We start from the raw sequence: 72089 nt of genomic DNA on the forward strand, positions 1-72089 counted from the left end.
CCCTAAGCTTATTGCCTAGATCCTTAAAGTTTTTTTGAGGACATCCCATCTACCACTGACTTTGTCATTGGTGCCAATAATCTGTCCACCTGGTCCATGATATGATAAGACAGCAGACTGTACGCCTATCACAGTCCCGATTACTGACTGCCCTATAAACTTTCCTAATAATTGAATCCCCTACCACACTATCTGCCTTGGGCCCTTCCTCTCTGAATTACCCTCCCTGTCAGAGGGGGTATTCCTCTGGTTGCTAGATGAACCCTTTCCTGCCAGCTCCCCCAGATCCTCACCCCCAATCATAGATTCTGCATCTATTTGGGTGTATCTACTAGGGTTTGGTAGTTCAGAGCTTTCCTGCCGATTCCTCCATCTGCTATTCCTCCTATACCATTACCCAGCTACCGTTCCTCTCTTCCTAGCTTGACTCAACCTCCTTCCCCCCTGGGCCCTCTGTTCCTCTAATGTAGTGACGGTGAGCTGCAAACTCTGCTCAAGGTTAGATATCTCCCTCAGTGTTGCAATAGTCAATATATTATAAATGTAACTTTTGAATTTCCTTTGAAATAAGACAAAACACATATTGTATTTACCATCATCATCCCAAGAGACCATGGGATGATGATGATGATGATGATGATGATGATGATAATTTAGTAATTTGTATTATATTTTTAATGTTACATCAACATGTTTGATAATAGCAGATTAGTTGTACAGTAAATCTAAGATAAAATTACATTTGTGGAAATAGCATTGCCCTATGCTGTAACCATGATACCATTGGAACAGTTCTGAATGCATCTATGCTGATTTTATATAACCAAATATCATAATGCAACTTGGTTTAATTAAACAATATTCAGGTAATATAAAGCCACTGCAGTGCTCTACAGGACACTATAAAATGTGTTATAGTTTGGTCTTCTCCAGCATTATTTTTCTGGAGTTCAGTTCAGGTTTTATAAGCAGGATATACAGCTTTGGGAGAAATATACAGCCCAGAACCCCAGCACATGAGGCCAGTATGGCGAATATCTCCACAGCCACCGCGTCTTTCCCTTTGGTGCTCAGATAGGCCGGGATCATTGCAACCCACACACTGCAGAATACCAGCATGCTGAAGGTGATGTACTTGGCCTCATTAAAGCTGTCCGGTAATGTTCTCACCATGAAAGCCAGAACAAAGCTCACCGTGGCCAGGATCCCCATGTAACCCAACATAGAGTAAAACCCGATCACTGACCCCTCATTACACTGAATAATGATCATTCCCTGGTAGGAGTGATGGTCATACTCCTGGTAGGGAGGAGACACAGACAGCCAGATACCACAGATCAGAACTTGGACAGAGGAGCACACAATGACCACATAATTAGACACTTTGTGAGTGACCCACTTCCTCCAGGTACTGCCGGGTTTGGTGGCTTTGAAAGCAATGCAGACAGTGACAGTCTTGGCCAGTACAGAAGAGACAGCTGTGGAGAAGAAGATCCCAAATGACGTCTGTCTCATCCTGCAGGTTATATCCACCGGCCGTCCGAGGAACAAGAACACACAGAGGAAGCTCAGCAAGATGGAGACCAGGAGAATGATGCTCACAGCCCGGTTATTGGCTTTCACAATTGGGGTGTCCCAGTAATAAATAAAGTTCCCTAATATAAATAACGTTACGGCAGAGAAAGATAAAGCTGTAACTATAAAAACTCGCAGCACAATGTCCTGCTCATAGGAGAGGAAGTCGTACGTCTTGGGAACACATCTTACTCTTCTCTTATCCGGCCACTCGTCCTCAGGACACCTATGGCAGATCTCACTGTCTGATATGAAAACAAAGAAATGATTTGTTATCTGTACAGTGAATAACTTTAATAATGATCAATTTGTAAAAATCCATAGTAAATCACACCCTAAAATATCCATCCATTTTTTATGGGTGTGCTGTGCCTCTATATAAAATTATTAATTCAGTAATTGCTCTATTCAGGTCATAAACCAATCCTCTTTGGTATCCCGCTGGTACACTCTTTAAAGCCAATGTTAACATGAATACTCCTGGACTAGCACGATAAAGTATGCAACATCATGAATAAATAGTATAGAAAATTCAATCAATGTTATGTGTAGTTTCATAAAATAATATAAAATAAAACACAAATAATGAAGGATGCCGTATTTATGAGGAAAAGTGGCAACATTTTTGTACAGATGTAGCGCTGCTCATCCATCGTCGGGGATCACCACACCTCCCCCTCTGGAGAGCGGTGCTACATCTGACTGGTACGCGTGAGTGTCCCACACACACACACATCCCAGTTTCCCGTAGGCGGGGGGAATGGAACCCTACCGGCTCACTATCTGAAGAAGCCGCCGAACCCCTAAGGAGGCGGGGAAACGCGTCATACCGCTAATTTCGACTGAGCTTTCTCATCTCCGGAGTGCCAGAGAGACAAGAGCCCTGTTACCTGCACTAAATCTCCTGGGTTTTGGTAACCACACCACCTGCCATTTAACCCGGAGCCTGGACTTCCAGTGATTATAAAAAAAAAAAGATTGCTGCAACACAGCCCTACCAAACAAAACTGCACCGGTGCATATATAGCAGGTACAGGGAGATCTCTCCCTTTGGACTTTTATATCATATAATATAATTTTTACTTATTTTTATTTTTTATTTTTTTCTTCAAACTTTTTACTGTGTCTGGCCAGGCAAAATCAAATATATAAGGGAGCCACTAACACTCCCCACCTATATATGGGATAAATAGAAAATCCATACCCCATTGGTGTTGAACTAACCACACTGGATTTTGTCGGCAAATAATTGTGCTTTTATGAAATTGTTTTTTTATCACTGGCCAGTGTTATATATTATATGTGTATTTAAATAGTTTTTCTTAGCTTATTAAATATTTGCATTATTTCATATATATATTGTTTCCAGCGCGTTATATGATTTTTTTTCTGTTTTTTTTTCTGTATTTATGAGGAAAAGTGGCAACATTTTTGTACAGATGTAGCGCTGCTCATCCATCGTTGGGGATCACCACACCTCCCCCTCTGGAGAGCAGTGCTACATCTGACTGGTACGCGTGAGTGTCCCACACACACACACATCCCAGTTTCCCGTAGGTGGGGGGACTGGAACCCTACTGGCTCTGCTTCAGGAAGACAGGCATGGTTAGGGGGGAGCGGGGACATATGGAAACACGGCGGGGACCAGAGGCAAGGCAGCGGGGACCCAGGGGGAGCCCTGTTGTAAGGGGATGCATGCACATCTCCTTCTGGCAGCTGGTGGGGGATGGCGGATGGCGAATCTTCCGCCATCCCCTGCAAAGATGATAGCCACTCCATCTGTAAATTTGCAATTTTTGCAAAAGTGGCAAAAATTTTTGGCTGGTCTATATATAAATATTATGGTCTATTAATGAAAGCTAGTGGACTAGTGAAACTGGTGCAATTTTGTCAAAGTGACCGTGTAAAAATTTACAAATAATTCCTTTTTATGACAAATCTAGCCGTCATGAGAGAAGTGGCAAAGACAAGCTTGTTTTTTAAAATATAAGCATACCATTCCTGTAAACCCTTAACATAATGACATACAGTATTAGTTAGTGATAGGTCATACAAAAAGCCAAACCAAAATTTGGAAATTAACATTTGTCCTGTGGACTTCAATAAATCACTTCCATAAACCCCAACTAGAATGATAAGAATGTTTTTGGAAGAGCTTGGAAATCATTACACAAGCCCATTATTTCCTTAAGACATGACTCATATACAATTATGAAAACTATAAATTCAACTATCATAATTCTCCACCAGGAACTGCTGTGATGAGTGTTGTTCAGATGACATGTTTTATCCATCAAGAATTATAATAAAACAAACATCACATGTATCAAGTGTAGCAATTATATTTGTGAATGCCATGTTTTATATTACTGCCTAAATTGTACAAATACTGTATATATCATCAGAGACATTACCTTGGAAAAAAAATTTCTCCAATTTCTGTATTTTGTTTTGAAATCATTTCAATTAATAATTTATTCATTTATAGTATACATCAACAAAACTGCAGGTTAATGATTAACTTGTATAAGAGTCAAATTATCACTTATTAGTGTGGTGCCATCAGGAGGTTTACCACACCCTGGCCTTGAACTTTTAGAATGTTATTGATCTACCTGATGATGAGGTTACCTGGATGCAGTGGGTTGGCTCATACTTTAGAACCTCATTTGTACTTAATGCTTAATTGAAAAATGTATAACCCTTCTGATTATTAATATTTAGAGGGTGCACCTGCATTATTTTTTTATTTTCTGTGTGCAGCACTATAAGTCTAGGCATGGTAGCACCTCTCTATTTAGGTTGCACAGTCTAGGGATACCCTTATATATTCTATAGGGAGGAGAGGAAGTAACAGGAAAAGTGGAGGTTTGGAGAGGTGACAGATACACATCTATATACACTGCATGACTTTGGAGAGTTGGTTGGTCTGATGGGATTGGTGGGCCATCTAGAAGCATCTACCCACAGGTCTGGAACTGTGGATGGTGGGAATAACCTTTATAATCTTCATTACCATGCAGATCAACCATTTGGTAACCTAGGCCACCTGCTTCTGTCAGCCTGGGTTGAATAATGGATGAACCAACCATGACATAATAATAAAAAGGAAATACAGATGTCTCTCAGATGGAAGGATGTCTTCTTACTGTATTACAGGTTCAATAATTCATTATCTAAAATTGCTTTCCACATAGGTATCTGTTGGGTTCAGACCGGGTCATTGCTGCTTATTTACAAGTATTGTTTTCAATGCTACTATATATACTTTAAATTAAAGGCATCAAAGACATTTTGGTTCTATAAACATAACAGAGTGTCCTAAAGGTCATTGTACCTTGTAATCCGTATATTACTTTCATCTTATCATACATCAATCGTGACTGCATTTACCATGACAGATGTAACCTCAGCTACTCACATATGATGAATCTTCCCATGTATGACACATCCCTACCTGTAACATTGGACATCTCTCCCTCAGAACACGGGACACAGTCATAGCAGCAGACATAGATTCCTCCATTTGAGGCTTTTCTGTACCCAGGAGGACATCTGTCATTGCACCGAGATTTGGGGATCTTATACAGAGAGAAACGAGTACATCAGTAATATATACATTTCAGCTTTGGATTTCAGAGCTAACACACCTACCTAGGACCACTATTCCCTCCAGCAATTGGTGAGGGAGCCCACTCGTAAGGACGCAATATTAGACTTAATACTTACAAATGGTGACAGAATATCTGACATAAATGTGGGTGAAAACCTGGGATCCAGTGACCATCAAGCAGTATGGTTCAAAATAAAGACAGAGACTGACTCATCGCACACAAAAACAAAGGTGTTAGATTTTAGGAAGGCTGATTTTGTAGAGATGGGGAACTCTGTAAGGGATTCTTTGGCAGAGTGGAGGAACTTGGAAGGAGTGCAGGATAAGTGGGAAAAATTAAAAAGTGCAATTCTAAAAGCAACAGAACTTTGTGTCAAAAGAGTTAGGAAAAACACAAGAAAAAGGAAGCCATTGTGGTTTGCAAAAGAAGTAGCAAGTATTGTGAAAGCAAAAAAGTTGGCCTTTAAGAAATTTAAGAAGACGCAGAAGAATGAGGACAAAGAGGTGTATCTTGTTAGACAGAAGGAGGCTAAGAAGGTAATCAGATGTGCAAAAGCACAGGCTGAAGAGAAAATGGCCCAATCAGTGGGTAAAGGGGGGAAAACTTTTTTTAGGTATATAAGTGAAAGGAGAAAAACAAAAAGTGGAATAATAAGACTAAAGACAGAGAGTGGAAGTTTTCTTGAGGGGGACAATGTAATAGCAGATAATATTAATAATTATTTCTGCTCAGTATTCACTGCTGAAAGAGAGGGGAAGGGGCCACAATTAAGTTGCAAGTATAGTCAGAAAACTGAGGAAGAAACAAGTACATTTACAGAGGAGAAAGTCCTCACAGAACTCTCAAAACTGAAAGTGGATAAATCAATGGGGCCAGATGGGATACATCCAAGGATACTAAAAGAGCTCAAAGGGGAGCTGGTAAAACCAATAACAGAATTATTCAACCAGTCACTAGCTACTGGAGTAATCCTAGAGGACTGGAAAACAGTGAATGTAGTCCCACTGCACAAAAGTGGAAGCAAAGAAGAGGTAAGTAACTATCGACCAGTGAGCCTTACATCAGTAGTAGGGAAATTGATGGAAACACTCTTAAAAAAAAAGAGTTGTAGAATATCTCAAAACCAGCAATTTACAGGATCCAAAACAGCATGGGTTTACTGGGGGAAGATCATGTCAAACAAATCTTATTGACTTTTTTGACTGGGTGACTAAAGTAATAGATCAAGGTGGGGCTGTAGATGTAGCTTATCTAGACTTTAGTAAGGCTTTTGACACTGTCCCACATGGCAGATTGTTAAATAAACTTGAAAGCTTGGGATTGGATTCTAAGATAGTTGAATGAATAAGAGCGTGGTTGCAGGACAGAAAACAGAGAGTTGTAGTAAACGGAGTACAGTCAAAGGAGGGAAAGGTTACAAGTGGAGTACCCCAGGGATCTGTACTTGGACCAGTGCTTTTTAATATCTTTATTGGTGATATTGCAAATGGAATTGAGGGTAAAATGTGCCTTTTTGCAGATGACACAAAGGTATGCAACAGGGTAGACACACCAGGAGGGGTAAAACAAATGATTGATGATCTAGGTAGATTAGAGGAATGGTCAAGAGCATGGCAACTACAGTTTAATGCCAAAAAATGCAAAATCATGCACTTGGGTTGCAAAAATCCAAAGACTAAATATAGTATAAATAGCACTATAATGGAAACTACTGAGGAAGAGTGGGATCAAGGTGTCACTATTTCAGGGGACTTAAAGGCAGGTAGGCAATGTAACAAAGCAATGAAGAAGGCAAGTCAGATGCTTGGTTGCATAGGGAGAGGTATCAGCAGTAGAAAGAAAGAAGTAATAATGCCACTGTATAGGTCATTGGTATGACCTCATCTAGAGTATTGTGTTCAGTTCTGGAGGCCATATCTCCAGAAGGATATAAATACATTAGAGACTGTACAAAGAAGGGCAACTAAAATGGTGCATGGCCTACATCACAAAACGTACCAGGAAAGACTAAAAGATCTTAATATGTATACTTTAGAGCAGAGAAGGGAAAGGGGGGACATGATAGAAACTTTCAAATATATCAAGGGTTTTAACAAGGTACAGGTGGGAGACATTCTTCACAGGAAGAGGAGCAGCAGAACACGAGGACATGCACTGAAACTAGAGGGAGGAAGATTCAGGGGAAATTTGAGAAAGAATTACTTCACAGAAAGAGTAGTAGATAAGTGGAATAGCCTCCCATCAGAGGTGGTAGAGGCAAATACAGTAGTACAATTTAAACATGCTTGGGATAGGCATATTGATATCCTTACAAAAAAATAAGGATCAAATATGGTTTGAGGTAACATGTTTAAAAAAGGGGCAGACTAGATGGGCCAAGTGGTTCTTATCTGCCGTCAAATTCTATGTTTCTATGTTTCTATGTTGTCTGAACCTTTAAGAACCTACTGCTATGCTGATTAATCTGTTCCTGATTGTATGAAGGAATTCACTGTTTTAATGATCATCAATCTGTTTTGAGTTTCATATCGGATTCTTGTTTAACTAACTCCTAAGAAGAAGATGCTCCTACCTACCCTTATGGGTATATCCATATTGACATCTTACTAGTATCATTAATTTTGAAACTACTATTCACCACGGATGAAGTCACCTAGTTGATGAAACGCGTTGGGTCAGAATCATATGCTGTGAATGAAGCACATACAGGATTCAAACTGAAATGTATTTGTTTGTTTTTGTTTTTATCTTTTGTATACAAAATATTATAAAGATATATATATATATATATATATATATATATATATATATATATATAACATATGACGGGGCCCTCAGGGTCCAATCAGGGCACTCACCAAATGATTCGTGAAAAATAGTAATTTAATACATCACCAAATCAAGAATTGGACCGCAGTCCTAGTCGACATTTCGGCCGTGACCCGGCCTTTGTCAAGACAACAGCAGTGCAGAGTAACAGCGAGACAAGGAAGCAACCAGACCAGCCCTACGTGTCCCCTTAAGTAGCAGTGTAGATCTAAAATGTAACACAGGTGTGCAGGTACTCACCTCCATAGCGTGCATCGTTAGCGTGTGTTGCTAGGACACTTCCGTGTCAGAGCGCCGGATCCAATATGTCCGTGCGTTTCAAAGACCGGATGTGACGCGCAAATGCGTTCCACATACCGGAAGTCCATCACTAACTCACGCTCCAGGTCGTGTTGTATACACGTTCCTATAGCAACAGAATCGGGGCCTTATTACCACTGTCAGAGTGCTCGATGCATATGTAGTTAGCGCTATGAGGCAGTTTAAAGTGGATTAAAGTGCAATGTGCATATAGTTTGTAAACTATATAGAGCGGACATAGGTCTGATATATCCAATTGTTAGGGATCATGTTCGCTACCCAAGGGAACGCAGGCTGGGTTGGTGAACAAAAAATAGCAAAAATAACAATAATGACATAAGTGTCCAGGTTACTGTAACAGCGTTACAGCACCTTAATACATACCAAGACAAGACAAAATAGACCATACCACATACGATACATATAATACATATATACACTAACAAAAATCAATCTAGATATTATTAAGCATTATATACAATTTATCATGAGCAAGAGATGTAGGACCGGAACCTACGAGAACCATTAATCATAGACCAGCAGAGGATGATGGGTATTACAAGAAACATGAGAGTAGATTATTCTCATTAAGTCCACGTGGTGCTATCGTATCTAGTTTGTAAATCCATCTTGCTTCACATCTCTTTAGGGCCAAGACACGGTCACCTCCACGTATGGGTTTCACTATATGATCCACCAGTATACTTCTTATTGATGCAATTTGGTGTCCAGCTTGGATACAATGTCGGGCAACCGGTTTATCCGTTACTCCCGATGTGATGGCTTGTCTAATATCCGTCCTGTGGTTCGCCATTCGTTCCCGAAATGGTCTTGATGTAAGACCAACATAGTATTTTCCACAGGGACAGATTAAGACATAAATTACAAACGCACTTGTACACGTTAGTCTGTGGCGGATCTGAATCCGTTGTCCATTGTGCGGTTGTGCAATTGAATCTCCAATCATCATGGAATTGCACGTCGTACATCCTTTCGGGCATTTATAGCAACCCATCTTGTTAGATCTTAACCATTGGGTGCCCTTCACAGACGGTTGTAATGTTGGTCTCATCAGCAGCTGGCGAAAGTTGGGGCAACGGCGGTATGCATTCATCGGTGCTGAGAATTTTGATAGCTGTGATGTACTGTCGCTACCAATAATGGGCCAGTATTTTTTGTGCAGGGTTTGGGTCACATTGGATAGATGATCAAATGTCCCTACATGTACCATCCTAGGTTTTTCAGACTTTCTAGGATCGCCTTTAGGTGGCTCATGGTGTTTGGATCTCGCCTTCCTCAGACATCTTGAGATGACTTTATCTGAATAGCCTCTTGCACGGAATCTGTCGCTCATCTCAGATAGCTGCATTTCTGCTGTTGCTTGATTTGAATTTATTCTCAAAACTCTCAAAAATTGAGAGATAGGTAAATTTTCTTTGAGATGAGTCGGGTGTTGGCTGCCAGCTTGTAGTAACGTATTACGGTCAGTTGTTTTACGGAATAATGTGTATCCAAGTTTGTTCCCCTCTCTGAGTACACAGACATCAAGGAAGGTCACCCTTTGCTGATCCATGATATGGGTAAATCGTATTGGTTCTGGTTCCATATTCAGTCCATTAATCATCTCTAAAAGAGCATCCTGTGTTCCCGACCAGACAATAAAAACATCGTCGATGAATCTAACATAACACAAAAGCTGTGTGGCATATTTAGTAGTGATATACTTGGATTCGTATGATGCAATGTACAGATTCGCATATGCGGGCGCTACGTTTGAGCCCATAGCGGTCCCGTTTACTTGCATGTAATAGTTATTTCCATACATGAAATGATTTCTCTTTAGTACCAATTCAATCAATGTGATCACAAATTCAACCGGCGGGCTATTGTGACCCCATGAGATAAGGTGGTCCTTAACCGCCTGGATACCCTCCATATGCGGTATTACCGTATATAGAGATTGTACATCAAGGGACACCAACCATACTTCTGTGTCCGGTAACACCAGATCTTTGATTCTGGAGATAAAGTCGGCTGTATCCCTGATGTAGCTCAATGTTGACTTAACTATTGGCTGTAATAGATGGTCCACGTATACTGCCAATGGCTGTAACAATGACCCCCTGGCTGATATTATGGGACGGCCAGGGGGATTGTCCAGCCGCTTGTGGACCTTAGGCAGAGTGTACATAATGGGCATGATTGGATGTTCAACCACTAAACAATCTACCAATTTGGCATCAATCCAACCCGCCCTAAGGCCTAGGTCAATAGCCATATCAATTTCCTTCTTAATCACAACAGTCGGGTTTTGGTCTAGGACTTTATACACCTTGGTATCATTCAATTGATTGCGAATCTCTGCTTTATACTCCGTCCAGTCTTGCACTACAACCGCCCCGCCCTTGTCGGCGGGGCGTATCACTATATTATCATTGTTTTACAAACCTAATAGTGCCTGTCGCTGAGTATGTGTCAGGTTTTGATATCTCGGACGGTTTGTGGCAGATTTGGATTTATCATGTTTGACCATTCTGAGAAATGTATTTATACTCTGATTAGTGGGAGCTGGATCAAATTTACTACTTTTGAGACTTCTCATATGTCCCTTATCCACTAATGTTTTGGTATCACCAAAATGGTCTTTAAGCCGAAGTTTTCGGCCAAATTTATAATGATCTTTCTCCCAGTCAAAGGGGTCGTGTCTAGACGTGGGTATATAAGACAGGCCGAGGGTAAGTATGGATCGTTCTGCTTCAGTTAGGGTATGAGAGGATAGATTGAATACCGTCTCTACGTCCTCGATCGTCGTCCTATTTGCTTTCCACCCCCCTCTCCTTTGGTGGAGCCTTTTGCGCCTTTTACCCCCCTTGGAGGGTGTACCCCTAAAAAAGGTGCCTGGGAGTTACTAGGTTGGTCACTGGTATCGGTATAGTCACTGTCAGATGATATTGGTCCCGCAGAGGTTATATCGCGGAAGTTATCACGTTGTCTACGGGGTCGTGTCGGTCTCCTACCTCGTTGGTTAGTGTTGTCACCCACCAACCACCTGTAGACAGTATGTAGCTTATAATCAGTGTTAACCGTTTCAAGTTTTTTCCTTTTAAATTGTATTAGTTCCTGTTGGTATGTTTCAACTTGACTTTTGATTTTATCAAGCCAAGGTTCACTTTTATCAGCAACCAATTTCTTTAAGTAAGTGGTTTTAAAAGTGTCAATATCAGTGCGTACCTTACCAAGTTCGCTGCCGACCTCTTCAATGACTAGTAGTATTAGGTCGGCAGAGCACTTATTTAACACTCCGCACCACCGTGAACAGAAGGACGGATTGTTTCTCCCTAACATGGGTATATTGGCAATTCTAAAACCACGTGGGATTTTCTTTGACCTATGATATTCACTCAAGAATTGGCCGTGTAGCAATAGGTCTGTCTCCCTTTTTCTCAATTTCAATAACTTGAAGTATAAGTCACCAGAGGTCTCTGCTGGTAGTGCAGAGAATTCAACCTGATCGAAATAAATTTTCTCGGCATCATCATCTGTCAGTGAGATGAAATTACTATGGGCCGCTGCTAACAAATCATCATCCAGAAACATGCATGCTTGTGACATGCTTACTCACAATAATGGTAATATTATCAATACTCCTATTCAATTCAATAAGAGAATTAGAACATCTGGCCAGGAACATCAAGGATATAAAATGGTATAATCATTGAACCAAAAAAGACAAAAATACATATAGTGCACCAAAAAAGAAAAAGAGAAAATCTACACAAATAGTGCAGTCACCAACATATAGAGCTTGATTCCTCATCAGTTTCATACTCTAAGTATAGCCAGTCACTTAGTAAACATTTGTCCATCCAATAGTTGCGGGTGCAGGGTAAATGGGATTAGACTTGACTCCAATTCCTAAGTATAATCACAGTGTAACCGCACTCCAAGCCAGCTCTTGTTAACAGGGGTGCTCCTTATAGCAGCAGCGTGTGCTCCCTCAATATAACATATGACGGGCCCCTCAGGGTCCAATCAGGGCACTCACCAAATGATTCGTGAAAGCTATCAAAATTCTCCGCACCGATGAATGCATACCGCCGTTGCCCCAACTTTCGCCAGCTGCTGATGAGACCAACATTACAACCGTCTGTGAAGGGCACCCAATGGTTAGGATCTAACAAGATGGGTTGCTATAAATGCCCGAAAGGATGTACGACGTGCAATTCCATAATGATTGGAGATTCAATTGCACATCCGCACAATGGACAACGGATTCAGATCCGCCACAGACTAACGTGTACAAGTGCGTTTGTAATTTATGTCTTAATCTGTCCCTGTGGGAAATACTATGTTGGTCTTACATCAAGACCATTTCGGGAACGAATGGCAAACCACAGGACGGATATTAGACAAGCCATCACATCGGGAGTAACGGATAAACCGGTTGCCCGACATTGTATCCAAGCTGGACACCAAATTGCATCAATAAGAAGTATACTGGTGGATCATATAGTGAAACCCATACGTGGAGGTGACCGTGTCTTGGCCCTAAAGAGATGTGAAGCAAGATGGATTTACAAACTAGATACGATAGCACCACGTGGACTTAATGAGAATAATCCACTCTAATGTTTCTTGTAATACCCATCATCCTCTGCTGGTCTATGATTAATGGTTCTCGTAGGTTCCGGTCCTACATCTCTTGCTCATGATAAATTGTATATAATGCTTAATAATATCTAGATTGATTTTTGTTAGTGTATATATGTATTATATGTATCGTATGTGGTATGGTCTATTTTGTCTTGTCTTGGTATGTATTAAGGTGCTGTAACGCTGTTACAGTAACCTGGACACTTATGTCATTATTGTTATTTTTGCTATTTTTTGTTCACCAACCCAGCCTGCGTTCCCTTGGGTAGCGAACATGATCCCTAACAATTGGATATATTAGACCTATGTCCGCTCTATATAGTTTACAAACTATATGCACATTGCACTTTAATCCACTTTAAACTGCCTCATAGCGCTAACTACATATGCATCGAGCACTCTGACAGTGATAATAAGGCCCCGATTCTGTTGCTATAGGAACGTGTATACAACACGACCTGGAGCGTGAGTTAGTGATGGACTTCCGGTATGTGGAACGCATTTGCGCGTCACATCCGGTCTTTGAAACGCACGGACATATTAGATCCGGCGCTCTGACACGGAAGTGTCCTAGCAACACACGCTAACGATGCACGCTATGGAGGTGAGTACCTGCACACCTGTGTTACATTTTGAATCTACACTGCTACTTAAGGGGACACGTAGGGCTGGTCTGGTTGCTTCCTTGTCTCGCTGTTACTCTGCACTGCTGTTGTCTTGACAAAGGCCGGGTCACGGCCGGAACGTCGACTAGGACTGCGGTCCAATACTTGATTTGGTGATGTATTAAATTACTATTTTTCACGAATCATTTGGTGAGTGCCCTGATTGGACCCTGAGGGGCCCGTCATATGTTATATTGAGGGAGCACACGCTGCTGCTATAAGGAGCACCCCTGTTAACAAGAGCTGGCTTGGAGTGCGGTTACACTGTGATTATATATATATATATATATATATATATATATATATATATATAACACCTGTGTGTTGTGCTGCCCTGAGGAAGAGGGAAACCCCGAAAGCGCTTGGCGCTTGATTACACAGGATGCTTATTTCAAGTTGTCTCTGAGTCCTTTTTTTTGAGTGCCTCCCCCCCTCGGTGTTCTATTTGGATGTTTTGGGATGGCACCTACCATACTTTGATGGATTGAGCGAGTGCCGGCATATTGTGGAGATATATATATATATATATATATATATATATATATATATATATATATATATATATATATATATATACAGAAAAAGACTTTCATTTATATCAATGATCGGTGGCCACCATTAATGGATTTAACTGCTCAGAACGGCAATATTTAGCGTTTAGCATTTTCCTCAAGTCACCTAACTGGAAGTGATGTCACACGCTCACTCCTTTATATACTGGGTCCAAAATCCCAGTAGTCTGCAGGCACTGGTGAGCATCTACTGTTATACATCTGGAAGTCCCAACTACCTTTGTTATATGTGAAATTGGCACGTTTTACTCTGATTTATCGATGCAATATGGCATGTTTCACTCTGATTAATTTTCCATGGTTAACATGCATGTACTACTATTTGTGTAACCACATAGTTAGCATATATAATTTATGACTGTCTAAAGCTAATCGCCTAAATCTAATAGGATTTTTGGAGTCTGGATATATTGTAATGACATATTACCTGCCCTGGTAGGTTTGTCCTGCCCCAGCAAAACCCACCACTCAAGGGGTTAATAGAACCCATTATTGTATAGGTACATGTATAAAATTTACGGAAGGTCTAATACCTATGGTCTACCAATACTTACGATCCACCTGTGATCTCGTTCGGTATGTATCCCAATTCATGTTAATCATGGAACCATTTTTATTTTATTTTTTCATGCTCTTCTCATCCATGCTTAATCCTCCCTGAATAAATTTCTCATGATTTTAATATTTTAGACGTCACCAAGCGTCAACATATGAATTTTTTTTCAAAACTAATTTTAAACCTTCAAACCCCAAAGTTTGGGTATGTGTCTATCTATCTATCTATCTATCTATCTATCTATCTATCTATCTATCTATCTATCTATCTATTTATCTATTTATCTATATATCTATATATATACTGTATATATTTACTTACCTGTATGGGATTTTTCAATTATTGCATAAAAGATCACCTTTTAAAGGGCTGGCTATACATTTTTTAGAGTCAAATACCCCTGAAGAAGTCGGTTTCGACTAATTGCTTTGGGTCTCTATATTTATATCATTTCAAATGTATACAGTGTCTGAAACAAATTATGTCATATATATTTTAAATAGATTTGATTACAAACCTCTGCACAGAATGGACGGAATCCAACTCCTACAGACACCACGTGACTGTCTCTGTAGCTCTTTGCTTAAGTAGCACTCCAGTCGCACCTTGACACCGCCCTGCTGCAGATTCTCCCACCCGCAGGAAAAAACGCATGTGATGTTTACATCTTGACTTCATTGGTGACCTTTACTCAGCTTACTGAGATCCCTGTAGTCTCCCGGCTCCCCCCTCCCCTCCCGGCTCCCCCTCCTCCGGGTCAGGTGCAGCACCATGCAGCGTCCTGATGCAATGATGCATGAGGCGGGCGGCGCGCCGAGTAGCTTCAAGTTGGTCACGGGCTTGCGGCGCCCCATGATGACGCCGGGGTGGGGCGGTGCACACTAAGGCGGCCAGGCCACCTTGCAATATCTCAAAGACGGGCACCGCGTCATGAGGTCATGACACGTCAGCGTCATGGCGTCACTATGCGGCGGTTGGGAGTCGGGACCATATGATAGGTAGCAAAATATGAGCAGCACATATGAGCAGCACAATATTGGCCCACTGGTCCAGCGGCCCTTCTGGCATTTGCCAGAAGTGCCAGATGGCCATTCCGGCCCTGAGGGCACCTGACGCAGCTACTTTTCTTTGTTGGGAGTGCCGGACCCCCAAGACATATATATATATATATATATATATATATATATATATACACCACTTCGGAGTAGCAATCCCTTAGCCCGAATAACTTTTCAAGGGTGCCTGTCCAGGTCACTTGAACGACCTCACCATACAAACTCCACGTGGTGGCACTCCATATAAATAACGTCTCACACTGCAGGTAACGACAAAGTTTCGAGGCTTTATTGATCACCTCTTCATCAGGTCACACAAACAAATGACATAACATAACTACATGAGTATATGATCAATTAAAATATACCGAAGTGATGAAACATTGTGACCAGCCTGCAGGAAATGTCTTGCCACAGGCTGGTCACTCGACCCACTCTCAAGTGCATTTTTAATTGAATGACGATGGGTGGCCATCCTCTCCCGCAACGTGCGGTCTGTCTTCCTGACATAGCTACAGCCACATGGACATGTCAGGAGGTAAATAACGTACTTGGTCGTACACGTTAGCCTATGGCAAATTTTTTACCTGAAGAAGGATGGTTAAAAGATGAGGAAGCAACCATTGATCTACAAGTACTGCAGTTAAGGCATTTAAAGCAGCCCATCTTTTTTGAGAGGAAATTTTCGGTATGGGTCTGGCTACTAGTTAACCCTGTTATGTCTGTCCGGACCACCCAATAAAAAATGTTTTGGCCTCTCTGGTAGCAGGGCATTAGTTTGCTTTCACTGAGTCCTATTTTAGGGTCTGCAGTCACCAGGGGCCACCACCGTTTAGATACCTTATTGATTTTATTGCTATGGTCATTAAAGTGGTTAACCCACGGTAGGCGGTCACCTGTTGATTTTTGTGGCTGTACTTTAAGAAGATCAGCCCTAGGTGTACTCACCTCCAGTGACCCTGACTCATAGCCCCGGTTCACAAATTTTGCTGCCATGATATTCATTTGTGTTTCAGCATCCAAGTCTGAACTACACACCCTCTTGGCCCTCAAAAATTGGGAGTATGGTAGTCCATACTTGGATGATTTGGGGTGGAAACTGTTGGCATGCAAAATTGTGTTCCGGTCTGTTGGCTTTGTAAATAAATTGGATGAGATTTTGCCCTCACAGAGTGTTACTTCAACATCCAAAAAATGGACACGGGTCGGGTGTATCAAGTAGGTAAACTTAATGGGGCTGCCAGATCCATTGTGACCTCGTACGTACTCTTCCAGTACTTCTATATCTGGCGCTCCACCTGCAGCATGTAGGCATTGGCGTACGATGGGGCCACATTGGACCCCATCGCACAGCCCGACAGCTGCAGGTAGAATGCCCCATCAAATATAAAGTAATTATGAGTTAAAATTAACTCCAGAAGCTGTATAACTTATTCACAAGGTGGACCAATGTAGTGGGGATTACCCTCCAGCAGTTTCCTAATGGCATGGAGTCCCTCTCCGTTAGGGATCACCGTATACAAGCTGGTAATGTCCAGGGTTACCAAGACACTACCAGCTGGTATAGATTCCACACTTTGTAAAAGATTAAGGAACGCAGTGGTGTCTTTGATGTGACCACTGCTATTTACAATGCAAGGTTGAATTAATGCGTCGAGGTATACCGCAAGAGCCTGGAACAGGGACTTCCTGGCGGATATTATAGGTCGTCCTGGCAGCCGCTCCAGGCTCTTGTGCACCGGTAAAGTGTATAGAATAGCCACCACTGGTTCCTTAGGCACAAGGGCATCGCAAAGTTTTTGATCAATAAGACCCGAAATCAAAGCCAGTGTCAAAATATTCACCAGCTCTTTCATATAGCCAACAGTCGGGTCAGAAGAGAGTTTGCAATAAACATTAGAGTCCGCCAATTGGCGTTGGATCTCATCCTTGTATGGCTGTATGTCTTGAATGACTATTGCCCCGCCCTTATCGGCGGGACGGATGACAATGTCATTGTAGTTGGATAGGTCCTTGAGAGCCTGGAATTCATCTTGGCTAAGATTGCTGTGCTGATCATGATCCCGTTCAGGTTGTATCTGGGTGTCCAACATATTTCCATATGCTTTAATAGATGTATTATAGGAGACTGGATCGAATGTGGAGCGTGGGATAATTTTCCTTAATTGGTGGGGGATAGTGTCAACCGTGGAGGGTTTAGGGTTATTATAAAAGTGCTCCTTGAGCCGCAATTGTCTTTGTAAACGATACTTCTCCACTTCCCATTTTAAGCCATTTAATTTTGTAGTGGGGACATAGGACAGTCCTTTGTTTAACAACTTTTTCTCGGAGTCTGTCAACATGTGTGTTGATAGATTAATTATCGTGGTCTCCGGTTCCGATTCAATGGAGGACGACCCACTTTTCCTCGTCCTCTGCCCCTGCCCACCGCGGCGGGTAAACCTGCGTTGGCGGTGTGGCCTTGGGAGTTGGTTGGTACGTCTAAAGGGGACTGACCGCGGATATTAGAAGGGCCTGAAGTAGTTTCTGAGTCACTGGTTGTAATAGCCTCATAAAATGAGCCAGTGTCCTGTGGTGGTTTCCACTTCCTTCTGTTGGCACCCCTATCCCGATATCTCTGTGGCGGCTCCGAAAGTCCACCATGCACCCACTGGTAGACGCGGTTATTTTCATAATCACCAATAACTTTTTGTAGCTTTTGTTTTTTGAAAGCTATCAGGTCCCTTTTATAGATTGATACTTGTTTGGAAAGTTTATCAATCCAATTGTTAGCCACATCCTCCTCAAACGTTTGTTTATGTTGTAGCTCGAATTCCGCAATCTTGCTGCGTACTACACCAAGCTCACGGCTGGATTCCTCCACCACCAGTAGAATTAGATCCATGCTGCACTTATTTACAAAGCCAACACACCGGAACACAATTTTGCATGCCAACATTTTCCACCCAAAATCATCCAAGTATGGACTACCATACTCTCAATTTTTGAGGGCCAAGAGGGTGTGTAGTTCAGACTTGGATACTGAAACACAAATGAATATCATGGCAGCAAAATTTGTGAACCGGGGCTATGAGTCAGGGTCACTGGAGGTGGCCAAAAAGAGGGCCATGAGTACACCTAGGGCTGATCTTCTTAAAGTACAGCCACAAAAATCAACAGGTGACCGCCTACCGTGGGTTAACCACTTTAATGACCATAGCAATAAAATCAATAAGGTATCTAAACGGTGGTGGCCCCTGGTGACTGCAGACCCTAAAATAGGACTCAGGGAAAGCAAACTAATGCCCTGCTACCAGAGAGGCCAAAACATTTTTGATTGGGTGGTACGGATGGACATAACAGGGTTAACTAGTAGCCAGACCCATACCGAAAATTTCCTCTCAAAAAAGATGGGCTGCTTTAAATGCCTTAACTGCATTACTTGTAGATCAATGGTAGCTTCCTCATCTTTTAACCATCCTTCTTCAGGTAAAAAATTTGATATCCGCCATAGGCTAACGTGTACGACCAAGTACGTTATTTACCTCCTGACATGTCCATGTGGCTGTAGCTATGTCGGGAAGACAGACCGCACGTTGCGGGAGAGGATGGCCACCCATCATCATTCAATTAAAAATGCACTTGAGAGTGGGTCGAGTGACCAGCCTGTGGCAAGACATTTCCTGCCGGCTGGTCACAATGTTTCATCACTTCGGTATATTTTAATTGATCATATACCCCCTTCAATTAGAAGGGGTGACAGATCGTTGAAATTGCTGCAGCGAGAGACCAGTTGGATATATCGCCTGGGGACTATGGCCCCCCGTGGTCTTAACGAGCAACTGGGCCTGCGCAGTTACTTATAACCAGTAATTTACATTATGATGATAATACTGCATTGCTTGTTGATCATGATTTTGACATTTTGTTTTCTATTTTTTGTCCATGGTCTATATTGTTGTAGATCAAGCCTGTAATAGTTTTTGGGCTCCATCTCCTAACAATATATCTTTATAAGTCTTGAGAAGGCTTTGAAAATTATGCTTTAATAACATGATGTTTATTAATTGATTGCTCATCCAGCATACTGCCTAATAATGTGTTCTAATGGATCCTGTTTTGTTGCTCAGCAGCGGACATGTCTGCATCTGTTTTTATTATATTTGTATTTTTTGTGGTGTTCACGATTTATGTATTAAAGGGCTTTTTGTTTATTTACTTAGGGCTCCAAGGCGACGGATGCCGTCCTGCGTGTGCGCCGGGTCTACGTCCGTGCGTAGTGACGCGGTACGACGCACGTTGATGACGGAGACGGACACAGCCGGTGGGAGCACCGGAACCTGGAGGCGTACACTGATGCTCTGTAAGTATAAATGTAGTTATGTTATGTCATTTCTTTGTGTGACCTGATGAAGAGGTGATCAATAAAGCCTCGAAACGTTGTCGTTACCTGCGGTGTGAGACGTTATTTATATGGAGTGCCACCACGTGGAGTTTGTATATATATATATATATAGCACTTACCTATCCTGGGAACCAGGTAAGGAAACAGACCAGCACTCACGTAGTTTGAGTTGAAGAAAAAAAAGTTGTATTTTCAAAACATTATACAAAGTGTAGTGCAGCAAGGCTGACCCAACAGCCGTTTCAACTGGATGCCTTCCAGTTTTCGTCAGGGGTGAGGGCACAGCTGAGACAGACTGCCTTTTTATTGTGTCAAAAAACGCGCCAGTCACGTCGGCGGCCGTTTCAAAGGGAGCTGTCAATCAGTACCATTTTCAAATAGCGCTTCTGCGCTGTGCAGAATGCTGGAGAAAGCCGGGGGGGGCGCGTCAACAGGGAATCCCTGTGACGTAGGCTGGTCTCAAACTGTGCTGCCGAGAGCACTCGCAGTGAGCTGTCAGGCAGCTTCCGTATTACACAGTGAAGGAGTGAAAGTGTTGGAAGCGGCTACATTTAACTAATAAAGTAACAAGACTGTGACTGAGTTACGTGAGTAAGCTGTATTCGCGGGGCTAGAGAATGTGCAGAACGTGAACAGGAATGTTAATGAACTGGAAGGCACCACTCAAAGTTATCTGGTCTCATGGCAACGCCACTTAAATAAACAAATCAATTAACATCAATGAGTGCACGTAGCTGTGCATCAAAGGCAGAACCTCATGTCTTGAGGCAGCAATGTTATACAGAAAGCATCTCTGTAGGCATCAGCAGTCACATATATAATACTGTAGGCATTCAATATTAGAGCACTCGGTGGTAGAATGTACAAAGCATTAATGACACTCGGCAGTGTCTAAACCAATAAAGATATGAGGCAGGCTGTCACAGGACAGAGGATTGCTGACACTCGGCGGTGTCTAATACAGTAAAGTTATAAGGCAGGATGTCCAAGGGCAAGATGTGCACACGGCGGTGCAGCAATAGGACAGTCACAAATCGCAATGTCTATTAAAGCAAATGCTGGCAATAAAGAATGCACTGAACATGAGTCTCTTACAGTCTTCAGGTACAGTAGTGACATTAATTGCATTGTCTTGTCTCAATCATTGTGCAATAAGATATAAATCAATGTGCTTACCTTTATCACAAAGTGAGAGGGTGAGTAGGTCACATTTGCGGGCGTGCTGGGATCAAACAGGAAATGGAACGAAGGTGGTAGGCGGCGGATATCCTGCCTATGACACGCTGTGTGGAGCGCAAGCTCCAGGTTACTATGGTGATCGTTAAAGGAGACTCGCGGAAGCGCATTACCTGCTTTGATCTCAGATTTACCCAGGCGTGACTGGTTCACCCTGTAGTGCATAACATAATTGTGCATGTACATTTGATAATAACACAAAGTGATACAATAAGATGCATCCAACAGCGCGATGCAAAGAAGTGCAAAATAAATACAGTGCATAATAATAACCAAAACGAGTGATAATTATCAAAAATAATACACAGGACAGTACATAGAAGAAAAGACGGTTCTCAGACATCTATCATTATATGTTCAATGTCATATTAGAGGGGGTTGCAAGGGTCTACTGGGTACAATCTCATGATGGCAAGTTGTATGGGTCCAAAACCAAATTGTAACCGAGGGACAAATAAATAAAATGAAAGGAGCAGTATAGTAAGATAAGTAGTAGAAGAATTAAAGCACACTGTTAAGAAAGAAACACCCACTCCGAATTATCTGAGTATTATAGTGTTGTTAGTAGAAGTTTGTACTATCTGATGTCGGCATGTTGCATATGTCCAAAACCAAAGTGTAAACGAGGGACAAATAAATGTAATGAAAGGAGCAGTATAGTGAGATAAGCAGGAGAAGAAATAAAGCACACTACTATATCTCCAACCATCGATTGGATTTCACTATGTCATCAGGGAAAAATATATATTTATAATTGGGACAAAGTAATTTAATAGAAAATAGTCTATATAATAAGTTGAAGAGTCTGTGTGCGTGTGTGTGTGTGTGTGCGTGTCCATAGGCGAATCAAGGGGGTGGTCCGGGGGTGCACAGGACCACCTATTAGCCCATTTTGTAGCTGAGGGATGGGGCTTTCCAACAAGTCCAGCCCCGTGTCTCTAGCCCCCTGGGAACCGGAGATATACGGCCAGGCAAAGCTGGAACGTTTTCCCTATAGGATAACATGAGATCCGCTAATTCTGACCCCCACCCAGTTCAATGGCTGCCAGTTCCCCCTTCGGCATCACTGAAGCTCGAGGTTGATCTCAGACGAACCCAAATCGCTGGGCCTTCAAGCTGATACCAGGCTGGATCCATATGGGTTAATTGGTTCCAGGGATATTGAGGTTAAACCGTTTTTTTTTTTTTCATTTCTTAAATGTAATTTTATGACTGTTTATGTTCTTTGAGGGCAGATTTCTCCGGAACCAAACAGCCCTGTTTCACGTGACCAAAATCATTCTAAGCCAACTCAAAAGTTCTTCAATATGATATTACTCATGTAAATGGGTCAGTTGGTTCCGAAAATATAGCTGGTTGGTTAAAGGGGGGTATGGAGAGGGGAGTGGTTGTCTCTCCCCCTCACACCAGAAAATGCAGGGACTAGGCTGGTGTATAAGGGGTCAGCCATATTCCCGGGTAAATCCCTGCATTTTCTGTTGTGAAAGGGGTATTATTTCAAACAGCTGTGACCTGCAGTGCTCTGAATACAGCTGTCAATGACTTTCACCCCTGCAGCTTCCGCTGTAATTCTTCTTGCCGCTTTCACCTCAGCCCGCCCCCCTTTTAATCATGTGATGCCGGCGCCCGGCATGCTCCCCCGACATCACGCACAACAACAGTGCGCACAATATTTAAAATGTCCACTCGGCTAGAGGGGACACCAGGAGGGGAGTGGGAGCATGCTCTGCGCTGCACTCTGCTCCTCTCCCCATAGAAGAAGCTGCACCGCTCTCCATCTCTCCCTGTAGCAGCAGCGAAGGCTCATATAAAGATTTACAGTAAGTGGCACTTTTGGGGGCATTGCTTAAGGGACGCTACAAGTGGCAGTATGTGGGGGCATTACGCATAATGTGTCGCTTAATGTGTAAGGGGCATTACAGTGTGCAGCATCATGTGTAAGTGGCATTATGTGTGCAGCATCATGTGTAAGGGACATTATGTGTGCAGCATCATTTGTAATGGGTACTATGGTGTGCGGCATCATGTGTAATGGGTACTATGGTGTGCGGCATCATGTGTAATGGGTACTATGGTGCCATCAAGCAAGAACCCCCTAGCAATGAGCACGTAGGTAAGCAACACTTATGTGGCAAATATGTAATGGGCATTACGGTTTGTTATATAGTATGTAATGGGCATCATGATGTGTGGCGCAATGTGTAATGGGCATTATGGTGTGTGGCTTTATGTGTAATGGGTATTACGGAGTTTGCTAAAATGTGTAATGGGCATTACTGTGTATGGTCTAAAGTGTAATACCACACCCCTTGTTGTGATGCCACGCCTCCTTCCCATGAGGCCACGCCCCCTTTTTGCAGCGTGGCTACGCCGCGCAAAGTTCCCCGCTATTGTATCTAGATCTGGGACCACCCATTACCATAATTCTAGATTCGCCTATGTGCGTGTCCGTCGCATTGCGGACACACCGTGGCACTCAGAGACACCAAATTCAGCAACAAGATACCTCTGGACCCGGTGGTGTGCACCTCGAAGCCGTTTTTGGGAAATTTCACTTAGAAATTTAAAAAACACCAAGTTGTAATTTTCCTTCATTGGTGTTCTGGGGAAAAGATCGATGATCTGGGAAACCGTTTGCGAAGGAACAACTCCACACCTGGGGCCTTATTCTGATCGGTGCGGATATTCCCGCATGCGGACGGACCGCCGATGTTGATCGTCTGCGCATGTGCAGAGGTCACTCTGCGCATGTGCAGGCGATTTCGCCGCACAGATTCTTTATACGCCGCACAGGGGGCGTAGAGGGGCGTGAGGGGCTACTTAGCCTCATTACCCTATGCATACGCCCCGCGTTTCATGGGCATTCCCATGCAAACGCGGGGCGTATGCATGGTAATGAGGCCGTGACGCGTGGGTACGGGGCGGGCATCTGACATCGCCGGATGTCAGCTGCCCGCCCCCATACATGATTTCACACGGACAAGTGTCCGTGTGGTCTTGTGTTGCGGGACCTGGTGGAGCGTGCGGCCCTGCATTCGATGATCGGCGACCATCGAATGCAGGGGCTGCTTCCAAGACGGAGGAGGCGTATCCCCGTCCAATTTCATGCGGATCGCCACATATCCGCGTACGGACGGCAGGTGGCGATCCGTATGGAAGGCGGGGATTCGCCTGCACGGTTGCGGCCGCATATTCTGATCGGGCCGCACCGATCAGAATAAGGCCCCTGATTTCATTGCTGTCATTGAGTATGAATGACACATTCTAACATTATGGTGAAGGCTTTAAACAATTAGGAAATAATTGAGGATATACCTAGACCACACAACACACACACACACACATACACATTGTACACGCACACACACACACAGTACACCACATATACACACATAGCACACAACACACACATTTATACATAGAGCACCTCACACACTTACACATTGTACAGATACACACACACACAACACACCACATGCAGTACAATACAAATGCATACACACTACAACACACACCCAAAAACAGTACAACAAACACACAGAACACACACACATAAACATTGCCAGGATACGCAAAGCACACTACACACACATATATACGTAGCACACATCACAAATGTACACATTCGGCAGATACACACAACACAACACTCACAGTACAACACACACCCACATTCACTACAACACACACCCAAAAACAGTACAATACACAAAACACACACTTAAACATAGCACAGATACACACAGCACACTACACACACACAAATGTCCTCGTTGAGGTTAGGTTATACTTATAACTGCTAGAGTAATTGTAGCACCAAGGAAATATAAAAGGATAGAAAGATAGATGGAGGAAAGAAAGCACACTACTGAAAGCCCAATGTTAAGCTTCTTCATCAATAGTTGGGTCAATTTATAAGAAGATCGCATAGCTGAACTTATCATTAAGCCCATGTGGTTTGACACTGTTCAGTTTGTGTATCCATGTTGCCTCTCTCTTCAGTAGAAGTCCATCTCTGTCACCTCGGCGTAACGATTCAGGGATGTGATCAATGACCATATGTTTCAAATCATTAAGGGCATGTCCCATCTGGGCAAAGTGCTTGGCCACTGGCTGCTCATTTTCTTTGCCGCTAAGAGCCTTATTAATCGAGGACCTGTGGAGGGCCATTCTAGTGCGTAGTGTTCTGATAGTTTTCTCAACGTACAGCAATTTGCATGGGCATTGAATGACATAAATCAGGTGAGTAGTGGTGCACCTGACAACATGTCTGATAGGAAAAGATCTCTCATCTGTTGGGTGATGGAACCTGGATCCAGTTATCATATGTTGACATGTGGTGCAATGTAGACATTTGTAGCATCCACTTGGGCGTTGTAGAAAGCCAGTCTCGGTTGTTGTAATACTCTTGGAAAAACCTGTGATGTCTCTGTGAACGATCTTATCGCTGATGTTACTGCCCCTTGTGTGACAAATTAGGGGTGTTTTGTCACGCAGACTGGTAAGACTTTTATCACTCCTTATGATAGGCCACAGTGCCCTGGAGGCTCTTGGGAGAACATACGAGGCTGTATTGAATTTCGTCACGAATGGTAAAGCATTGTCACATTGGTTTTTTTTGGTGTTGGCTGACAGCAAGGACTTTCTGGACATCTCCAGTACCTCCAATTTCTGGGTCTGCAGGGTATCACTTTTATAGCCTCTTGCCTCAAACTTGGTTATCATGTCGTCTAGCACTTTAGGCAGTTCTTGGGCATTGCTGACGATCCTTGCTGCTCTCATCATTTGGGACCTTGGTAAGGCTTTCTTTAACGAGGTAGGATGGAAGCTATTACCTCTGAGTACATTGTTTTTATCGGTCGGTTTGATGAACAGACTCGTGGTGATACACCCTTCAGCAATCTTGATTTGCACATCCAGATAATTAATGGTGCTCAATGATGATTAAAAATCTTCAGGATCCACCCGGGCGTCCAATAATATCAGCCCGCAATTCAATTTTCCAGCCTATCTCCCAGTTTCTGGACGGGATATTACAGCCTCTCATCAAAAGCCAGCCTACTTATATAGAAGACACAACAGACTTTCTCAATACCCTTAATAAGTTTCAGACTGTACCACCGAACACACTACTGTGCGTCATGGACGTCAGTAGTCTGTATACCTGCATCCCCCACAGTGATGGCTTGCAAGCGATGAAATCTTTCCTGAGATCCACTGATATGCAAGATCTCAATCATGATTTGTTCTTAGATCTGCTGAGATTAACTCTCACCAAAAATTACTTCCTGTTCAATGGTGGCTTCTACAAGCAATTATCGGGGTGTTCAATGGGAAGTAATGTTTCCCCTTCCTTCGCAAACATTTATATGTTCCAGGAGACCAAATCTATGTTTATTGATAACCCTGAAGCCAGTGGTAAGATCATTCTAATCACACGCTACATAGATGACTTGTTCATGCTATGGGGGGGCAGCAATGATGAATTTGACCTCTTGATGGAGAATATCAACAGAAGGGACTCCCCCGTTAAATTTACCCACCAATCATCATTGAGCACGATTAATTATCTGGATGTGCAAATCAAGATTGCTGAAGGGTGTATCACCACAAGTCTGTTCATCAAACCGACCGATAAAAACAATGTACTCAGAGGTAATAGCTTCCATCCTACCTAGTTAAAGAAAGCCTTACCAAGGTCCCAAATGATGAGAGCAGCAAGGATCGTCAGCAATGCCCAAGAACTGCCTAAAGTGCTAGACGACATGATAACCAAGTTTGAGGCAAGAGGCTATAAAAGTGATACCCTGCAGACCCAGAAATTGGAGGTACTGAAGATGTCCAGAAAGTCCTTGCTGTCAGCCAACACCAAAAAAAACCAACGTGACAATGCTTTACCATTCGTGACGAAATTCAATACAGCCTCGTATGTTCTCCCAAGAGCCTCCAGGGCAATGTGGCCTATCATAAGGAGTGATAAAAGTCTTACCAGTCTGCGTGACAAAACACCCCTAATTTGTCACACAAGGGGCAGTAACATCAGCGATAAGATCGTTCACAGAGACATCACAGGTTTTTCCAAGAGTATTACAACAACCGAGACTGGCTTTCTACAACGCCCAAGTGGATGCTACAAATGTCTACATTGCACCACATGTCAACATATGATAACTGGATCCAGGTTCCATCACCCAACAGATGGGAGATCTTTTCCTATCAGACATGTTGTCAGGTGCACCACTACTCACCTGATTTATGTCATTCAATGCCCATGCAAATTGCTGTACATTGGGAAAACTATCAGAACACTACGCACTAGAATGGCCCTCCACGGGTCCTCGATTAATAAGGCTCTTAGCGGCAAAGAAAATGAGCAGCCAGTGGCCAAGCACTTTGCCCAGATGGGACATACCCTTAATGATTTGAAACATATGGTCATTGATCACATCCCTGAATCGTTACGCCGAGGTGACAGAGATGGACTTCTACTGAAGAGAGAGGCAACATGGATACACAAACTGAACAGTGTCAAACCACATGGGCTTAATGATAAGTTCAGCTATGCGATTTTCTTATAAATTGACCCAACTATTGATGAAGAAGCTTAACATTGGGCTTTCAGTAGTGTGCTTTCTTTCCTCCATCTATCTTTCTATCCTTTTATATTTCCTTGGTGCTACAATTACTCTAGCAGTTATAAGTATAACCTAACCTCAACAAGGACATTTGTGTGCTTTTTCTTCTCTCTGCTTATCTTACTATCACTTTTCCCCCTTCCGATTATATATTGTTTTGTCCCCATTAGATATATTCAGTTATTCCTCCTAGACACTCCATCAAGGGTGCCTCTTAGAGTTGACTTGTTATTAGATAGACATATGTTGTCCGCTAAGTCTCTAAAACTATTCCAGGATTATGATTATCCTTATGAGAGTGCTTTTTCTTCTTCTCCGCTTTGCTTACTATCCCTGCACCCATTTCCGATTGGTTAATTTCTCCCTACATTAATCTTAGTTTTCCCTAAAGAGAATTATAGTTACTTCCAGGGGGTACTTGAAGATAACACAGTGTGCTTTCTTTCATCTCCGGCTCATCTTACTATTCTGCTCCCTTCATTTGATTTATTTGTCCCACAGTTATTATTTGTGTTTGGACCTATACAATATGCTAACATTGATGATTTATATCCACATCATAGCAGATAACAGGATACACCATGATAACACTGATATTCTTCTATAGAGTATGTCTACAAAATGACTCTTTTAGAATAGTCCTTTGGACTTCTTTATGTGTGCTTGTTCTTCTTCTTCGCTTATTTCTTACTATCCCTGCACCCTTTTCTATTAAATTACTTTGTCCCAATTATAAATATATATTTTTCCCTGATGACATAGTGAAATCCAATCGATGGTTGGAGATATAGTAGTGTGCTTTATTTCTTCTCCTGCTTATCTCACTATACTGCTCCTTTCATTACATTTATTTGTCCCTCGTTTACACTTTGGTTTTGGACATATGCAACATGCCGACATCAGATAGTACAAACTTCTACTAACAACTCTATAATACTGAGATAATTCGGAGTGGGTGTTTCTTTCTTAACAGTGTGCTTTACTCGTTTTGGTTATTATTATGCACTGTATTTATTTTGCACTTCTTTGCATCGCGCTGTTGGATGCATCTTATTGTATCACTTTGTGTTATTATCAAATGTACATGCACAATTATGTTATGCACTACAGGGTGAACCAGTCACGCCTGGGTAAATCTGAGATCAAAGCAGGTAATGCGCTTCCGCGAGTCTCCTTTAACGATCACCATAGTAACCTGGAGCTTGCGCTCCACACAGCGTGTCATAGGCAGGATATCCGCCGCCTACCACCTTCGTTCCATTTCCTGTTTGATCCCAGCACGCCCGCAAACGTGACCTGCTCACCCTCTCACTTTGTGATAAAGGTAAGCACATTGATTTATATCTTATTGCACAGTAATCCTTGACAAAGGGGTGATACAGACCCCGAAACGTTGGAAGCTATTTTTGCTACAATACACGTTTTTTCTAAAAATTCCCAGAGTGCCGCGTTTGTTTTCTCCTATCAACACCTGTACATCGCTGTTCCAGAAGGCACCTGGGCCCCTTACATTGCTGGAGGAGTGCCAGGCCTACTTCTACGTATATATATATATATATATATATATATATATATATATATATATATATATATATATAATGAGGTTTCAGAGGGCGCTAAGAGATTGTTCAACAACTGTATAACAAAAATATTTAATACATTAAAACATTAATTTCATAAAAATAAAAAAAATTGCCCTTTGGGCAAAATGGAAAGTAAGTCCACTTCACAAATACAAATCGGCAGTAGAAATGACAGTGTGCCAATTTGTCAGCAGATATTAATCGGTTGACGTATAGATTTCAACGCATTTCGTTTGCCTCAGGGGCAAAGATGATGAACCGATAAACTGTAAATTATGATACAGTGAAATATATGCAATGTTCACAAAAGTAGATACATCTGAATACATATTATTTTAAAATTTGAGACCAAAATTGAAAATCATGAGTACGAACAGGTTTAGAGAGGGAAAAGGAGTAAAATTCCAGCACACATTTCATCAAATTTTGAGTCTATTAGGAAACCATTGTGAATGAGTTTTAACCGATAGGTGGTTTGGTTTAATAAACTGTATGCACACCTTGACTTAATCTGTGGTGTAAATCCAACAAACACCACAGATTAAGTCAAGCATTTATAGAAGAAATGTATATAAATACACTGCGGTGCCCTTCATGGCTGCACAAATGAATGGAGCCGAAAGTAGAGTCAGGGGTATGGCGGCACTCAAATAAACAACAAACATCAGCATTTGTTGTGCAAACATTTTCATGTCATATCTTCGTCATGTCCAAAAAAAGGACATTTTCTTTGCACATGACAAAGATGTGACATTACATCGAAACGTAAATATACTGTATATCTAAGAACCTTTTTCCTATTTTGTTAAATCCCTTGACTTTATTCACTTAAGCAATCCAAAGGTGGCACTTGGTAGCAACTTGGCCAAGATTTCCCGTATATTTCACTAAAATGAATATATAGTAATCTCATCAAGGTGTTAATACATGGTAAATGCTGTTGTATGTTAAATGTAACAGTGCTTGGAAAGACAGTTTATTTTCAATTGTTTTTGAATATGTCATTGTCCAGTTGGTTTCCTTCATTTATGCTAGACATTTCTGAAGTTTGGCATCATGAGTGGGGTCATTCCTGCTGAAGCTCACTTTCAGTACCCTGGCTACATCATCAACAGAACTTTCATTACTGGGAAGAAAACAATCCTTATCATCAATCCTCTACCCAAACAACGGAGCCGTCTGAGTCCCTATAATGTACAGTATTTGATAATCTCTTACCGTGCCTTTTTTCCATGTTATATTTCCAGTTCCAATATAAGATTCTTCTCCATCGTTTAGCAATAGATCTTCAATATTGGTGATGGATAGTGCAACAGGCTCCTGTTGATTGGTCGTACTGTAAATAACTAAGTTTGCTAAAAACCACATAGAGGGCAGATCTCCTCTCTCATTAAAGACCATCTCTTCCCCATTGGGATCGGTGAAATGAAGGTTTTTCATGTAGTGCCGCTTTCAAAGGGTTAGAAAAACAATAAGAGACAATAATTTAACGATTTTTGTGTAATATATCAATGTAGAGCAATAGGTTCAGGGGCAAACACAGGATTTCAATAGGGGAGTTTCAGAATACAGTTCACAATCTCCCACCCTGCAGAACATTGGAGGAAGTGTGGGATTCTGGTGGAGCGGTAGAAGGTCTCAATAATAACCCTGGACATTAATGTAAATGTTTTCATATACACTGGGTACTGTATGGTATACAGTATTACTATTGTACACAATAGATGTTAGATAGTATGGGCTGTCTCATACATTTAAAAAATAATAATAATTTGTCAGAAAAGTTTAAACATACCATAATAAATAAATAAATAAATAAATAAATAAATACACAGGCATAATAGAACAAGTGCTGCACTTTCTAAGCTCACATTCTAACACCTCAATGTAAAGCTCCTGTCTCTTCTTCCTGGTAGCTGCTCTCTGGTCCAGTGCACTGATTGAAAACATATCCGCCCACACAGAGAACTTGGAAGAAGAGTCTGCTACCACTGGGCAGGTTGATGAAATTTTACTTAGCCAACTGTCATTAAACTGCAGCATTATGTAGTGGAAACTCCCAATTAACCTACACTTTGTTTCATCTCAAGCTACTGTATCAAGATAAAGCTGATCAAAACTAAAAATCTATAATTTTTGAATCATCAGTGCAAGATATAGGTGTGCTTTGATCATTCCCTTGAAATGGAGTAAATAGGCAAAATTTGTGTCCTGGGGGTGCAATACTTGTGTACTGGGGGTACAGGACTTGGATATTGGGGGTGCAGGAGTTGCATGCAGTTGGATCACAACTCTCGCACCATGTAGCACAATCGTGGCAGTGGTCAGTCACATGATTCTAATATCTACTAATATATATATATATAAAAAAAAATGTATGTTTGGTGCTTAATCGTAGCCCTGACAATTGGCAGAAGTATAGAGGCCAGGTTATAACATACTGTAGGCTGTGTGCATTCTCATATCTCCCACTCATTTTCCCATTTTTAAGCTACTGGCATACCATTGCTAACAGATATGTATTTCTTAGAACACTCCATGTACAGCACCATAGGCGAATCTAGGGGGTGGTCCAGGGTGCTTTGGGATGGGGCTTTCCAACGAGCCCAGCCCCGTGTCTCTAGCCCCCTGGGAATCGGAGATACTGCCAGGCAAAGCTGGAATGTTTTCCCTATAGGATAACATGGGACCCGCTAATTCCGACCTCCACCCAGTTCAACGGCTGCCAGTTCCCCCTTCGGCATCACTGAAGCTCGAGGTTGATCTCAGTCGAACCCAAATTGCTGGGCCTTCAATCTGATACCAGGCTGGATCCATATGGGTTAATTGGTTATAGGGATATTGAGGTTAAACTTTTTTTTTTTTATTTCTTAAATGTAATTTCATGACTGTTTATGTTCTTTGAGGGCAAATTTCTCTGTAACCAAACAGCCCAGTTTCACGGGACCAAAATTATTTGAAGCCAACTCAAAAGTTCTTCAATATGATACTGGTCTCATGTAAATGGGTCAGTTGGTTCCGAAGATATAGCTGGTTGGTTAAAGGGGGGTAGGAAGAGGGGAGTGGTTGTCTTTCCCCCTCACACCAGAAAATTCAGGGACTAGGCTGGTGATTCTGGGACCATATTCCCAGGTAAATCCCTGCATTTTCTGTTGTGAATGGGGTATTATTTCAAACAGCCGTGACCTGAAGTGCTCTGAATACAGCCGGGCAGCCCCCTGCTCTCTGCCCAGCTGTCAATGACTGTCACCCCTGCAGCTTCCGCCCCAATTCTTCTCCCCGCTTTCACCTCAGCCCGCCCCCCCCTTTAATCATGTGGTGCCGGCACACAGCGTGCTGACCCGATGTCACGCACAACAACAGCGCTCACAATATTTCAAATGTCCACTCGGCTAGAGGGGACACCAGGAGGAGAGTGGGAGCATGCTCTGTGCTGCGCTCTGCTCCACTCCCCATAGAAGCAGCTGCACCGCTCTCCATCTCTCCCTGCAGCAGCAGTGAAGGCTCATATAAAAATTTACAGCAAGTGGCACTTTTGGGGGCATTGCTTAACGGACGCTACAAGTGGTGGTATGTGGGGGCATTACGCATAATGTGTGGCTTAATGTGTAAGGGGCATTACAGTGTGCAGCATCATATGTAAGGGGCATTATGTGCGCGGCATCATGTGTAATGGGTACTATGGTGTGCGGCATCATGTGTAATGGGTACTATGGTGTGCGGCATCATATGTAATTGGTACTATGGTGTGCGGCATCATATGTAATGGGTACTTTGGTGTGCGGCATCATGTGTAATGAGTACTATGGTGCCATCAAGCAAGAACCCCCTAGCAATGAGCACGTAGGTAAGCAGCACTTATGTGGCAAATATGTAATGGACATTACGGTTTGTTATATAGTATGTAATGGGCATCATGATGTGTGGCACAATGTGTAATGGGCATTATGGTGTGTGGCCTTATGTGTGATTGGCCTTATGGCGTTATGGCTTTATGTGAAATGGGTATTACGGAGTTTGCTAAAATGTGTAATGGGCATTACTGTGTATGGTCTAAAGTGTAATACCACACCCCTTTTTGTGATTCCACGCCTCCTTCCCATGAGGCCACGCCCCCTTTTTGGCGCACGGCCGCGCCACGCAAAAGTCCCCCTGCTGTGATGCCTAGATCTGGGACCACCCATTACCATTATTTTAGATTCGCCTATGGACAGCACATAATAGGGAGACCTGTAGTGCAGTTCATTTGTATTAGAGAGATAATAAGGTCAACTAACATATTCACCAAATACTGCTGTGCAGCGCATTGCCTGAGACCTGTGTAATCCTGAAGCTGCTCCAGAACCTGCTCTAGAACCTCAGAATGGAGTAGTTGCATGTGGTACAGTCCACAATGTTTGTAGGTTACACAGTAGTAGGAATTCAATTGCTTACAGGAAATGTACAAGGTACCAGACAAAATGTTTACAAAGTGCTTGCACAGAGTCCAAAGCCGAAACCGGGACAGTTATAGACAAAGTCTGAAATCATGTTTAATGGGCCCAATTCAGACCTGATCCCAATGGAGAAAATGGAGGTGTGCCAGGAAAATAGGCAAGAGTGTCTGGGATAATGCGTTTTAGGGGAGGGTGTGTGATGTCAGCTCCAGGCCAGATATACCTGTATTAGGGGAGGGTGTGTGATGTCAGCACCAGGCCGGATATACCTGTATTAGGGGAGGGTGTGTGATGTCAGCTCCAGGCCGGATATACCTGTATTAGGGGAGGGTGTGTGATGTCAGCACCAGGCCGGATGTACCTGTATTAGGGGAGGGTGTGTAACATCAGCACCAGGCCGTATATACTTGTATTAGGGGAGGGTGTGGGATGTCAGCACTAGGCCGGATATGCCTGTATTAGGGGAGGGTGTGTGATGTCAGCACCAGGCCAGATATACCTGTATTAGGGGAGAGTGTGTGACGTCAGCACCAGGCCGGATATACCTGTATTAGGGGAGGGTGTGTGACGTCAGCACCAGGCCGGATATAACTGTATTAGGGGAAGGTGTGTGATGTCAGTACCAGGCCAGATATACCTGTATTAGGGGAGAGTGTGTGCTGTCAGCACCCGGCCGGATATGCCTGTATTAGGGGAGGGTGTGTGATGTCAGCTCCAGGCCAGATATACCTGTATTAGGGGAAGGTGTGTGATGTCAGCACCAGGCCAGATATACCTGTATTAGGGGAGGGTGTGTGATGTCAGCACCAGGCCAGATATACCTGTATTAAGAGAGGGTGTGTGACGTCAGCACCAGGCCGGATATATCTGTATTAGGGGAGGGTGTGTGATGTCAGCTCCAGGCCAGATATACCTGTATTAGTGGAGGGTGTGTGATGTCAGCTCCAGGCCAGATATACCTGTATTAGGGGAGGGTGTGTGATGTCAGCACCAGGCCAGATATGCCTGTATTAGGGGAGGGTGTGTGATGTCAGGACCAGGCCGGATATACCTGTATTAGGGGAGGGAGTGTGACGTCAGCACCAGGCCGGATATACCTGTATTAGGGGAGTTTGTGTGACGTCAGCACCAGGCCGGATATACCTGTATTAGGGGAGGGTGTGTGATGTCAGCACCATGCTGGATATACCTGTATTAGGGGAGGGTGCGTGATGTCAGCTCCAGGCCAGATATGCCTGTATTAGGGGAGGGTGTGTGATGTCAGCACCAGGCCGGAAATACCTGTATTAGGGGAGGGTGTGTGACGTCAGCACCAGGCCGGATATACCTGTATTAGGGGAGGGTGTGTGACGTCAGCACCAGGCCGGATTCACCTGTATTAGGGGAGGGTGTGTGACGTCAGCACCAGGCCGGATATGCCTGTATTAGGGGAGGGTGCGTGACGTCAGCACCAGGCCGGATACGCCTTTTCCCATCACACCACCGTGTAAGTCTCCGGCTACTCTGAGCCTGTGATTACTGTGCCCAGTGTAAGAATCATGTGATGGTTTTGGACATATTTGCTAGGCTGCGATGGATGTGTACACATCCATTCACACAGCGAGCACATTCATTTGGGATTTCCCTCTAGTGGGGAATGCTAGATTCTTGTCTGGATGCTTGTCTGGATGCTAGCCATGCAAATTCCTGGCCTGAATTAGCCCCAATAGATGTGACAGTATTTATATTCTAATAGTACTGATCCTGCCGTACCATGAGATATAGGGACTGACATTGTGTCTAGGTGCCGATACATGGTGTGACAGGGCAGAGCGATGAGATGCGCGCTCCCATGCACATCCCATCGCACAGCACATAAAGTCTGTGCTGCCTGTGCTTTTAGTACTAGACTGCATCGCGACCCTTTCTGCACCTTGAAACAGTGTTGAATCCCCGAAACGTTGGTTTATTTGATGCACTGTTTAATGCTTTTGTAAAAATCAAGTTTACACAGGTCTACGAGTGCCGCCATTCTTCACTTTCCCATTTACATTGGAAGGCACCGGTGCAGACACACCTTCAAGGCATGAGTGCCGGCCCGGCCATCGGATATATATATATATATATATATGCCGTGTTTTGCTGGCACTCCCAATCTCCTCTCAGCAACGGCCCGATGCACTCCATTATCAATCACATAGGGTTCCAATGAAGGAGGCACATGGATGAGTAGATGAAACAAGTGTAGTTAGGGCATGGCAAAAATTCAAGTGCTTTCGGGGAAACATCCCCGTCGTCAGGATAACAGCCCTTACAAGAACAGTGGACAACAAGTGTGGCATTGAACAAACACAGATTTATACATACCTGCATTTAAAAAAGAGCCACGCCCCCGCCCGTCCTCCCAGCGTTGCCTCATCCTGCTTCCTGTAGTTCGCCGGACGCTGTCACCGGAGCGCAGCTTCCTGTGTTCCAGCTGCTAACTTCCGCGTTCCACCAGTCAGCCTGACGGCTCCTTTTGTCACTGGGGGACTGGCATAGGCGATTGTAAGCCTGTGTTAAAGCAGAAAGAAACACCACATTAAGACCTATAATAACCATAATGGAAATAACAGTGAGAATAAATAACACTGCTAGAAAAATCAGAAAAACATACAGAGAAATTACAAGAACAAATCTAATCATACTGGGTGGCATATTATTACGTGGAAGACTTTTTGGTTGAATGATGCTCCAATAGGAAAAACTGACTAATAAAAGCTGACAGATAAACAAGCGGGTTAAGCTAAACTATTCCAGTTTATTTTGTCATTGAGACCTCCGGGTATGATAGTCCCAAGTCTCAGTATCCATTGTGTCTCCTTGATAAAGAGCTTTTTGGCTCTATCTCCTCCCTTAGCCATGGGGGGAACCTGGTCAATAATGTAATATCAAAGTGATTCTAGGGAGTGGCCAGCTTGTTTAAAATGTCTAGGGACAGGTTGGTCCATCTCCTTCCCCTTAAGAGTAAGGTGGATGGATGACCGATGGGCCGCCATCCTCTCTTTGAACTTATGAGTAGTTTGGCATACGTATCTCAAGCCACATGGGCAAATGATGATGTATATGACATGAGTAGATGTACACGTCAACACTGAGCGAATATCGTACTTTTTTGCGCAATGAGGATGTTCAAAGACTTTGCAGCTGACCATAAATTTGCACATAGCACAGATGCCACAGCTTTAACATCCCGGAGGTTTAATGTACACATTGGGGGGATAACTGGTTGGTAATTGGTAATGTCGGCATGTACCAGCCGATCTCATAAATTTCTCCCCCTAGTGTAAGCCAGCAAGGGTTTGTGGTCTCTCAGACCCGCAAGTTCTTTGTTTGTTTGGACTAAAGGCCACAAGGCCCTAGATGCCCTCTGAACCAACGGACTAGATAACAAAAATTCATGAACCCACGGGATTCTTTTCTCCCTTTGTCTCTGTTTCGGTATTCACAGAGACTTGGGGTCCAAATCTAGAACCTGTTGTTTTTGTACCAACAAGGGTCCCAGCTCATACCCTCTGGCATTAAACTTGTGGACCATAAGGTCCAAATCAGCTGGTAAATGTTCCCTAGTGCTGGTTAACCTGGCAACCTGCAGCATCTGTGAAAGTGGCAGTCCCCGCTTTAAAGAAGGGGTATGATGGCTGGATGCTCTTAACAAAGTGTTTCTATCAGTAACTTTAGAATATCTACCAGTACCAATAACACCTTTGTCAACTGTAATAAACACATCAAGAAAATTTGCCTAAGATTCACTAGCAGAATATGTAAATTTGATGAACTGACTAGTTGCATTGATGGTCTATATAAGGTGCACAAACCTCTCCCCCCCCAGTCCAGATGAGGAACACGTCATCAATGTAACAGATATACATCATGACGTGCCCGCAACAGTCCTGGTTGGTGAAGAACAGGTCGGCCCCCTGGGCAAACATGTACACATTCGCAAAAGAGGGGGCCACGGATGACCCCATGGCACACCCTCTTAGTTGAATGTAGTACTGTCCATTAAACAAAAAGTAGTTACGGAACAACGTAAGCTCTAAAAGGGAAAGAAAAAGTTCATGGTTAAACAATAAAGGATCCAAATGTTTGATCAAGAAGTTCTTCATAGCTCTGAGGCCTCCCTCGTGGGGGATTTACATATAGAGGCTGCATACATCAAGACAGCAGAGTAACGCCCCAGGAGGTAGGGTGCCAATGTCCTTGAGTCACAACAGGAAGGTATTGGTGTCTTTAATGAAGGAATCCTCTTAGAGAAGAAGCGGCTGGAGGATGCTGTCAAGCATCTGGGACACTGACTGCAACAATGAACCCCTGGCCGAGATTATCAGGCATCCTGGCGGCTTCTCACAGTTCTTATGCAACTTAGGCAGGGTATAGAAGACCGGGACTACAGGATGTGTAGTTTTCAAGACCTGGACTACTTTCTCTGGTAGAAGCTTATGCAGTAATGCTCTATCCAAGATACTAAAAAGTTCCTTTTGGAATCCCCCAGTGGGATCTCTTGGGAGCAACTTGTATACTTCTTTATCCGAGAGCTGTCCCATGATGTCAGCCACATAGTCCTCTAAGTTCATGATTACCATAGCTCCGCCTTTGTCGGCCGGTCGTATCACTCGTTTTTTCCTGTTCCAAAGATTTGAGAGCATTAATCTCTTCTTTCATCATGTTGGGTCTTATAGTGTATGGAGTCGCAACAAAACGATCCATCGACTCATCGATCAATCTAGTGAAAGTCTTCAAAGAACTATTTTGAGACGGTGGGTCGAAGTTTGATCGGGAAGTTTTGGCAAGAAAAGTGTCAAAGACACTAGCAGTAGAGATGGATTGTTTATGCTGAAAATTTTATTTTCTTCTTAGTTGTCATGAGAATTTGTGTAGGTTGAGTTTCCAATTGTAAAAACTAGAAAAATGGAAAATATGTGTGGTGCGCAAATCAACAGCGGCTGGCACAGGGCGGTCAAGCCCAAAAAGTACAATAGTGAAAACAAAAGAATAGTGCCTGCGCTGGCTGTACCAAATAATTGTACCAGACGTTTCTCAAAACATATATAACAATTTATTACACATAAAAAATATATATAAAATATATATAATATAAAAATCACACTATGCATGCAGGTACCTAGACATAAAGTCCAAGGGGATAGGTTTTAAATCACTGGGATAGCAATTGCGAACATGTAGTGGCTGAGATAAATCAAGGTGCTGACAAGGGTTTATATTACCATCCTGGTCGGTCTGGTAGATGTTTGCTTTTCCAGACAATGGAATGACAGTCCAGAGGGTGCACTATATTTGCAAGGGCTCAGGCTCTCCACTTGGTATATACCAAGTTACTTTCTCCTGAAGAAGCCGGAGGTAAGATCCGGGGAAATGCGTTGAGCTTTCCAAATATCCACATTTGTGCAGCTGAAAATTGCCGACTGACATCACTCACCACCCTAGCGGGATCCATCCAAACTGGTCCAAGAAATCTCCCCAAACTACGTTATACAGTCCTTTTCCCACTTACAGACGTCCTCCCTGGAGAAATCTGGAGTTCCATCTTTTGGGATATCTGCTCGATCCCTAATTCCCCAGTTTCTAAGAGGACATATATACCAAGTGGAGAGCCTGAGCCCTTGCAAATTAAATTAAATTCAATTACTCTAATGAATTAGTGATTTAATGTTGTAGTGATATTATATGCCGTATATGCACCAGTAACCTGACCACCCCAGGGACTCCGCTGAGGGTTATAGGACCCGATCCCTAACCGCAGATAGGAGACCCAGTCACCCCATTCGGGGAGCACGTTTTCCATATACCAATATAACTGCCGATACTGAGCGGCTAAAAACTTCTGTTTAAATTACACAGTCGTATACAAACCTATGCTGTGTAAGGGTACACACTGCAGCACGAAGGGCTGATTCTGGCAGCAGGACAGGGAAACACATATACCTATACTATATGCTAGGCTGTTAGGCCTTTGGCTGTGTAGTCTTCTAGATGTGAAGTATTCTAGTGTAAAGTATGCAGACTATAGTAATATAACATAGGAGATATACAGGAGATGCCTCAGCTGATGTGACCCCTTCTTCTCTCTCTCTTCCCAGGTATGGGCTTTAATCTGCTGCAAAATTGTATCTCTCTCCACTTTTTGCTCCCCATCACTACTAAATTCTGTTAGGTATGGGCTTTAATCTGCTGCAAAATTGTATCTCTCTCCACTTTTTGCTCCCCATCACTACTAAATTCTGTTAGGTATGGGCTTTAATCTGCTGCAAAATTGTATCTCTCTCCACTTTTTGCTCCCCATCACTACTAAATTCTGTTAGGTATGGGCTTTAATCTGCTGCAAAATTGTATCTTTCTCCACTTTTTGCTCCCCATCACTACTAAATTCTGTTAGGTATGGGCTTTAATCTGCTGCAAAATTGTATCTCTCTCCACTTTTTGCTCCCCATCACTACTAAATTCTGTTAGGTATGGGCTTTAATCTGCTGCAAAATTGTATCACTCTCCACTTTTTGCTCCCCATCACTACTAAATTCTGTTAGGTATGGGCTTTAATCTGCTGCAAAATTGTATCTCTCTCCACTTTTTGCTCCCCATCACTACTAAATTCTGTTAGGTATGGGCTTTAATCTGCTGCAAAATTGTATCTTTCTCCACTTTTTGCTCCCCATCACTACTAAATTCTGTTAGGTATGGGCTTTAATCTGCTGCAAAATTGTATCTCTCTCCACTTTTTGCTCCCCATCACTACTAAATTCTGTTAGGTATGGGCTTTAATCTGCTGCAAAATTGTATCTCTCTCCACTTTTTGCTCCCCATCACTACTAAATTCTGTTAGGTATGGGCTTTAATCTGCTGCAAAATTGTATCTCTCTCCACTTTTTGCTCCCCATCACTACTAAATTCTGTTAGGTATGGGCTATTCCACAAAGCTTTGTTTTATTATTCCCTTTGGAATATATAGTAAACAAGAAATGTCTGTGTATTAGTGGGGGCAGTGGTCTGACTTTGATCACACCTTGATAAATCAATTAGGTGTGGGTGGAGTTAGGGGGTGGGGATCTCTAGGACCTGTACTGCTATTTATTCACTATATGCTAGGCTGTGAGGCCTTTGGCTGTGTAGTCTTCTAGATGTGAAGTATTCTAGTGTAAAGTATGCAGACTATAGTAATATAACATAGGAGATATACAGGAGATGCCTCGGCTGATGTGACCCCTTCTTCTCTCTCTCTTCCCAGGTATTGGCATTAATCTGCTGCAAAATTGTATCTCTCTCCACTTTTTGCTCCCCATCACTACTAAATTCTGTTAGGTATGGGCTTTAATCTGCTGCAAAATTGTATCTCTCTCCACTTTTTGCTCCCCATCACTACTAAATTCTGTTAGGTATGGGCTTTAATCTGCTGCAAAATTGTATCTCTCTCCACTTTTTGCTCCCCATCACTACTAAATTCTGTTAGGTATGGGCTATTCCACAAAGCTTTGTTTTATTATTCCCTTTGGAATATATAGTAAACAAGAAATGTCTGTGTATTAGTGGGGGCAGTGGTCTGTCTTTGATCACACCTTGATAAATCAATTAGGTGTGGGTGGAGTTAGGGGGTGGGGATCACTAGGACCTGTGCTGCTATTAATTCACTATATGCTAGGCTGTTAGGCCTTTGGCTGTGTAGTCTTCTAGATGTGAAGTATTCTAGTGTAAAGTATGCAGACTATAGTAATATAACATCGGAGATATACAGGAGATCCTTCAGCTGATGTGACCCCTTCTTCTCTCTCTCTTCCCAGGTATGGGCTTTAATCTGCTGCAAAATTTTATCTCTCTCCACTTTTTGCTCCCCATCACTACTAAATTCTGTTAGGTATGGGCTATTCCACAAAGCTTTGTTTTATTATTCCCTTTGGAATATATAGTAAACAAGAAATGTCTGTGTATTAGTGGGGGCAGTGGTCTGACTTTGATCACACCTTGATAAATCAATTAGGTGTGGGTGGAGTTAGGGGGTGGGGATCTCTAGGACCTGTACTGCTATTTATTCACTATATGCTAGGCTGTGAGGCCTTTGGCTGTGTAGTCTTCTAGATGTGAAGTATTCTAGTGTAAAGTATGCAGACTATAGTAATATAACATAGGAGATATACAGGAGATGCCTCGGCTGATGTGACCCCTTCTTCTCTCTCTCTTCCCAGGTATTGGCATTAATCTGCTGCAAAATTGTATCTCTCTCCACTTTTTGCTCCCCATCACTACTAAATTCTGTTAGGTATGGGCTTTAATCTGCTGCAAAATTGTATCTCTCTCCACTTTTTGCTCCCCATCACTACTAAATTCTGTTAGGTATGGGCTATTCCACAAAGCTTTGTTTTATTATTCCCTTTGGAATATATAGTAAACAAGAAATGTCTGTGTATTAGTGGGGGCAGTGGTCTGTCTTTGATCACACCTTGATAAATCAATTAGGTGTGGGTGGAGTTAGGGGGTGGGGATCACTAGGACCTGTGCTGCTATTAATTCACTATATGCTAGGCTGTTAGGCCTTTGGCTGTGTAGTCTTCTAGATGTGAAGTATTCTAGTGTAAAGTATGCAGACTATAGTAATATAACATCGGAGATATACAGGAGATCCTTCAGCTGATGTGACCCCTTCTTCTCTCTCTCTTCCCAGGTATGGGCTTTAATCTGCTGCAAAATTTTATCTCTCTCCACTTTTTGCTCCCCATCACTACTAAATTCTGTTAGGTATGGGCTATTCCACAAAGCTTTGTTTTATTATTCCCTTTGGAATATATAGTAAACAAGAAATGTCTGTGTATTAGTGGGGGCAGTGGTCTGTCTTTGATCACACCTTGATAAATCAATTAGGTGTGGGTGGAGTTAGGGGGTGGGGATCTCTAGGACCTGTACTGCTATTTATTCACTATATGCTAGGCTGTGAGGCCTTTGGCTGTGTAGTCTTCTAGATGTGAAGTATTCTAGTGTAAAGTATGCAGACTATAGTAATATAACATAGGAGATATACAGGAGATGCCTCGGCTGATGTGACCCCTTCTTCTCTCTCTCTTCCCAGGTATTGGCATTAATCTGCTGCAAAATTGTATCTCTCTCCACTTTTTGCTCCCCATCACTACTAAATTCTGTTAGGTATGGGCTTTAATCTGCTGCAAAATTGTATCTCTCTCCACTTTTTGCTCCCCATCACTACTAAATTCTGTTAGGTATGGGCTTTAATCTGCTGCAAAATTGTATCTCTCTCCACTTTTTGCTCCCCATCACTACTAAATTCTGTTAGGTATGGGCTTTAATCTGCTGCAAAATTGTATCTCTCTCCACTTTTTGCTCCCCATCACTACTAAATTCTGTTAGGTATGGGCTATTCCACAAAGCTTTGTTTTATTATTCCCTTTGGAATATATAGTAAACAAGAAATGTCTGTGTATTAGTGGGGGCAGTGGTCTGTCTTTGATCACACCTTGATAAATCAATTAGGTGTGGGTGGAGTTAGGGGGTGGGGATCTCTAGGACCTGTACTGCTATTTATTCACTATATGCTAGGCTGTGAGGCCTTTGGCTGTGTAGTCTTCTAGATGTGAAGTATTCTAGTGTAAAGTATGCAGACTATAGTAATATAACATAGGAGATATACAGGAGATGCACAGGAGGGAAACAGGAGGACAAAGAACACTTCGACCTCCATCTGCAACCCCAGCAATCAACATACTGCAGTGATTTACCTGACTCATCATCACCTACAGTCTGCACAACCTGGACACTGATCTCCACACTGAACTAAATGCTGTCACATACTGCTTCTGTCTCCCTTATACATTAACTATACTTCCTGTAGGCTCTCCGCGCTTCCAGTATATCACCCTCTCACTACTCATTCTAGGCCACTCCAACCTTATTCTATATCACTACTCTGATCAACTTTACACAGAAATATGGCTCCTAGATCCAGTCCCATACAAGTCCTTGCTGCCAGGTCTCGCCCCCTCTCAACCTCTACACCTTTCACACGCACTCACAACCTAATTACTATCTCACCTGTCCCCTCCCTTCCTTTCTCCTGTGCTCTCTGGAATGCTAGATCAGTCTGCAACAAGCTCCCAACTATCCACGACCTCTTTATCTCCCACTTTTTTAACCTTCTTGCCATCACTGAAACCTGGCTGTCCGCATCTGACACTACCTCCCCTGCTGCCCTCTCTTATGGAGGCCTCTCCTTCACACACTCGGTCAGACCTGATGGCCGCCAGGGTGGAGGAGTGGGCATCCTCCTCTCCCCCAACTGCACCTTCCGCGCCATCCCACCTGAGCCCTCCCTCACATTCTCCACCTTTGAGGTACACACTATCCGCCTCTTCTACCCCATTCACCTCCTTGTGGCTGTAATCTACCGCCCCCTTGGCCCCTGCTCCCCTTTCCTTGATAACTTTGCTGCGTGGCTTCCACACTTTCTCGCCTCTGACCTCCCCTCTATCATCCTCGGTGACTTTAACATTCCTATTGACATCAATAATGCTGCCTCCTCTAACCTTCTTGACCTTACCACCTCCTTTGGACTTTCTCAATGGACCTCCACCCCCACTCATAATCTCGGACACTCCCTTGACCTAGTCTTCACCCACCATTGTAATCTCTCTGATTTCTCTAATTCTTCCTTCCCACTCTCTGACCACAATCTGCTCTCTTTCACCCTCTCATCCTCCCCTCTCCCCTCATTGCCCAGACCCACAGTCACCAGACGTAACTTCGGGTCTCTTGACCCCACTGTCCTGTCTTCCCTGGAGACTTTCCGCTCTCCTCTCTCAACCATGACTTGCCCCAACCAGGCTGCCTCTTTCTATTACTCTTCTCTCACCTCTGCTCTCGACTCTGTAGCCCCCCTCCACACTGTTCCCCTTCGACGCTCTAAACCACAACCCTGGCACAACAAAATAACTTGATTCTTGCAAAAATGTGCACGCTCTGCTGAACGCCTCTGGAGGAAATCTCCCTCTCTGGCAGACTTCCTCCATTTCAAGTTTATTCTCTCCTCCTACAGCGCTGCTCTCTCCTCTGCCAAACAATCTTTCTTCAAATCTCTCATCTCTTCCCATTCCTCCAATCCCCGACGTCTCTTTGAAACTTTCAACACTCTACTTCGCCCTGCACCACCCCTCCTCCCTTCATCCCTCACTGCCACTGACTTTGCCTCCTTCTTCCTCTCTAAAATTGAGGTAATCCGACATGATATCTCCTTCCATACCCCCTCTGCTGCCCACCCACCCCAATCATCCTCCCCTACCAACTACCCCACTCTGTCATCCTTCTGCCCTACTACAGCTGAGGAAGTCCACTCCCTCATCTCATCCTCTCCCCCCTCTACCTGTCCCTTGGACTTTCTCCCCTCCCGTCTCCTCAGTTCCCTCTCCCCCACTGGCTGCTCCCACCTTGCTCACCTCTTTAACCGATCTCTTTCTACTGGCATCTTTCCCTCACCCTTCAAACATGCTCTGGTCTCGCCTATTCTTTAAAAACCAAACCTGGACCCTTTATCTCCCACAAGCTACCGCCCTATCTCTCTTCTCCCATTTGCCTCTAAAATACTAGAACGGCTGGTTTACAGGAGTCTCACCAGCTACCTGTCTGACCACTCCATCCTAGATCCCCTTCAATCTGGCTTTCGCCCACTTCATTCCACTGAGACTGCCCTAGTGAAAGTCACCAATGACCTGCTGTCAGCCAAATCCAAGGGTCACTTCTCCCTGCTTATCCTTTTGGACCTATCTGCTGCCTTTGACACTGTGGATCACCCTCTCCTCCTCCACACACTCCAAAACATTGGCCTCTCTGGCACAGTCTTCAACTGGTTTTCCTCTTACCTCTTCAACCGTTCCTTCTCAGTCTCTGCCTCTGGCTCTACCTCACCTCCTTCTATCCTTCCTGTCGGGGTCCCTCAGGGTTCCGTCCTTGGCCCCATTCTGTTCTCTCTGTACACCTCCTCTCTGGGTGCACTCATTAACTCCTTTGGCTTCCAATATCACCTCTATGCAGATGACACCCAAATCTACCTCTCCTCTCCTGATCTGTCCCCCACTGTTTTCTCTCAAGTTTCCAACTGCCTCGCTGCCATCTCTACCTGGATGTCTGAGCGATTTCTGAAGCTGAATATGGACAAAACCGAACTTATTATCTTTCCCCCACCCAGAGCTATGCCCCCTACTAATATCTCTATCACTGTTAACAACACCATCATCTCCCCTGTTCCCCAACTCCGCTGCCTGGGTGTCACTCTTGACTCCTCCCTCTCCTTTGCACCCCACATCCAAACGCTGGCCCATTCTTGCCGGTTCCAGTTACGCAACATTGCTCGCATCAGGCCCTTTCTCTCACAGAGTGCAACTAAGCTGATCATCCACTCATTGGTCATCTCACGGCTTGACTACTGTAATGCTCTTCTCACCGGCCTTGCTCAATCCCAACTAGCTCCTCTCCAATCTGTCCTCAATGCTGCAGCCAGGCTTATCTTCCTCTCCCGCCGCTCTAATTCTGCTACTCCCCTTCAACAAAATCTGCACTGGCTTCCATTCCCCTACAGAATCCTCTTCAAACACCTCACACTCACATACAGGGCCATCTCTAATTCCATTGCTCCATATATCTCTAACCTCATCTCCATTCATACACCCTCCCGCCCTCTACGGTCAGCTGACGACTGTCGTCTCTCCTCCACCCTGATCACTGCTTCCCATGCTAGAGTACAGGACTTTGCCCGTGCTGCACCCCTTTAGTGGAACGCACTCCCTCGCTCCATTAGACTCTCCCCGACCTTGCAAAGCTTCAAACGGGCACTGAAAACTCACCTATTCATCAAAGCGTACCCTTCCACTGCATAAACCAGCTGGTTCTCCGACCCCTTGCCTGTTTCCTGTTTACATCCTGCTATCTAACCACCACCCCCTCGCTTGCACCTCTTGTAATCTGTCTGTCTCCCCTTCCTACTAGATTGTAAGCTCCTCCGAGTAGGGCCCTCTTCCCTCCTGTTGTCAAAGCCCACTTCTCTTCACATTTCACTCACAGCTCTCCTTTACTCCAACACTCAGTGACCATCTTCGTCTGCATACTCCTCTCCATCATTGGCCTCAAGCCTCTAGTTGTATGTTGATTGAGTCCTCACTACTTATATCCAAGCTGTAATGTGTATTGATCTGTGGCGCTCTTTATTTGTACTGTATTTTTGTTATTTATTCAATGTTATGCCAAGTTTTGTTTCCCTGTATTGTTCCTTTGTACGGCGCTGCGAAACACTTGTGGCGCCTTATAAATAAAATTATAATAATAATAATAATACCTGTCCCCCAATACTGCTGCAGAACCCTGCGACGAGCAAGTGAACACCCCAACAGCAGATTTTCTATTAAGGAGGTTGGAATAGGTCAGGCTACCCGCATAAGTACCAACACACGTTATACAACATATACCCGTGAAAAATACTGTCCGTCTAACTGTGGAATAATAAGCAATCAACCAATTTGTATGATAGAGTGTGATGAGATAGTGTAACAAACATCTCTGTGACCAACGTGAGAGGGGACCCAATTGGGACATTATCCCCCCAAATTGAACCTCAGATTACATCCACGAGGTAACCATCATTGGCTTACAATTAGTAACCAGTAACACATCGAATACATATATGCACAAAATGAGTGTGCACTAACCCGCACACATTGAGAGAGCTGGACTTGCAATCCAATCCAGCCAATCATTTGGGAATTGTGGGATTAATTAGAGACATTGATCCAATTTGAATTCACTACTCTCCACACCAAGGAATTTCTCCAATAAAATATTGATTGCTGCCACCCCTGGCACGGACAAAGGGACACTATCATATTTAATTAATAAATCAGACACCCCTAGGCACTAACAACCATCACCCAATATATTTACCTGAATACCTCAACCCGCTGATATCTGTTACAAAGGCTATACTAAGCCATCAGATACACGTAGGGTCAGTACGAATAGGTGATATAAGGAGAGGTTATCCACACACAGGGAGGTATTGCATGTCAATACCGCACGCGCAGTTTTTAATAATCACTGTATTTCACCGTTTCATGTTATATGTTAGTTTGTATATTTCGCAGTTTTAAATAAACCTAATAAAAGGTATATTTTAGAGTCTAACAGGTATTTCTTTTGTGGTGCACCACAACCGTGACAATCCCTACCCTGTCTCCAATTATATTCTGTCTAAACTATTGTCCGTGGTTGCACACCCCTGCACCCCTATTGTTATTCAACAATATTGCTACCTACAGGGGGCCTCTTTCAAATTATTCTATATCTCTGTGCCAAAGTCTTGTGCGATTGAACCCCCAAAAACCCTAAGAGTGATGGAACACATCAGAAATATAAAAAATGCTGAACGTTACCGGGATAATTTTAAACAACTAACCAGTGTGGCAAGACAAGATGACTCCAGTAGTTTTACAATTAATGAAGTCAAGGGTTTTATATGTCTTGCCATATCTGTCCTTTATCTCCTTTGTTGGTACTATAAATTTGCAGATATTGCAGTCACCACATTTGAATGTGCCTGTATATTTCTGCTCCTATCAAAGTGGCTATGTACCAATGTGTCCCTTAGGTTTGGAGATTACATACAATTGGTTGTCTAAACTAGAGTCGCAATGTGAGTCATATAAAAGAGAATTACTGAAATTCAAAAAAAGCAAGAAATTTGCAGTAGACCTGGATTATGAAGAAAACCGTGTGTACCCCTGGTTATATGGCAGTGATAGACAATCATTTGAGCACCCAAAACCACAACGCCGTAGAAGACCTTGGCAGCGGAAAAAAAGAACAATCCGACCATAACAAATCGAGTAGTGATAGCGATTTTCAAGTCTCTGACCTGGAAAATACCACTAGAGAAACAGCCGGCCCTTTAGGGGGGAGAGAAGTGGACCCCAGAGGCCCCACAAGCGCTCGGCCACCCGCCAGGGGCAGCAGAATAAGAGAGATAAGAAACGCAGCGTCAGTGGCTGCAACCAAGTTGAAAGTGTAATCTTCAATTTGTCAAATCGCACACTATCTGAGGTCGAATTACAAGTGCTAAACCGGGATTTGAGTTTTGTTCCAACTAATTACTATAATGAATACAATTGGAAACTCAACCTACACAAATTCTCACGACAACTAAGAAGAAAATATTTTTTTTCAGCATAAACAATTTATCTCTACTGCTAGTGTCTTTGACACTTTTCTTGCCAAAACTTCCCGATCAAACTTCGACCCACCGTCTCAAAATAGTTCTTTGAAGACTTTCACTAGATTGATCGATGAGTCGATGGATCGTTTTGTTGCGACTCCATACACTATAAGACCCAACATGACGAAAGAAGAGATTAATGCTCTCAAATCTTTGGAACAGGACAAAACAATAGTGATACGACCGTCCGACAAAGGCGGAGCCACGGTAATCATGAACTTAGAGGACTATGTGGCTAAGATCATGGGACAGCTCTCAGATAAAGAAGTATACAAGTTGCTCCCAAGAGACCCCACTGGGGGATTCCAAAAGGAACGTTTTAGTATCTTTGATAGAGCATTACTGAATAAGCTTCTACCGGAGAAAGTGGTCCAGGTCTTGAAAACTACACATCCTGTAGTTCCGGTCCTCTATACACTGCCTAAGTTGCATAAGAACTGTTAGAAGCCGCCTGGACGCCCGATAATCTCGGCCAGGGGTTCATTTTTGCAGTCAGTGTCCCAGATGCTTGAACAGCATCTTCCAGCTGCTTTTTCTCTTAGAGGATTCCTTCCTTAAAGACACCAATACCTTCCTGTTGCGACTCAAGGACATTGGCACCCTACCTCCTGGAGCGTTACTCTGCTGTCTTGATGTATGTAGCCTCTATACGTCAATCCCCCACGAGGGAGGCCTCAGAGCCATGAAGAACTTCATGACCAAACATTTGGATCCTCTATTGTTTAACCATGAACTTTGTCTTTCCCTTTTAGAGCTTACGTTGTGCCGTAACTACTTTTTGTTTAATGGACAGTACTACATTCAACTAAGAGGGTGTGCCATGGGGTCTTATGTGGCCCCCTCCGTGTACATGTTTGCACAGGAGGCAGACCTGTTCTTCACCAACCGGGACAGTTGCGGACACGTCATGATGTATCTCCGTTACATTGATGACGTGTTCCTCATCTGGACTGGGGGGTAGGAGAGGTTTGTGCACCTTATGGAGACCATCAATGCCACTAGTCAGTTCATCAAATTTACTTATTCTGCTAGTGAATCTCAGGCAAATTTTCTTGATGTGTTTATTACAGTTGACAAAGGTGTTATTGGTACTGGTAGATATTCTAAAGTTACTGATAGAAACACTTTGTTAAGAGCATCCAGCCATCATACCCCTTCTTTAAAGCGGGGACTGCCACTTTCACAGATGCTGCGGGTTGCCAGGTTAACCAGCACTAGGGGACATTTACCAGCTGAATTGGACCTTATGGTCCACAAGTTTAATGCCAGAGGGTATGAGCTGGGACCCTTGTTGGTACAAAAACAACAGGTTCTAGATTTGGACCCCAAGTCTCTGTGGATACCGAAACAGAGACAAAGGGAAAAATGAATCCCGTGGGTTCATGAATTTTTGTTATCTAGTCCGTTGGTTCAGATGGCATCTAGGGCCTTGTGGCCTATAGTCCAAACGGACAAAGAACTTGTGGGTCTGAGAGACCACAAACCCTTGCTGGCTTACACTAGGGGGAGAAATTTAAGAGATCGGCTGGTACATGCCGACATTACCAATTACCAACCAGTTATCCCCCCCAATGTGTACATTAAGCCTCCGGGATGTTACAGCTGTGGCATCTGTGCTACGTGCAAATTTATGGTCAGCTGCAAAGTCTTTGAACATCCTCATTGCGCAAAAAAGTACGATATTCGCTCAGTGTTGGCGTGTACATCTACTCATGTCGTATACATCATCATTTGCCCATGTGGCTTGAGATACGTAGGCCAAACTACTCGTAAGTTCAAAGAGAGGATGGCGGCCCATCGGTCATCCATCCACCTTACTCTTAAGGGGAAGGAGGTGGACCATTTTAATCAAGCTGGCCACTCCCTAGAATCACTTCGATATTACATTATTGACCAGGTTCCCCCCATGGCTAGGGGAGGAGATAGAGCCAAAAAGCTCTTGATCAAGGAGACACAATGGATACTGAGACTTGGGACTATCAGACCCGGAGGTCTCAATGACAAAATAAACTGGAATAGTTTAGCTTAACCCGCTTGTTTATCTGTCAGCTTTTATTAGTCAGTTTTTCCTATTTCAGCATCATTCAACCAAAAAGTCTCCCACGTAATAATATGCCACCCAGTATGTTTAGATTTGTTCTTGTAATTTCTCTGTATGTTTTTCTGATTTTTCTAGCAGTGTTATTTATTCTAACTGTTATTTCCATTATGGTTATTATAGGTCTTAATGTGGTGTGTCTTTCTGCTTTAACACAGGCTTGCGATCGCCTATGCCAGTCCCCCAGTGACAGAAGGAGCCGTCAGGCTGACTGGTGGAAAGCGGAAGTTAGCAGCTGGAACGCAGGAAGCTGCGCTCCGGTGACAGCGTCCGGCGAACTACAGGAAGCAGGATGAGGTGACGCTGGGAGGATGGACGGCAGCGTGGCGTGCTGTGGAAGCAGGTATGTATAAATATGTGTTTGTTCAATGCCATACTTGTTGTCCACCGTTCTTGTAAGGGCTGCTATCCTGATGACGGGGATGCTTCCCCGAAAGAGCTTGAATCTTGCCATGCCCTAAATACACTTGTTGTTTCATCTACTCATCCATGTGCCTCCTTCATTGGAACTATATATACATATATATATATATATATATATATATATATATATATATATATATATATATATATATATATATATATATATATATATATATATATATATATATTAGTTTTCAGCTCAAACAAGCACTGTCACTCCAGCGGTCTTGGTGCAAAAGGTCATAAATTTAATGGGTGATCCGACGTTTCGGGGCTACAGACGCCCCTTTTTCAAGGTGTACAATAACACCTTTTGTTATTGTACACCTTGAAAAAGGGGCGTCTGTAGCCCCGAAACGTCGGATCACCCATTAAATTTATGACCTTTCGCACTAAGACCGCTGGAGTGACAGTGCTTGTTTGAGCTGAAAACTACAAATCCATATTCCACCGAGCACTCGCGGCAGCTGCTTCTTATATTTCGGGAGTGCCGGGCTGATCTTTCTGATATATATATATATATATATATATATATATATATATATATATATATATATATATATATATATATATATATATATATATATATATACACACATATATATATATATATATATATATATATATATATATATATATATATATATATATATATATATATATATATATATATGACTAGACGTCTGTGAGTGGTTACGCTGATTATATATATATATATATATATATTTCAGACTCTTGTTTCGCTGCACTTTCTAATTAATGGTTAAATCTCGGCTGCCGGACTTACAAGAACCCCTGTTGGATGGGGGAAAGAGAATGTGGATAGCAGTTGTAAGTTGACGCCCTTGATTGAACCTTCAATAATTGGTTTTATAATAGCCTTTAGTTATATTCAAAGTAAATCGAAGTAAAGTCCAATAATTAATAAACATTATTAAAAAGTCTCTTTTTTATTCAATAGAGGTGCTTTTTCCAGACCATAAAAACTTCAATGTTGTATTTCAGATATTTTCCGAATAGCAAACAAACGTTCCCAACCAAGTTTTTATGGTCTGGAATAACCACCTCTATTGAATGAAAAAAGAGACTTTTTAATAATTATTGGACTTTAATATGATTTACATTGAATATAACTAAAGGCTATTATAGAACCGATTATTGAAGGTTCAAGCAAGGGCGCCAACTTACAACGGTACTTGTGTAGTTTCACGGCGCCAGGTTCTACGCTCGCCACAAACTATCTAAAATAAACTAACTTAACTCCATGCCAACATGGATAGTTCATACCCCCACTATCCATGTTGGCATGGAGTTGATTTTAGATAGTGTGGTGAGCGTAGCGAGCCGCCGAGCCCGCAGCATGGGCGAGCGAAGCGAGCCCCGCAAGGGAACTCAGATGCACAGGAGTTGGATATATGCTCCTAATCCTATATATAACAACACATGCGTGGCAGAGACCCCTGTTTTTGAGCAGTTTTGCGCTATACCAAGCAATTACTGGCAGAAATTTGGGCTTATTGAAGTCCTACACCTCTGCAGGACAGAGGTTTTATTAAGACTGACGTGGTCAGCAATCTTTTAAATCAACCACTGTTCGAAGAAGTCCATTCTTATGGCACTATTCATATTGGATCCCTATCTACCCCTGATGAAGTCCTTATGGACGAAACGCGTAGAATTTCTTATCAAAAGAAGTTTTTTTCTTTTTGAAGTCGGATCTATTGATAATCACTCAAATGAAGTGTATCTGAATGTGGGTCAACCCATTGAACCTTGTACGATTTCACTTTTATAGAATTTTTTCTTTGTAAAAACCAGAATAAATACAAATTTTATGTACCACTGTATGATTATTAATGTACAAAAGTGGTGAAATATACAGAGCACACCTCTATCTTCCCTTCCTTCCATCTTTCCCATCTGGTACCTATATTAACAGCTAGGTACGGTAGAAGTGCAGCTCACACAAAAGTGCAGAAAAAGGACCACAACCCCCCTCCCCGCCCCTCTTTTGAGATATATATATATATATACACACAGGTAGGTGGAGAGACAACAACGGCACTCTGGGAATTTTTTGAAAAAAGTATATTTCAGCAAACAAAGCTTCCAACGTTTCGGGGTATATGACACCCCTTTGTCAAGGTTAATTGTGCAGTAATAAACAAGTTCATGTGCTTACCTTTATCATAAATGTGAGGAGGGTGAGCAAATCACGCTTTGCCGGCGTGCTGGCATCAAACAGGAAGTGGACGCTGATGAGAAGTGCTGAGCGGCGGATATCCTGCCGCTGGAACGCAGTATGGAGCGCAAGCTACTGGTCTCCTTGGAGACTGATTAAGTGCTCTGCGTAAGTGTCCGGTATAATTGGATGCCAGCGTTGCCTGGCGTGACTGGTTCACCCTGGAGTGAACAATATAATAATTAGTGTACAATTTGATAATAAAACAGTATTATATCTGAACGATGATGCATTCTACAGGATGCAATTAGGTGCAAAAGAAATATGAAAAAACAGTGACATGCAGTGGATATCTAATGTTCTAAATGATCATAATGGTACATATAACATAGACATAAGGCACCTTGTTGTCCAGGCATTTCGGCATTAACTCTGTCAGGTTCATTGATAATGTGGTCTCCCGTGCTTTACAGCTTTAGAATAGCGGGAGTCAACACACACATATGTCGACATATCTAGAAGGTAACTAAATATATATAAGGAGGGACAAATTAATGAAATAGAATGGGAAAAGGATAGTAAGATCAGATTAAGAGGAAGAAAACGCACACTATATTCTCTGGATACGTTCTTTTATGATATAAATGTCTCCTGGTAGGGTAAACTGAGGAAAAACTCCATGAGCGTCACTTTGAACTTAAATGTGTGCTGTCTTTTCGTCCCTTTACCCTTTTCCGATTAGAGTTGAGTTGTCCTATTAGTTTTCCTCAGTTTACCCTACCAGGAGACATTTATATCATTAAAGAACGCATCCAGAGAATATAGTGTGCTTTTTCTTCCTCTTAATCTGATCTTACTATCCTTTTCCCATTCTATTTCATTAATTTGTCCCTCCTTATATATATTCAGTTACCTTCTAGATATGTCGACATATGTGTGTGTTGACTCCCGCTATTCTAAAGCTGTAAAGCACGGGAGACCACATTATCAATGAACCTGACAGCAGTGGCGGAACTACCGTGGGTGCAGGGGGTGCAGCTGCTATGGGGCCGCGGCCGCCACAACTGCCTGTGTGTGTGATGCTGCTAGCTGCTGGAGGGAAAGAAGCTGAGCGGGGGGGCGGGACACGAGTCCGGAAGAAGCACTGTGGGAGAGATTGTCTGTAGTAGCGCTGCTGCCTACTGCCTAGCTCTGACAGTGACACGCTGACGCAGGCAGTGGGGACTGACAGCGCGGGGCGGCAGAGGGAGGAATCCTGCCTGGCAGTGCAGTATGGTGGTCAGTGGCTGTGTTTAGAGACGCACAGCCGCTCACCACGGCCACCACCTCCCCCAGCCTCATGCTGCCGCTGATCTCCCCACCGCTTACACCCTCTGCGGTCCCCGGCAAAACTCCCCGTGCCCCCCCCCCACTAGTGAAACAAACTTATAGTGATAGCGCTGTGACATTTTAAATCTGCCGCTGTCCATTAACTAATCACTGCTCACGGATCAGAAGGCTGATTGGCTGCTGATCCGTGAGCTGTGATTTACTTCAGGAGAGCGGCAAATTCAAAATGCTGCAGTGCTGCTTGAGGCTAGAGAAGACAGTACTAGGGGGGGGAGTAGCAGCAGTCTCCTGTTGTATCTTGGTCCACAATACTGCCTGAGACACCAGTCCCATGTGGCCACCTTTTGGTGGCCCTGCAGCAGCATGCACACTTGCCCCCCCACCCCCCATGCCCAGCAGTAAGTTGACGGTGCGCAGATCTCTCATACTCCCGCAACTGTGATGCAGAGAGGAGCCGCGTGGAACAGAATAAGAAAGCATATTGGTAAGTTTGTAATTGTCGCGTAATGTGTATTGGGCTTTGCGGTGCATCATGTAATGTGTAATGGGCCTTGCGGTGTGTTGCGTAATGTGTATTGGGCTTTGTTGTATGTCGCGTAATGGGCTTTGCGGTGTGTGGCGTAATGTGTATTGGGCTTTGCGTTGTATCGCTTAATGTGTAATGGGCTTTGCGGTGTGTCGCGTAATGTGTATTGGGCTTTGCGGTGCATCGCGTAATGTGTAATGGGCCTTGCGGTGTGTCGCATTATGTGTATTGGGCTTTGTGGTATGTTGCGTAATGGGCTTTGCGGTGTGTGGCGTAATGTGTATTGGGCTTTGTGGTATGTCGCGTAATGGGCTTTGCGGTGTGTGGCGTAATGTGTAATGGGCTTTGCGTTGTATCGCGTAATGTGTATTGGGCTTTGCGGTGTGTCGCGTAATGTGTATTGGGCTTTGCAGTGTGTTGCGTAATGTGTATTGGGCTTTGCGGTGTGTTGCGTAATGTGTATTGGGCTTTGCGGTGCATCATGTAATGTGTAATGGGCCTTGCGGTGTGTTGCGTAATGTGTATTGGGCTTTGCGGTGTGTTGCGTAATGTGTATTGGGATTTGCGGTGTGACGCGTAATGTGTATTGGGCTTTGGGGTGGGTCGTGCAATGTGTAATGGGCTTTGCGGTGAGTCGCGTAATGTTTAATGGCATCGCGGTGTGTCACATAATGTGTGAGGGGCATTACCCTTGGAGGCGAGGCCACACACCTTCTTATATAATGTGTGCATTCTTTATTTTTAAAGTATCTATTGGAGGGGCACATTGTTACTGTTCCCTCTAATGATGGTCACAAACGGTGTGCTTTAGTAGAGACCTGAGTTAGGGGGGCCCCATTATAAATTTTGCTATGGGGCCCACAAAGTTCTAGTTACGCCTTTGCCTGACAGAGTTAATGCCGAAATGCCTGGACAACGAGGTGCCTTATGTCTATGTTATATGTACCATTATGATAATTTAGAACATTAGATATCCACTGCATGTCACTGTATTTCATATTTCTTTTGCACCTAATTGCCTCCTGTAGAATGCATCATCGTTCAGATATAATACTGTTTTATTATCAAATTGTACACTAATTATTATATTGTTTACTCCAGGGTGAACCAGTCACGCCAGGCAACGCTGGCATCCAATTATACCGGACACTTACGCAGAGCACTTAATCAGTCTCCAAGGAGACCAGTAGCTTGCGCTCCATACTGCGTTCCAGCGGCAGGATATCCGCCGCTCAGCACTTCCCATCAGCGTCCACTTCCTGTTTGATGCCAGCACGCCGGCAAAGCGTGATTTGCTCACCCTCCTCACATTTATAATAAAGGTAAGCACATGAACTTGTTTATTACTGCACAATTAACCTTGACAAAGGGGTGTCATATACCCCGAAACGTTGGAAGCTTTGTTTGCTGAAATATACTTTTTTTAAAAAATTCCCAGAGTGCCGCTGTTGTCTCTCCACCTACCTGTATTCTTCTGTTCCGGAAGGCACCTGGGCTACTTATGCTGCTGGAGGAGTGCCAGGCCTACACCTCTCTCTCTCTCTCTCTCTCTCTCTCTCTCTCTCTCTCTCTCTCTCTCTCTCTCTCTATCTATCTATCTATCTATCTATCTATCTATCTATATATATATATATATATATATATATATATATATATATATATATATATAGACATCCAAAATAAAGAGGCACTCCGATGTAGTGTATAAATAAAGGCTGTATTCCAGCGCCAAGCGCTTTCGGGGTACAAAGCCCCTTCCTCAGGGCACAGCAACAACAACCAAACATATCAAAGTGACCCAAATAAATACCCTTACCTGTCCTGCAGCCGTCCGTTTCGCGCCAAGCGCCGGCGTCTGACCCGCCGGAAGTCGTCATCTCGGAACTTCCGCTGGGACGCATTCCAAGCCAACGGGGAGCGTTCATGCGTTCCACCCGTCTTCCTGTTTGCGTTCCACTGTCGTCACGGACGCGATCCACATGGCTGGGTCTCTCACCTGGCGCCTGCAAAATACGTAAATGGACGGAACATGTTAGACAGGCTGGTGCCACCCATCAAAAGTGCAAACATAAACATAAAACACCAACAATACATACATACATAATGGCAGAACTACAGTTACAGGAAAATGGAATACAATAGATAGCATAGTAAAATGTACACACTGTCGTACGGCAATTGGAATCACACGCATGTAGCTGAACTGAGCAGGGAACCAAAAATGGGGTACATACATATACCCTTTATGTTAAACTGTTCCAGTTAATTTTTTCATTGAGACCCCCGGGATTGGTGGTCCCAAGTCGCAGTATCCACTGTGACTCACGGATGAGCAGAGTTTTTGCCCGATCCCCTCCCCTAAGGGACATGATCTATCATGAAATAGCGGAGGGATTCTAACGGGTGATTCAGGGCTTTAAAATGGCGGGCCACAGGTTGGTCAATGGTCCGCCCCCTTAATGCCAGTCCAATAGACGACCTATGTCCCCCCATGCGTTTCTTAAACTTGCACGTGGTTTGGCCCACATAGTACAGTCCACAGGGACATACCACTATGTAGACCACATGTGTAGAATTGCACCCTAACACAAACCTGATGTCATAGGTCTTATTGTTGTGGGGGTGTTTAAAATTCTTACAGGGGATCATTAATTTACAAGAAGCGCAGTTACTACATTTGTAGCATCCCGGGGCTTTAAAGTAAGTGTTGGGACATCTCCTCTTGCCCATATCGGTGATGTCTGTGCACACTAATCGATCCCTTAAATTACTACCACGGGAAAATGCCACAATGGGTCTCATGTTTCTAAACACAGGGAGGTCTTTGTCTGTACTGACAATGGGCCATAAAGCCTTGGTGGCTCTTTGAATCACAGGGTGAGAAGTGGAAAATTTGCAAACCAGAGGAATTTTATTTTCTTCAGCCCTAGGCTTAGGGGTAAGGAGGTCGTTCCTATTTAAACTCAAGACCTGTCTCTTAGCTTCCTCTAACAGCCCTTTATGATACCCCCTGTTCTCAAATTTGTGTACAAACTTATCCAGGCTCTCCGGGACTTTTTCCCTGTCACTGGTGATCCTAGCTGAACGGATCATCTGCGACAGGGGAAGGCCCCTTTTCAAGGCTTTGGGGTGGAAGCTGGTCGCCTCAAGAAGAGTATTGCGATCCGTGGGCTTACTGAAAACGCTGGTATGAATGATACCATCAATAATAGTCAGATCTTCATCTAAAAAGTTAGCTCTTTTCAAGTCACATGTACGTTACCAGGATGGATCAGGAATTTGATGCAGGTCTCGCAGCCACCCCGAGGGGGGAAGTCTTCAGCTTCACTGTGGCCCAAATTGAGGACATACTAGCCCAGGAGGTGGTAGAGCTCCCTGAATTGGCCCCTAATTTGGAGGACTTATTATCCCAAATGTTTAGACTACGACGTAGAGAAACAGACTTCAATTTACATAGCGCTTCCTTATCAGGATATTTTAAGGAGCGCAAAATACCAAGGGGGTTTAGAGTTAGAAATGTCCCCACGATTGGCAGGACAAACCCCGAATTTGTTAGAAAGTGGATAGCAATACTGAATAAGTGTGCTTTCGACTTAATGATTCTAGTCGTAGAAGAGGCCAACAGAGAACTGACCGTCACTAGGAAGAAGATGTCCTCCTTCCAAGATCAATATAAAGAGGTCTGGAATGCAGATAAAAACCCTAGTTGGCTACAGAAGCTAGAGGACAAATGCGATAAATACTATCGAGACTTGATCAAATTCAAGAACCAGAAGAAGTGTGCCGTGGATACGGACTACGATGAAAATAGAGTGTACAGATGGTTGTATGGTAATGAGGGTTCCTCGTTTGGTGAACAGAGCCAAAGAAAACGGAGACCATGGAATAAAAGCAAAACCAGAAAATCTGTCATAGAACAGAGTAGTAGCGACAGCGACTTCAGAGTGTCTGACATGGAGGACGCTACCCCTATGGGGAGTGTCCCTTTAGAAGCACGGCCCAGAGGCACAAACGCACGCCCACCCGTCGAGGGAGCCAGGGTAAAAGAGGCACGAAAGGCAGCCGTGATAGCTGCAACCAAACTCAAAGTTTGATCTTCAACCTCTCAAGCCGTCCCCTATCAGCAGTAGAAGAAAGAGTTTTGAATTTGGGACTGAGCTTTGTGCCAACAAACCGCTTCGACGAGTTCAGTTGGAAACTTGAGATGCATCAGTTCTCTAGACGTCTCAGACTCAAAGAGCACTTCCAACAGTCCATGGAGAAGGATGACGTCTCTATATTTGATCCGTTTGCAAAGAAGGTGGTGAGGTCCAAATTCGACCCCATTTCAACTAATAGCTCAATTAAATCCTTTACCCGCTTGATGGAGGACTCTGTCTCTCGCTTCCTCGCCACGCCCCGAGCAGTACGCCCGAATTTGAATAAGGAGGAACTTTCAGCATTGAAAACCCTGGAGGGGGATGAATCAATCATAATACGCCCTGCAGACAAAGGCGGGGCAATCGTTATCATGAATCTTGAGGACTATCGCAGTGAACTGGTGGGCCAATTAAGTGATCCATTGGTCTATCAGAAGCTGAGAAAGGACCCTACCCCTGAATACCAACAAGAGCTGTTTGGGGTTTTGAAACAGGCACATCAGGAGGGATTTATTCCAACTAAAATCCTGAACTCATTGTGCGTAAAGTTTCCTAGAGTCCCCATATTGTATTCACTCCCCAAGATTCATAAGAATCCCACTAAACCACCAGGGAGGCCAATTATATCGGCCCGAGAATCACTGCTGCAACCGGTGTCCCAATTATTGGACAGTATCCTCCAACCTGTCCTTCCACTACAGGCGACATTTCTCAAGGACACAACATCGTTCTTGGTGAAAATTAAAGAGCTTGAGGCTGTTCCTGAAGGGACTTTGATGTGCTGTCTCGACGTGTGCAGTTTGTACACGTCGATACCCCACGAGGGGGGGTTGGGAGCTATGCAAAGGTTTCTTAACGCTAATATTGATAATGCACAATTTAACCATCGATTATTTCTGTCATTGCTTGAGTTGACACTCCGTCGAAATTACTTCTTATTTGATGGGGAGTTCTACGTGCAGCGTAGGGGGTGTGCCATGGGCTCTTTTGTGGCACCCTCCTACGCTAACGTATACATGTTTGAGACAGAATATGACTTGTTTTTCTCAGATCCATCTATTAGTGATTGCATCTTAATGTATACTAGATATATCGATGACGTCTTCGTTCTGTGGACAGGGGGGGCTGAAAGGTTCAACCTTTTGATGACGGACATCAATTCTTCAAGTCAATTTATTAAGTTTACATATACATGTGACTTGAAAAGAGCTAACTTTTTAGATGTAGATCTGACTATTATTGATGGTATCATTCATACCAGCGTTTTCAGTAAGCCCACGGATCGCAATACTCTTCTTGAGGCGACCAGCTTCCACCCCAAAGCCTTGAAAAGGGGCCTTCCCCTGTCGCAGATGATCCGTTCAGCTAGGATCACCAGTGACAGGGAAAAAGTCCCGGAGAGCCTGGATAAGGTTGTACACAAATTTGAGAACAGGGGGTATCATAAAGGGCTGTTAGAGGAAGCTAAGAGACAGGTCTTGAGTTTAAATAGGAACGACCTCCTTACCCCTAAGCCTAGGGCTGAAGAAAATAAAATTCCTCTGGTTTGCAAATTTTCCACTTCTCACCCTGTGATTCAAAGAGCCACCAAGGCTTTATGGCCCATTGTCAGTACAGACAAAGACCTCCCTGTGTTTAGAAACATGAGACCCATTGTGGCATTTTCCCGTGGTAGTAATTTAAGGGATCGATTAGTGCGCACAGACATCACCGATATAGGCAAAAGGAGATGTCCCAACACTTACTTTAAAGCCCCGGGATGCTACAAATGTAGTAACTGCGCTACTTGTAAATTAATGATCCCCTGTAAGAATTTTAAACACCCCCACAACAATAAGACCTATGACATCAGGTTTGTGTTAGGGTGCAATTCTACACATGTGGTCTACATAGTGGTATGTCCCTGTGGACTGTACTATGTGGGCCAAACCACGTGCAAGTTTAAGGAACGCATGGGGGGACATAGGTCGTCTATTGGACTGGCATTAAGGGGGCGGACCATTGACCAACCTGTGGCCCGCCATTTTAAAGCCCTGAATCACCCGTTAGAATCCCTCCGCTATTTCATGATAGATCATGTCCCGGCGTCCCTTAGGGGAGGGGATCGGGCAAAAACTCTGCTCATCCGTGAGTCACAGTGGATACTGCGACTTGGGACCACCAATCCCGGGGGTCTAAATGAAAAAATTAACTGGAACAGTTTAACATAAAGGGTATATGTATGTACCCCATTTTTGGTTCCCTGCTCAGTTCAGCTACATGCGTGTGACCCCAATTGCCGTACGACAGTGTGTACATTTTACTATGCTATCTATTGTATTCCATTTTCCTGTAACTGTAGTTCTGCCATTATGTATGTATGTATTGTTGGTGTTTTATGTTTATGTTTGCACTTTTGATGGGTGGCACCAGCCTGTCTAACATGTTCCGTCCATTTACGTATTTTGCAGGCGCCAGGTGAGAGACCCAGCCATGTGGATCGCGTCCGTGACGACAGTGGAACGCAAACAGGAAGACGGGTGGAACGCATGAACGCTCCCCGTTGGCTTGGAATGCGTCCCAGCGGAAGTTCCGAGATGACGACTTCCAGCGGGTCAGACGCCGGCGCTTGGCGCGAAACGGACGGCTGCAGGACAGGTAAGGGTATTTATTTGGGTCACTTTGATATGTTTGGTTGTTGTTGCTGTGCCCTGAGGAAGGGGCTTTGTACCCCGAAAGCGCTTGGCGCTGGAATACAGCCTTTATTTATACACTACATCGGAGTGCCTCTTTATTTTGGATGTCTACCTATTATTGTGGAGTGCACCTGGATTCACCATTGTGACGAGTGCCGACCAACAGTGGATATTATACATATATATATATATATATTTATATATATATATATATATACAACGGGCATCAGGTCGGCACTCCATACATATCAAATTCCGGTGCCAGGTCCATAAAGGGAACGTATGCAGCACTTACCCCCCACACACAAGGTGAAGAAGAGTCCAGACCGGCACTCAGCGTAGATGAAGAAAGAGGAAAGTTTATTCCATAACGTGTAGAAATTGCATACAGCAGCTGCACCCGACAGCCGTTTCAATTGGACTCAGCCAATTTTCCTATATACCTCCTATATTCCTATATCCTATATATACACAGTGAACAAGGGTGGCACTTCAGGACTTGAGTGCTGGTGAAAAAATTCAAGTCCTGAAGTGCCGCCTTTATTCACCATATACTTTAGACCATCCCCTGCCCCTCTCACTTCCCCCTTTCTGCACCTCTCCATTCCACTTGCACCTCTTACTCCCTCCTTCCCTGGACCTCTGCATCCCTGTCAGCCCTACAACTCTCTATCCACCTGTCTCTGCTGCACTCCCCCCTTATGCCCACCTCTTGGTCTCCATGTCCCTCCTGCACCTCTAGGTCCCCCTGTACCCCCTGCACCCCTATATCAGTAGAACATAAACACCATCATTTGCTGCCCAGTGGCATAACTAGTACCTTGTCGGTCCAATAGCAAAATCTTGAAAGGGTCCCCCCTTGTCACTGCAATGCAAGGGATGATTTAATTCAGCATGCTGTGAATAGTATACTGTTATGTTGGAGAATGCCGGTACTCAGGTGTTTAGTCGCAAGTATCTGCATTCTCCAACTAAAGTGTCTTGCTGAAATGCTGTTTGCGCCATGATAGGGCTATTCACAATGTACTGAATTGAATAAACCCCAAAGAGGAGGAGAGGGGGCTGTAGGGGAGGATACAGGGTTTATAGAAGGAGAGGGGGGATTGTAGAAGAGGAGGCAGGGTTAGAGGAGGAGAAGGTGGGTTGTATTGGAGGAAAGGGGGTTGTATAGGAGGATCGTGGGTGATAAAGGGGTGTAAAGGAGGAGAAGGTGGGTTGTAGAGGAGGGGAGTAGAGGAGGAGTGGGGGTTGTTGAGGAGGAGAGGGTGGGTTGTAGAGGAGGAGAGAGGGTGAAGTGGAGGAGACGGGCTGTAGGAGAGGTCTGGGGTAGAGGAGGAGAAGTTGGGGAAGAGGAGATGAGGGGGTGGTAGATGAGGGGAAAGGGTGTAGAGGAAGAGAAGGGAGTAAAGAGGTGGGTTGTAGAGGAATAGACAGCTTAGAAGAGGAAAGGGGGAGGTAGAGGAGGTGGTAGATGAGGAGGGGAGTTAGAGGAGGATAGGGGGATGTAGAGGGTGGTAGTAAAGGAGGGAGACCAGGGGTTTTAAAGGTATGTGACAACCATTACTTTGCACATCCTAAACCCCCTCAGTCAAAGTGGCATGTGTACCTCTGGCTGCGCCCCTTTTCTCCAGTGCTGATCCCCGGTGCTGGGCCTCCTCCGATTCCCTGGTTGCTGGGCCTTTTGTGTGATTCCAGGCTCCAGGCTTTCTCCCCGTGATTCCTGCTGCCAGGCCTCCTTCTTCCAACACGTGGCTCCGGGCTTCCTCCCCATGATCCCCGCTGCCAGGCATTATTCTTCTAATCCGTGGCTCCTGGCTTCCTCACCACGCTCCCTGCAGTCACTGACACACAGTGGGGCGGGCAGATGAAGGAGGGGGAAGTCCCATGCTAGCAGCATGGCCGGGCTGGAACACTAAAGCTTCACACGGGGAGACAGCCGCTGCTGCCTCTGCCCAGCACGGCAATGAGCTCCGGCAGCTGGACAGAAGATTTGACTGTCTTTCAGTGCGCACTGTGTGCCCACCGCAGACCCCGCTGGTGCTGGATCCTCCAAGCCACCGCAGGGTCTGCTGCCTTATAGTTACACCACTGTTTCTCACCCCAAACTAAATAACAAAGCCAATATGATCTAGCAGCAGGCGGTGGATCTAGTTAATAATATTTACTGTTTACCAAAACGTCTACATCCTTTTACTGTAAATACATATAACTTACTAATTGTCTTGATCCATAAGTCTGATGGCTTTTATTGAATTGTTTTAGCTTGTGCAGAGCGTGAGCCAGAGCGTATACTGCCGTGACTGTATAGTAAGGTTTTGAATCCAATAACCCATCATATGCTGGTTGGATATAACTTGTGCCCGTACAGTTCACTCCGGAAAAGTTATAAATAAATTGATACAAATTATTTTTTAATTCGTTTGGGGAAAGACAATTAAAAAGCCAGAGCCAAATATCTTCCAATAGGGAATCGTTTGGGTGATTAGACGGATTTACATTATTAATATAATGACTAATTCTGGGGATATGTTTAGGGGGAAATATAAACATTAAACTACAATTAATTGATCTAAACATTTCTTCTTCTGTATATTTGATGTTAACCGATGAGTCATGCAGGATTAGTGTGATATTTTCATGAATGTTTTCTGATTTCTCAAAATATGACATATAATTCAGAGACAATATGCCACATATCACTATAACTCTAGCAGTAAATGTATTTATTTCAGTTATTGTCTTCATACGCATATCCTCATCAATGGCTAACTTAATGATGAACTCAATGCAGATCCCATTCCGGGCCATCATATTACGCAGTACCTGTAGTTCCACATCCCCATTACCATTATCTGGGGTAATGACTCCAACCCAGTTCCATCCAAAATGTAGCAGACATCTAATAATAGCTACATAACGGTCCCGGTCATCTGGGACAATTCGGTGAAAGGTTGGATATAACTGTCTATCATTTAGGACAGGATCAGTGGTTCCATAATTAATCTGGGAAAACAGAATAACAAGGAAAATGTTATATGTATGTTTTCATTTGTTTAGCAAAACATATTGGTATGGACAATTTATTATTGGTCTGAATAAATAATATGCTGTGGACAACTTATAAAATAGTCAGACACACTACGGGTGTATCCAGGTACAGTACAGAAGTACTCGGGCACACTACAAGGGTATTCAGGGACAATACAGGGGTCATCGGGCACATTTAAAATGTGTTCAGGCACGATAGAAGGTTATTTGGGCACACTACAGATGTATTCAGGCACATTACATGAGTATTCGGGTACACTACAGGTGTATTCGTGAATGCTACAGAGGTATTCAGGCACACTACAGGAGTAATCTGCACACTACAAGGATATTTGGGCACACTACAGGAGTAATCAGCACAATACAGGAGTATTTGGGCACACTACAGGGGTATTTGTAACACTACAGGAGATACTGCACACTACAGGATAATTCGGGCACACTATAGGAGTATTTGGCAAACTACAGGGAATTCGAGCACAATACAGGGGTATTCGCACAATACAGGTGTTCGGCGCGCTCCTGCAAACTATAAATGTGCACACCGAAAGAAATACATGTAATCTTACAAGGAAGGGGCATGGCCACACAATAGTACTCCCATTTCAAATTACACCACATAGTAGCACAATCTTATTCACATTACACAGCACCGGTGACATACAGATGGGGCCCCTGTCATTGTTGTGGGTCCTGGCGATTCTATCGCCAACCGCCAAGACCTGCCATCAGATGGAAGGGTGCAGGGTTTAATGGAAGTTAAATAGCGCAATTAATTGAGAGGGTGCTGCCTGCTACAACTTGAAGGAGGTACACCACCTCCTAATGGTACTGAGTAAAAAACAAGATACGTTGTAGCCTGGCGCAACTCTCTCAAAAAGATTTGATGTTAAACACCATGTGAATCAACAAGGGTTTATTGGAGAAGTTTTACAATGAAAACATATAAAAACATACAAACGAAAATATACTTAGGACAACAAATGGGATCGCAAAATTTTCATATATTCAGGGGTTTAAATGCATTGAATCATCTCACCATAAATCGGTGCTGCGGTGGGCTATACTTCGGCTGAAGTTTCTGCAGCACCACTGCAGGAAACTTGATTTTTGATGAGTGCCCAAAATAAAGTGCAATGTGCAGAAAGGTGCGGTCCAAATAAAGTGTCCAAGTGTACAGGTATCAGTGCACCAGATGTGGGATTGCACCGTTTGGATAAATCAAAGTGTGTCCTTGAAATGGTCAGCAACGCGTTTTGGAGACACGCAGGTCTCCTTTTTCAAGCTGGGTATATACACACATTGATTCATTCCTCCTTTTGTACCCACTACCTTCCCCCCTTAGCCAATGAAACATCCGTGATTTTCGCGGGCCGGAAGTGCTGTGCGTTTCACACGGCACTTCCGGTTTGCGTTCCACCCGGCGTGATCGTGTTCAGAGCAATGGAGAATGGACTATAATGGAGCTTCCGCAAATCTCATGATCCGGAAGTGTCGTGCGTTCCACACGGCACTTCCGGTTTGCGTTCCACCTCGCATTGTGTGATTCAGAAGGCCCGAGGATCAACTATTAGGTGGATGCTTGGTTCTGAGTATTTCATTTGTACACCGCTTCTCTCCTCACTCCCAACATCCATCTCGATTTATGATGACTGTGTGGAAGCATAGAGGTTCATTATTCTCCTTAAGCTCCGTCCACCATTTTTATTGTGGGCAAACGCAGGGGCAGATGATAGGAATTTTATCTTCTGAGGTGGCTACTCCTCTTATTACCATACTGTGCAGTACTTCATTCCTGCATGGTCTATCCCTAATTACCGGGAGAGCCAACCTCATAAATTCATTATTTCTTTTTGTAGTCATCATGGGTACATGTCAAGAGATACAATAATATAAGAGAAGATTAAAAACCATACATTAAAACAGATTTAAAAAGTAAAGTACTAATAAAACCTATATATAAATTATTCTAAAAACCACTTCAATTCAAAATCAGCATTAAGACCATTTGGACAGAGAGTATCTAAAGTAAAAATCCATTTCATCTCGCTTTTTGCTAGCCTAATGTCTAGATCCCTGGTTTTCCAACTGCAAGTGACTTGTTGTATTCCCAGGAATCTCTTAATTGCTCCTTTACGTTTATTGTGATGTTTGGTGAAATGGTCTGACAAAGGATGAGTCATCCACCCTTTCCTTATAATATAGACATGTTCTGCCAGCCTTAATTTAAGATTTCTAGTGTTTTTTCCTATATATAACATGTTACACTCACACTCAAGCAGATATATTACATTTCTGGAGTAGCATGTAATGAACAGATTAATTTTATGATTTTTTCCGTTGATCCCAAATGAAGTGTTTTTTTCTCATATCCATTTTTGCTTGTGGTTTTGCAGATAAGGCAAGATCCACAACGGTGGAAACCTTTATTTCTGTCGCTTCCCCCAGTTTTTTCGGGTAGAGCACTCCTTACCAAAAGGTTTTTTAGTGACGGAGCTCTCCTGTATATGAAGTTAGGTTTTGGAGGCATCACCTTTCCTAAAATTGGATCATCCAAAAGGATTTGCCAATTTTTTCTCACTATATTTTCTACCTTCTTGTGGTGGGCCCCGTACTGGGAAAAAAGGCCCATTCCGTGTAGTTGGAATCTTTTTTTGTTTTTAGGTCATCCTTTTGTTTAACTTTTAGTAAATCTGTTTGTTTCATTTTATTTACTTTTTCTTTTGATTCTTGGAGACTTTCATATGTATATCCTTTTTGCAGGAATCTCTGATCTATGTCAGTCATTTGTTGTTCCAATACCTCTGGTTTGGTACAGTTCCTCTTTAACCTCATATACTGTCCTACAGGGATACTATTGAGCCATCTTGTTTGGTTTGGTAGCCTGGTGGCGTTTTATCGATGACGTTTTATTCATATGGAGGGGAGGAGAAAGTCTTTTAAATGAATTTTGTGAAATTTGAAATCAGAATGATTTTAATATAAAACTTACTTTTAACATTAGTAAATCTGAATTAGTCTTTTTAGACCTTAAAATTTACATAGATCTTGGAATGATCCATACAAAGACGTACAGGAAGGATACAGATTCCAACTGATATATTGAAACCAACAGTGAGCATCATCAAAGATGGCTCAATAGTATCCCTGTAGGACAGTATATGAGGTTAAAGAGGAACTGTACCAAACCAGAGGTATAGGAACAACAAATGACTGACATAGATCAGAGATTCCTGCAAAAAGGATATACATATGAAAGTTTCCAAGAATCAAAAGAAAAAGTAAATAAAATAAAACGAACAGATTTACTAAAAGTTAAACAAAAGGATGACCTAAAAACAAAAAAAAGATTCCAACTACACGGAATGGGCCTTTTTTTCCCAGTATGGGGCTCACCACAAGAAGGTAGAAAATATAGTGAGAAAAAATTGGCGAATCCTTTGGATGATCCAATTTTAGGAAAGGTGATGCCTCCAAAACCTAACTTCATATACAGGAGAGCTCCGTCACTAAAAAACCTCTTGGTAAGGAGTGCTCTACCGGAAAAAACTGGGGGAAGCGACAGAAATAAAGGTTTCCACCATTGTGGATCTTACCTTAAGTGCAAAACCACAAGCAAAAATGGATATGAGAAAAAAACACTTCATTTGAGATCAACGGCAAAAAATCATAAAATTAATCAGTTCATTACATGCCACCCCAGAAATGTAATTTATCTGCTTGAGTGTGAGTGTAACATGTTATATATAGGAAAAAACACTAGAAATCTTAAATTAAGGCTGGCAGAACATGTCTATAATATAAGGAAAGGGTGGATGACTCATCCTTTGTCAGACCATTTCACCAAACATCACAATAAACGTGAAGGAGCAATTAAGAGATTCCTGGGAATACAACAAGTCACTTGCAGTTGGAAAACCAGGGATCTAGACATTAGGCTAGCAAAAAGCGAGATGAAATGGATTTTTACTTTAGATACTCTCTGTCCAAATGGTCTTAATGCTGATTTTGAATTGAAGTGGTTTTTAGAATAATTTATATATAGGTTTTATTAGTACTTTTTAAATCTGTTTTAATGTATGGTTTTTAATCTTCTCTTTTTATATTATTGTATCTCTTGACATGTACCCATGATGACTACAAAAAAGGAATAATGAATTTATGATGTTGGCTCTCCCGGTAATTAGGGATGGACCATGCAGGAATGAAGTACTGCACAGTCTGGTATTAAGAGGAGTAGCCACCTCAGAAGATAAAATTTCTATCATCTGCCCCTGCGTTTGCCCACAATAAAAATGGTGGATGGAGCTTAAGGAGAATAATGAACCTCGATGCTTCCACACAGTCATCATAAATCGAGACGGATGTTGGGAGTGAGGAGAGAAGCGGTGTACAAATGAAATACTCAGAACCAAGCATCCACCTAATAGTTGATCCTCGGGCCTTCTGAATCACACTACGCGAGGTGGAACGCAAACCGGAAGTGCCGTGTGGAACGCACGACACTTCCGGATCATGAGATTTGCGGAAGCTCCATTATAGTCCATTCTCCATTGCTCTGAACACGATCACGCCGGGTGGAACGCTAACCGGAAGTGCCGTGTGAAACGCACGGCACTTCCGGCCCGCGAAAATCGTGGATGTTTCATTGGCTAAGGGGGGAAGGTAGTGGGTACAAAAGGAGGAATGAATCAATGTGTGTGTATATACCCAGCTTGAAAAAGGAGACCTGCGTGTCTCCAAAACGCATTGCTGACCATTTCAAGGACACACTTTGATTTATCCAAACGGTGCAATCCCACATCTGGTGCACTGATACCTGCACACTTTGACACTTTATTTGGACCGCACCTTTCTGCACATTGCACTTTATTTTGGGGACTCATCAAAAATCAAGCTTCCTGCGGTGGTGCCGCAGAAACTTCAGCCGAAGTATAGCCCACCGCAGCACCGATTTATGGTGAGATGATTCAATGCATTTAAACCCCTGAATATATGAAAATTTTGTGATCCCATTTGATGTCCTAAGTATATTTTCGTATGTAAAACTTTTCCAATAAACCCTTGTTGATTCACATGGTGTTTAACATCAAATCTTTTTGAGAGAGTTGCGCCAGGCTACAACGTATCTTGTTTTTATCAGATGGAAGGGGGCACACGTGCAAGAGAAGCTCTCGCGCTCTCTTCCGTCTGAGCCCTCCACCCTCTCCCGTCAGTTTCAGCTGAGATTTGGAGCCGCAGATGTGACCGTAAGGCGGAGAGTGACCGTAAGGCGGAGAAACGCGTACTTGAATCCCCGCAGCAGCCCGGTGTTACCAACCTGCAACAAGGTGGAACCAACACTGTGCTCTCCCCATGCTAAGGGGAATCCATATTTTCAGGAAATACTAAGGACTGAATAATTGGACTCATTCACCTGGAGCCGGTCCCTTCTAAGAAAGGTATACCTGAAAAGGAATACAATCTAAACGGCTCAGATAAAGGGAACAAGTCATATATAATCATCAAAAGCCCAAAAGGAATCCTGCAATCTAACATGCAATGGGAATGGTAACTATTAAATGCCTCTGATATGAATTGAACATTTGCATAATACGAAATACCCTCAGTATATATTAGTATACTCAGCCTCGCCAATTTATGTGTTATATGTTGTATGTCTTGTCTGTCAGTTTTTTATGATTATATTGTGAAAATTAATATATGCTTTTTATAATAAATAAGTGATATCACATTTTATGGTATAGTTGATGCTTTTTGGTTATCAGCGCCACCTTGTGGTATAAGCTTGTAGCTGGATACCATCTCTATACTATTATAACTCACAGAGGCACACAATTCCTCTGATAGGAGGCAGCAGTCTAACCAAAAAGGGAGAAAAAAGTATTTGCCACCAGTTTTACTAACGCTCCTGTGTGACCTTAGGGCCACTTGTATACTTTTGTTCATCTTAAGACCTGACTGCAACGGAGTCTGGGCAGACCTAATTCGCCCTTACAGCCGGGGCGGTTAAAGGCGAAGCCTAGCACCACATGTGTTTGCTGACACCTGTCTGGGGCAACAGAGTCAGAGGGCAGGTCCTGCCTCTGCTGGCCCTTACATTACAACCGGCCATTACATTGCAGGGTATACCTCGGACGGTTACTTTGTTATTGGTTTCCGTTGAGGTTCCCCTGCTACTATGCATCCCAGTTCAGGGGCTTCGGCACAGGTTATCTTTGACCAGGTCAGCTTCCTTACTCAGCAAATGGTCGAGCTTTCGTTACGAGTAGAGAGTCAGGAGGAGGTCA

General features: G+C 43.3%; 1 protein-coding gene across 1 annotated transcript; it reads right to left on the reverse strand.

The window, feature by feature from the left end:
* Nucleotides 1-912: 912 nt before the first annotated feature.
* LOC146040980 (vomeronasal type-2 receptor 26-like) lies at nucleotides 913-38697 on the reverse strand. Its single transcript, XM_083163604.1, has 6 exons — nucleotides 38424-38697; nucleotides 37930-38150; nucleotides 36524-36625; nucleotides 30876-31106; nucleotides 5033-5156; nucleotides 913-1820 (listed from the first exon to the last, which is right to left on the reverse strand). The coding sequence occupies exons 1-6, from the start codon at nucleotides 38695-38697 to the stop codon at nucleotides 913-915; spliced, it is 1860 nt and encodes a 619-aa protein (XP_083019730.1).
* Between the last annotated feature and the right edge of the window lie 33392 nt (nucleotides 38698-72089).

The sequence above is a fragment of the Crinia signifera genome, chromosome 1 (genome assembly GCF_055691185.1).
Source record: "Crinia signifera chromosome 1, ASM5569118v1, whole genome shotgun sequence".
Taxonomy (NCBI): Eukaryota; Metazoa; Chordata; class Amphibia; order Anura; family Myobatrachidae; genus Crinia; species Crinia signifera.

Excerpts from the sequence above, each read along its gene's own strand:
- LOC146040980 (XM_083163604.1), bottom strand. The coding sequence starts at position 38,697 with ATGGTAATCATGAACTTAGAGGACTATGTGGCTGACATCATGGGACAG. Across the intron at positions 38,151-38,423 it reads CCTGATAATCTCGGCCAGGG|AGCTTACGTTGTTCCGTAAC; the intron begins GTTCATTGTTGC and ends TTTCCCTTTTAG. Across the intron at positions 5,157-30,875 it reads TAACATGGAAAAAAGGCACG|ATCCCCAAATCTCGGTGCAA; the intron begins GTAAGAGATTAT and ends TCTCTGTATAAG.